The 69,411-nt window shown below is 55.7% G+C and overlaps 3 non-coding genes across 3 annotated transcripts; all 3 read right to left on the bottom strand.

The window, feature by feature from the left end:
- Positions 1–16,152: 16,152 nt before the first annotated feature.
- Positions 16,153–16,271, bottom strand: LOC134629854 (5S ribosomal RNA). Its single transcript, XR_010094087.1, has one exon. It is a non-coding gene; the product is annotated as a 5S ribosomal RNA (ribosomal RNA).
- Positions 16,272–22,642: 6,371 nt separating this feature from the next.
- LOC134629856 (5S ribosomal RNA) lies at positions 22,643–22,761 on the bottom strand. Its single transcript, XR_010094089.1, has one exon. It is a non-coding gene; the product is annotated as a 5S ribosomal RNA (ribosomal RNA).
- A 5,626-nt stretch (positions 22,762–28,387) lies between these two features.
- LOC134629857 (5S ribosomal RNA) lies at positions 28,388–28,506 on the bottom strand. Its single transcript, XR_010094090.1, has one exon. It is a non-coding gene; the product is annotated as a 5S ribosomal RNA (ribosomal RNA).
- Positions 28,507–69,411: the final 40,905 nt, after the last annotated feature.

Genomic DNA, 69,411 nt, shown 5'->3' with positions numbered 1-69,411 from the left:
CAATTCAATTTTATTTATATAGCGCCAAATCACAACAAAAGTCGCCTCAAGGCGCTTTATATTGTACAGTAGATAGCACAATATTAAATACAGAGAAAAACCCAACAATCATATCATATGACCCCCTATGAGCAAGCACTTTGGCGACAGTGGGAAGGAAAAACTCCCTTTTAACAGGAAGAAACCTCCGGCAGAACCAGGCTCAGGGAGGGGCGGCCATCTGCTGCGACCGGTTGGGGTGAAAGAAGGAAAACAGGATAAAGACATGCTGTGGAAGAGAGACAGAGATTAATAACAGATATGATTCGATGCAGAGAGGTCTATTAACACATAGTGAGTGAGAAGGTGACTGGAAAGGACAAACTCGATGCATCATGGGAATCCCCGGCAGCCTACGTCTATTGCAGCATAACTAAGGGAGGATTCAGGGTCACCTGGTCCAGCCCTAACTACAGTCAGGTCCATAAATATTGGGACATCGACACAATTCTAACATTTTTGGCTCTATACACCACCACAATGGATTCCAAATGAAACGAACAAGACATGCTTTAACTGCAGAGTGTCAGCTTTTATTTGAGGGTATTTACATCCAAATCAGGTGAACGGTGTAGGAATTACAACAGTTTGCAAATGTGCCTCCCACTTCTTGAGGGACCAAAAGTAATGGGACAGAATAAGAACCATAAATCAAACATTCATTTTTTAATACTTGGTTGCAAATCCTTTACAGTCAATCACAGCCTTAAGTCTGGAACACATAGACATCACCAGACGCCGGGTTTCATCCCTGGTGATGCTCTGCCAGGCCTCTACTGCAACAGTCTTCAGTTCCTGCTTGTTCTTGGGGCATTTTCCCTTCAGTTTTGTCTTCAGCAAGTGAAATACATGCTCAATCGGATTCAGGTCAGGTGATTGACTTGGCCATTGCAAAACAGTCCACTTCTTTCCCTTCAAAAACTCTTTGGTTGCTTTTGCAGTATGCTTTGGGTCGTGGTCCACCTGCACTGTGAGGCGCCGTCCAATGAGTTTTGAAGCATTTGTCTGAATATGAGCAGATAATATTGCACGAAACACTTCAGAATTCATTGTGCTGCTTTTGTCAGCAGTCACATCATCAATAAATACAAGAGAACAAGTTCCACTGGCAGCCATACATGCCCACGCCATGACACTTCCACCACAATGCTTCACTGATGAGGTGGTATGCTTAGGATCATGAGCAGTTCCTTTCCTTCTCCATACTCTTCTCTTCCCATCACTCTGGTACAAGTTGATGTTGGTCTCATCTGTCCATAGGATGTTGTTCCAGAACTGCGACGGCTTTTTCAGATGTCGTTTGGCAAACTCTAATCTGGCCTGCCTGTTTTTGGGGCTCACCAAAGGTTTACATCTTGTGGTGAACCCTCTGTATTCACACTGGTGGAGTCTTTTCTTGATTGTTGACTCTGACGCACATACACCTGCCTCCTAGAGAGTGTTCTTGATCTGGCCAACTGTTGTGAAGGGTGTTTTCTTCACCAGGGAAAGGATTCTTTGTCATCCACCACAGTTGTGTCCCGTGGTCTTCCTAGTTTTTTGGTGTTGCTGAGCTCACCAGTGCGTTCCTTCTTTTTGGGAATGTTCTAAACAGTTGTTTTGGCCACGCCTGATGTTTTTGCAATCTCTCTGATGGGTTTGTTTTGTTTTTTTCAGCCTAATGATGGCTTGCTTCACTGGTAGTGACAGCTCTTTGGATCTCATCCTGGCAGTTGACAGCAACAGGTTCAAAAAGCAAACAGCACACTTGAAATGAACTCTGGACCTTTTATTTGTTCATTGTAATTGGGGTAATGAGGAAATAACACACACCTGGCCATGGAACAGCTGAGAAGCCAATTGTCCCATTACTTTTGGTCCCTTAAGGGAGGCACATATACAAACTGTCATAATTCCTATACTGTTCACCTGATTTGGATGTAAATACCCTCAAATAAAAGCTGACAGTCTGCAGTTAAAGCATGTCTTGTTCGTTTCATTTGGAATCCATTGTGGTTGTGTATAGAGCCAAAAATGTTAGAATTGTGTCGATGTCCCAATATTTATGGACCTGACTGTATATGCTTTAGCAAAAAGGAAAGTTTTAAGCCTAATCTTGAAAGTAGAGATAGTGTCTGTCTCCCGAATCCAAACTGGAAGCTGGTTCCACAGAAGAGGGGCCTGAAAACTGAAGGCTCTCCCTCCCATTCCACTTTTAAATACCCTAGGGACAACAAGTAGGCCTGCAGAGCGAGAGCGAAGTGCTCTAATAGGGTGATATGGTACTACAAGGTCATTAAGATAAGATGGGGCCTGATTATTTAAGACCTTGTAAGTGAGGAGCAGGATTTTGAATTCAATTCTGGATTTAACAGGAAGCCAATGAAGGGAAGCCAAAACAGGAGAAATATGCTCTCTCTTCCTAGTCCCTGTCAGTACTCTTGCTGCAGCATTTTGGATTAGCTGAAGACTTTTCAGCGAGTTTTTAGGACATCCTGATAATAAAGAATTACAGTAGTCCAGCCTGGAAGTAATGAAGGCATGAACTAGTTTTTCAGCATCACTCTGAGACAGGATATTTCTAATTTTAGAGATGTTGCGCAAATGGAAGAAAGCAGTCTTACATATTTGTTTAATATGTGCCTTGAAGGACATGTCCTGGTCAAAAATGACTCCAAGGTTCCTCACAGCATTACTGGAGGCCAAGGTAATGCCATCCAGAGTAAGAATCTGGTTAGATACCATATTTCTAAGATTTTCAGGGCCGAGTACAATAACCTCAGTTTTATCTGAATTAAGAAGCAGAAAGTTAGCGGCCATCCAGGTCTTTATATATGCTGATGCTTCTTCTCCTGTGTAATAAACTCATAGTTTGATTGCACTTTTCTGGAGCCTCCGTCGTTTGTTGTCTGATCTGCAGTTGATCGATCTCGCTTCACCCTCCACACCCTCTAGCAGACCGTTACATAGGGAAACCTTTTGTATACAAGCGCGCTGATCCACACAGGTGTGCACACGGGTGTTCACTGTTCGTAGACATAAACTACACCTTTCTTAGCTGCTACTTCAAAGCACATTGTGCGCTGTCTGTCCTGCGTGCTGCACAACAACATTCAATATTTAATATTTACTGCTGTTTACACTTAGCTAGATTAACGTGATGGTGTTGTGTTTAATATGTTGCTTTGTTTTTTTTTTTTGCTTGTTTTCTCTTCTTTTTCTCTCAACAGGTGATCCAGGAGATTTTTTTTTCTTTGTCTTTGTAAGTGCCCTTTCTCACTGTCCCTTTTCCCTTCTGTTTTTCTCTTCCTTCCTCTCTTTCTTTCTCCCTTTCCTATCCCCCAGTCATGTCTGTCCCATCTGTAACAACTGAAAATAAAATAAATAATAACAACAAAGGTTGATCAAATGGACCAATACGGCAATGCCATGATGATCCATTTGGCAAAATAAATTCATTTGGTATCCTTGTTGGTCTTCAGACAACAATTCTGACAGCTAAAGAACCAAATGGGACAGGCAAAAAAAAAAAAAGAAAAAAAAAAAGACATTGTAGCTAGACATAGTAATGAAACAAGTAAAAGTACCTCATTATATACATATACATATTTACTGCAGTGCAATGTAATGTGGTAGAGTTTAAAAACTACTTGAGTATTTGAAACTGTTTAGCTGAAAACTATTTAGAAACTTGCCTCAGGATGATCCAGAGACCACCGCAGAGGAAACTGTTGATGCTGCAGTGCACTGGCGTGTCCAGCAGACTGGCCACCCCAGGTGCCACCCAGAAGCTAAAACAATAAAAATCAATCAAATATCAAATGTACGATTATGTTTTGACAGTGAAGGTCAGATATACGAGTGTAAGTGAGTGCAGCATCGGCTTCTGCACTATGAGCATCACGTTAGCAAAGGAAGGAGAGCCAAGCACGAAAGACGGCACCGCAGAAAACAATTTTTTGGCTAAAGAAAATGAGGAGAGAATAAATGTCCCGGTAACTAATATTAACTTTGTTGAGTTTAGTAAACTTCGGTGAAATTAGAATACCAAGGAAAAAAATAACACTTAAAGAATTATTGCAACCGTAGGATATTTCAGACAGTAGGCTACTGGGGGGAGCTAGCACAAGAGTTATGAGTTATAAGATATAGTCCAAGTCGTAACATTGCTGTATGGAGCTGCAGATTTGGTTGCAGGTTAACATAGCTGGACTGGCCATCGGGCATACCGGGCATTTGCCCGGTGGGCTGATGACTTATTATTTATTTTTATTTTTTTGCAACGGCATGAACAGTGAGAGGTGGTGGATTGGCCAGATGCTGGCCGATGTGTAAAAATAAATCAGTTGTTTGGTGGTGGCTATGGCGGAGCTTCCACAGAGGCCAGCAGGTGGATGAGGGAAGGGGAGGCAGGAGGAGGAGAGACCCGAGGCAGCCGCCAGTCCGAGTGTCAGGTGAACTGAACTTCAGGTAAGAAGTTATGACCTGCAGTCTATCTGGGTCAGATATAAACCAAGTTTAGGTGGAGTTTATTTTCGTTGTGCTGACTTTTTACAGTCAGTTACAATAACTGGTACTGCGTACTAGCTAGCATGACGGAGTTTCTATACAGCTGGGTGGGTGCTATGATGTTACTGATAGTGGACTGTATTTTATTCATAAGGTTATTAGTAGAGTTGCCAACGGCTCCTTAAAAAATGGAATAGTCCCTCATTCAGAGAAAATATTACGCGTTTCGTATTGAGGTGAGAAGAGACGCAGTTTGTCCCGGACTTCAGCTAGAATGGAAAAAAGACACAAAGCTGGAGTTATTCTGTCTTTACGCTGCAGCTGCCTCTTCTTCTCTCATTCTCTCCCCTCCCTCTCCTGTTGCTACTTCAATCATGAAACTGATCAATGATCAGCTGATCGGCTTTTCTCTCTTGTTTGTTTATCGCCCACTTTGCGCCAGAAAGAGGAAACCAGCGGATGTCGCGGTAAACAACAGCAGCACGTTTAAGCTTGATCAGCTGTTGTTAGAATTTATTTAATATTAATTTCTAGTATCAGCTGATGTTTGCTGGAGCCACAGCTGCTGGTCATGATATCGGTTTGGATATGTGGTGAGAGGGAAACATGCAGATGAAACCAGGAGATGTCCTTACTGAATCATCAGAGCTGAACAGGTGATGGAGAAACAGGTTTACCTTTTAGGTTTCATGGATGAGTTGAAGGGAAGTTATGAACTGTTTCTGAGAGACAAATAACACCAGGATCCTTTTCTAAGTAGCTGACAGCTGGTAACTGTGCAGGGGCGGGTCTAGCAAAGTTTTGCCAGGGGGCCAGGTAGGGCATTAACAGGGAAAGGGGGGCACAAAGAAATACTTTCTTATTCTCATTTAAAATATCTAGCTTTTATTAAATAATTATCTGAATCTTGCGAACAAAGTTTTTATCTGATGTAAAATGTATAGAAATCATACATATACCAACAAGACACCGTACGTCACTGTCACAACAGCGTTTGTTTTCATTCAAAGGCTTTATGGCTTTAATACCTGGTGGGCCAGTCTCTAGTCAAAATGCCCGTTTTTTTGTCCCAGTCCAGCCCTGCAGGTTAATACTGGCAGTGTCACCATGCCAGCTGACTCTATTTCATCATCAGCCGGTGTTGTTCTTTATACATCAATATTACCAAAGTTTACCATAAGGCAGCATAGAAAGTATTTACTTGCTTTCAGGTTTCATTCAAATGTTAGTCTTTTCATTTGTTTCCCCACTTTTTTCCTGTTTCAAAATCAAACACCAGTTTGTGAGAAGATTATCTTCTTTTTTTAAATTAATAGGCAGATAAAGTTTTGCATTGGCATTGGCTAATTTGCCAATTGTATGTTAAAAATGTTCGTATTTTAATATTCAAAAATGTTTTTGCCCAAAACATATGTGCACTATATGTCAGTAAAAATACTATGCAAATATTGCTGTCCTTGAATGCTGAATAAACACTGACAAAGCACTGATTGTATCTCTTGTACTTTATCAGCGCAGTATCTAAAAACTTTGCACTGTAGTGGTTAAAATCTCATTCTAATAAGAGTTAAAAGCGCATTCGGTTATTAGGTTTATAGGGTTATTGAATTATGGTTGATGGTTGGTAGAATTTGTTTTTCAACATTATCTGCCAATTACATCTGCCACCCTTCTCCAAATCTGTGCCCCTACCTGGCCCCCCCAACAAAAATTTTCTAGACACGCCACTGCTGCAGTGCTTGAAAAACATCCCAGTAGTGATATTCCAGAGAGTGAAAACAACTTAGCAGACATGTACACTTTGGAAAAGGATGTTTCAGTAAGTGGTAAAACCTATGAAAATGTGCCTGTGGCAGAGGTGTGGTCCCTGGCGTAGCTGCAGGGGAGGGGTGGAGCGGTGAGCTCAGTGGGGTGGTACCGGGAGGCAGGTGAGCCACAGGTGGTGGCGATTGTGTGATGAGTGTTTTTCCTTCTGTGTGTTTATATAGTGACGGCAGAGTCGAGCGGGAGGTGTGCTGGACTGGGACGAGCTGTCACGGCGCATTGTTATCATAAATAAAAAACGTTTTCGTGAGCAAAAATGGTGTGTGTGTGCATCGCATACATCACAGTGCCTAAGGCCATTAACAATACAGAGCTGTACGAAAATGCAGAAAATAATAGATTGAACACAGTTAGAGGTTCAGTGAGAATACACACAGCTGGGAATCTACTGAAATCCACTGTATAATCTTTGTTCCAGAGTTTGAGCTTAGCTTTCACTGATGTCTTATATGAGACTTAAGATTTTAACAGGAAGAAACCTCAGACAGAACCAGGCTCAGGGAGGGGCAGCCAAGTGCCGAGAATTCTGCTCCTCACATACAAGGTCTTAAATAACCAGGCCCCATCTTATCTTAATGACCTTGTAGTACCATATCACCCTATTAGAGCACTTCGCTCTCGCACTGCAGGCTTACTTGTTGTTCCTAGAGTATTTAAAAGTAGAATGGGAGGCAGAGCCTTCAGCTTTCAGGCCCCTCTTCTGTGGAACCAGCTTCCAGTTTGGATTCGGGAGACAGACACTGTCTCTACTTTCAAGATTAGGCTTAAAACTTTCCTTTTTGCTAAAGCATATAGTTAGGGCTGGACCAGGTGACCCTGAATCCTCCCTTAGTTATGCTGCAATAGACGTAGGCTGCCGGGGATTCCCATGATGCATTGAGTTTTTCCTTTCCAGTCACCTTTCTCACTCACTATGTGTTAATAGACCTCTCTGCATCGAATCATATCTGTTATTAACCTCTGTCTCTCTTCCACAGCATGTCTTTATCCTGTTTTCCTTCTTTCACCCCAACCGGTCGCAGCAGATGGCCGCCCCTCCCTGAGCCTGGTTCTGCCGGAGGTTTCTTCCTGTTAAAAGGGAGTTTTTCCTTCCCACTGTTGCCAAAGTGCTTGCTCATAGGGGGTCATATGATTGTTGGGTTTTTCTCTGTATTTATTATTGTGCGATCTATTGTACAATATAAAGTGCCTTGAGGCGACATTTGTTGTGATTTGGCGCTATATAAATAAAATTGAATTGAAATTGAATTGAATTGAAGGGTTTGAGGGCAGGAGGACAGGACAAAGGCATAAAGGAGCTGTATGGATCAGCTCTCTGGAACTAATTAATTTGGTTTCGTGATGTTTAAAGATGCGTTTACTGTGCATGGTGAATTTGAATTTCATAGTTGTGCAGTAAATTTAGAAATGGCAATGAAACATTTGAAGTGTGTCTGCATGCATCAAAAAAATTTATTCACAAATGCAAGTGAAACACTTTCACTTGAGTCCTTTATTTCTGATATGCAATTAATTAAATTGTAATTTCAGTTACAATTTTGACCTCCAGTAGTTGTTAAACCAGGATATTTAAGATCTGATGATAAAAAAATAAATAATTTATTATTATTATTTTTGTCATTTTTGTGTACTCCAAAACACAAATGCAGCGTTCTGTCTTGTAATCACTGACTCGTTTTGCCTTCTGGCACGTTCCTTTTCATTATGTTTGCATCTCCATAAAACGCTCACCTTTTTCCAGACTGTGGTGCATTTAGTTCAGTTCACATTTATTTATTTGTTTGCTCTTTTTGATTTTGGATGGTAATTCAAATTCAAAGAAATCTGCTTAGGTAAAAAAGACCATTTGTTTTTGTCTTCAAATTGAATGAATCCATTATTTTGTTCAGTGTGTGTGTGAAAAATTATTTTACTTAATGTGAAATAATTGATTAGTGAGAGCTGCTTAAACCAGTTTGCTTCATAGGTCAGCTTGTAGCTGTGATTGGTGGAAGCACACCAAACGGGCCAGTTACTGGCCTGTCAGCTCGCCTAAAATACCCTTTTTACTGGGGCCATCGAGCCATTGCTTATTTCAAACCCTAGAAATCTAAAAACATAAACCATCTGCTAAACTCTTGGCAGGAAGTGGTTGTGGTACAGAGGACACAACTGCTGAAGACAGACACCAGCATCAGCATTCACAGTCCTGTCTGTGGCTGGGTTTCGACACCAAAAGCACTTTGATTAAGGTTTGGATAGATCCTTGTTTTGGTGAAATCTGAAAGTCATTGGCGCTCAAGAAATCAGGATTTTTCTGTGTATTAAAGATGAATACAACTTTAAAAGCCAAATAATACTGCCACCACTACAATGAGATATTACAAGATTAGTACAACATGAAGGCTATTGTGGAGGTAAGAGTTTTAACAGAAGTATAAACCTCATCGATTCATTGTCAGCATGTTTTACAAAGTCTGTGAAGGCAACCTGTTTCTTACAGACTGAGTTTTTTAGGTAGCTGATTGAGATCAGAGGAAGTGACACCGTTTTTAATATCACTGACAAGGGACAGGATGGGCATGGTAGTTTGGTGTGCCTCTTTGTTGTCAAACCACCCAGAGTCACTCTTCTTCTTTGTGTTGGGATCAGTTGTGTTGGCAGAGAGTGTCACACTGCATGCATACACATAATACACTTACTGAGGGAAATTGGGGTAAGGCAGAAAATCAGAACTTGTTTATGTCTCTAAAACCCAGGTTTACATGCAGTTTGTCAGTAATCAGATTTCTTCCCAACCCAAAGCCCAAGCCCAAGGGCTTTGGGTTTAATTATTTTGGACACTAAACATAATAATCTTCCCTTTCATCCAGCTGCACAAAGCAGTACTTTGCGTGTCTTAAGTCTGTCATGCCACGTGCTCTTATAAAAGCTCACTAAGAAACACTTTTACACAACACATGGCTGAAAATCAGGTTTCTCATTCACCGATCCACATATTTAACCATATTTCCCTTAATCTCTTATCCCTAATTAATAAGTTTCTCATTTACTAGTGCTTGTTTCCACACATGCAGATTCACCAATCTGCTATAGTGGCACCCAAAAACACACATCCCTTTTCTCATTCTTGAAATACCCCTCACTGAATGGCCACCGAATTGTGACACTATTAAATCTGACACAGGCTCCTCCCTTCCAGCTGCCCCACATACCCCAGGGGGAGGATTTATGCAAACAAACCTGCTTCACTTCACAAATCAGAGGTTTGCATAAACAGCCACAGTGCTACTTAAAGGTGTAGGAGTTTATTTGAAGTTAGAAAATCTGGTTTGGGCATCACTTGAGCGCACACCTGACTGTTGAACTGAATACACAGCTCTGTCCTATATACCTGTAAAGACTTACAGAAGTCAGGTGTATCTGGGGCAAAGCATGAAGTGTTGTGCCACAACCTCAAATCAGAGCTGCTAAGGTGAACAAAAAGTAAAAAACTGGGCCACAGTGTCCGTGTCCTTAAATACGGCACTATGCATGTCATGAGTCACCTCAAGCACCGTTTGGCATTAGTTGGTCTGTGCTTGGCTGTTTCTTTTCTTTCTTTCATTTTTAAGATCTCATTGCCTTCTGTTGTTTCACTGTAAGTGTATACTTATACGGGTTCTTTCTTTAAGTTAATACATGCAGGCAACATATGTCTGCATATTAAATAGTTCCTGAAATCACACCATCCCACTGAAGCACTTACATTTATGTGTTAATGTGAGGACAGCTGGCATAGGAAGTGAACATGCGTTTTTCAGCCCTTTGTGTACTTTTCACCTTTCAGGGGCTAAAAGTAAAGAGTGTAGTTATCTTTTTTCCTACATCAGTACCTCTACCTTAAAAAAAATCACACTGCTGGACAGTATAGAGATCTATTTATAGTACATATCTCATTTTTTTGTCCTTTATCGTAGAGGCTCTTTGTGACTGCTCTTCCTCTTCCTATCCCTCCACTACATTCCATTTCCCACTGTGCTTTAAATAGACCTCTAATGTATCCCTCTGCTAACAGTCGAAAGGTTAGTATGGCATTTTAACCCCAGAGCGTGGTCCATTTCTTCACCACAATGTGTCACAGCCCAGTGGTTTGTGAAACCAGGTCCCACTGAAAAAGCACGGAGATGGTGGTTGGCTGTTGAGACACGGCTCTTAATAGGGACTGGTTACAAGAAGCAGGGAGCAGCTGTCTACACACTGACTCACGCATCAGCTTTTGTAAAGTGTTAACAATATAGTGGAAACTCTCTCAAAAGTGTAGGCAAGTTTAACATTTCCTGAAGTGTTATGTAAAAATACTAAGAAAAAAAGTATTTTTTTTGTAATGAAGTTGGTGTTAACATATCCAGATCAGTTACAAATAAGAGGAGAAAGTTGGCGATTTCTGTTGTGTCAACGATCCCTGGCCCTAAGGAGCCAATCAGCAGCCACACAGGCAAACGTGACCTAGTCATATTGCTCCTCTGACAATGTAACACTAGTTATAATGTCACTGCTGAGGTTCATATAGTAGAGGCTCATGACACTTTCATCTGAAAATGATGAGAAATACCCTAAAATCTGTTGTAATCAGGGTGCTGCACTAAATCCACATTGTGGTTACTTTGGTTACTTGCTAGGTCACTAGATTTCTGCAGTGGCAGTTTGCATGGAAGATGCTGATTTGCCAGAAAACATTCGCCAGCTTTGCCAATAAGTATGTGACTCGAGCAACCTACTAGCAACTAAAGCAACTGTAGTGCAGCAACCCCAATGCCTAAAGACTAGTCAGTGGCCCTCCATTAACAAGTGCAGGTGTAACATGTTACTATATTCTTCAGCAGTCATGAAGTCCCAGGTTTATATTGTTAACCGGTAAGTGACAATGGGTTTTGTTTTCCAGAGTAATGCAGAATTGATGTAGTAACTAGTGTAATGAATTACTTTCTAAACCGTGAACCACCGGTTGCTATCGAAAAGTGTGAATTCTGCGACTGGTGGTTACCATGGGGTCGCTGATGGACTTTAGGCCTGCGTGAATGCGGCTTTAGCGATCAATTTCACTACTGCTGGTCTGAGGCGTAATTGTAAATTGCATATATAATTGGCATGGCATTCGTTCAGTGCTTTGTGAGAATCAGCTAGAGATATCAATAATACGTGTCAGAACTACAACCTGCTGTGATTTTTATCCTAAATGAAGCATTTTAAACCTTTATTTGGGACTAAATCCCCTAACTATTGATTTGAATGGTTATTCTGCGCATGTTGTTTTCATGTCTCACTGATTATTGTACGGGAACTTGTGATAAATAACTGTCTTAATGCATTGCTCGAGGGGCTGTTGGGTAGCAAGTCTTACTCTTAGGATTGTGATGCAACAGAACCTTTGCTAAGAAATGTTGGTTTCCTTATTGCTCAGTCGCAATGCAAAGAATCCCAACCACAATAGCATTTTATGTGAGTCACTTAATAGAACCTGAATTATCTAGTTGGGTTTTTTTTTTTGTATTTTAAATGTCAAGGTTAAAACTGAGTGTTTTCATTATTAATCCATCTGCAAATTTTTGTAAAAATGCTTGTCCTTCATGGTTTTCAGAACTCAAAGAACTTCAGAAAATCCCAATAATGTCGTTTATAGAATAGTTTAAGCTTTAAAAGGCATCCAGCTGTAGAAGCAGTGGTTGTAGTTTTGCAGTAACTTCACTGTAAGCGGTTATACAGAGGCTTACCTGGTTTCATGATGCTGCTTTGGCATGATGACCTTTGAGGAGTCATGCAGGGCTTTTCAGTAAATCCATTTCCCTTTCACAGTAGAAACCTGACTCCATGCTGCAGGAGAACACTAACATTGACTTGAAGTGTAGACAATCTATATTTGTGGTCTGGCTCCAGATAATCATAATTATTGGATATAGATAGTAAACCTAACACAATGCCTTCCCTGTGTTTTATTAATGAGAGAAGACGAGATGAATGCACAACATGCAGATTCTGGCCCAGGAGTTGTGAATCACACAGAATTAATTATGCCAATGCAGGGACTACATGATGTGCCACCACCGTAATGTAACACACACACACACACACACACACACACACACACACACACACACACACACACACACACACACACACACACACACAAGGCTTGATTGCCATGGTAACCTCAGAAGTTTTCACACGGTCCAGATGATGTTTCTTTGTGACAGTGCCGTGCATGCGAGTTCCCATGCTGCAGTGCAGAATTATCATCTGAAGTGTTCTCATCTTGACTGTCTCGTCTTGACTGCCTTAAGATGTATGATACAGCCTCCTGCAGGGAGTCCAAATTCACATCTCCTTTTTCATTCTCTGCAGCATGGCTCTCTGTTTACAAAGATTTACTCGACATCTGTGCGGGTTCTTCATATCACATTCAAATTAAAGCTCAAGTATACTCTTGTAGATGCACGTTTGTATAAGAGAAGTAGCCTAAATGCTACAGTTGCATTATCACTGCATTGTCTTTGATAATAGAGCTGGATCTGTATTGGTACAGAACAGTGACCTAATTTGCTGGCTGCAGGTTAAATACAGTTTTCTGTCTTGTTCTGTAAGCTGTAACCATTTGTAGCGATTGTTCCCTGCGTGGTTTTTGCTCAAGTTGTCCAAGATTTTATTAATTTGCTGTAATTAAAATTTTCTTTTTTAAAAACTATAGTTTTTTTTCTCTCTGACTGTCCTTCACAGATTTGAGTAAATTTATTCTTCTTTCTTTTGATGGACTTTCTTTTGCGGTAATATTTAAATGACACTTCTGAGGCTACAGGCCAGAACCAGTACTTCCATCAAACAGTCCAACGCTGGAGACTGTCTCCACCAACAAAACTTACTACAGCGGCAGCTGATCAGTTTGCTCAGTTATTATTGTCATAAATTGTTAGGCAGATAAAATATCTGCAGAAATTTTAAATGGCTCACTTAGGGAAGTGTGTACATTTTTCTTGGCGCACCCCCCCCCCCCCCCCCCCCCACTAATACCACAAATAGCCCATAAATCTGTGGGAAACACTGATGTCACTTTCAAACTTTCAACAGTCAAAATCAATGGAGAAAAACTTGAATCACAGCATCCCTACTGGTAAACGGGATATTGATTGGACTGTTCTGCAAAAAGCAGGCTAGACAGAAACAATTTACCAGATTATTGTATTTTTCCCTGAATAAGATGCGCAGGTTTCAGAGTAATTGCCTCATTCATGTGAAGGCAATCAAAGAAAGGGGAAAAAAAAAGAGAAACAGAACGAACAGAAGTCTGGACACATTCAGGAGGTAGACGTGGTACACCAGATGTACGGACAAGTCTCTCCAGTCAGGGAGAAGAATGTAGGAGGTGAATTATGGATGTAGAAGTAAGCGGTAATGGCTGCTTAGGGAGGGAAACAGTAGTTCCTATCAGCTGATAATGAAACACTCAGTGAAACTTTGGCAGTTGACAGGCACATCCCTGACCTTTCCCTCCATTGATCTTCTTTAGCGTACCAGCTGGTCAATTCCATTTTAATTTGATGAGTAACCTTAGGAACTAGGTATGGTGTATGAGTCACATGCTCTAGGAGTTGTTTTTGAATAGAGGTTCATCACATTAGCGAGGTGTGCATACGCACAGAGCTATAAAAAAAAGCCTTAATGGCTGCATTCATTTTCTAGCAGTGTGACTCTTTTGTGTTGTCATAAAAGCTGTTCAGCAGATGAAGATCAGAAAAGCATGACAAATTAATGCACATGTGAGGAGACTCAAATTATAAGCAAACGATACTCATACCCACAGGGAGCATTGACTTAATGTGGGCATTCAGTGCATGGTTGCCCTCTGCATGTACCTCCATATCCTTGCCCAATTATCAGTTGAGACCCATGGCTAAAATTGTCACGCCTGCGAAGACAATGAGCTCCTTTGTGCTGGTGAATATTCATAAGGTGCTCTGTTTAGAGAGCCTCCAATTAGGCTGTATTAGCACTCCAGTGTACAAGGAGAAAATGATGATGATGGCTGCTCAGTGATGATAGTGATTTAGGTAAACAGATTCATCAAATGTGGCCTTCAGCAGGCTGCGGATGCACTTCCCCGTCGTGTCAGTTTGAAATTGAAGGAGGCGATCACTTGCTTTTTGTGTCAGTAGTTTTAGAGTAAACTTTTGCTGCATACAAGCAATGTTCCCTCTAATTTTTCATGTGTCTGAGCGAACACACAAACTCACTGAGCGGTCCCTTGGACCACTGTGAGCAACAGCAGACGTGTGCACTGTGGTCACACCAGCATCATATCCATCCAAGTTACATGGTTTATTAAAATAATCAAATTACAGCATTTATGTTAGGCTACTTTTAATTAACTTCTTTAGCCCACTTACAATGAAAATGTAAAAAAATCTTGTTCATGACCTGTGTAGTATGTTAACACTATTGGAAGTGAAAAATAACTTGAACTCCAATTTTGAAAACACAGCTTTCTTTCTTTCTTTCTTTCTTTCTTTCTTTCTTTCTTTCTTTCTTTCTTTCTTTCTTCTTTTTTTTAATATATAAAGCTCTGACTTGTATTATGAGTATGAGTCTGTGGTCTGGGAGAGAGTCTGTAACTCTGTGTCTGCAAAATACAGCATATAATGACCAATGTTGGGCAATTTCATTATATAGTTACTTCTTCAAAAAAGTAACCGAGTTATGCAAACAACAAAGTTTTTTTGCAGCTATTTACCTAAAAATGCAGCCAAGGCGTTTTTTTAAATAAAAATTTCAAACTATTTACAGAACAATCAGCTGTTCTGCATCAAATCTGATGCCACACAAAATATTTGTGCCACTCCAATAAATAATTTCTGTCAACTATGAGATACAGGAGAACAACAGCCTGATACCTGCAGGCCTGACAGCAGGAGATGTATCACTCCTGTAACACCTGTAACATTCAGCAGTCGCCTCATTGTTCTGACACACAACAAAACTATTGACTACACTACACACTAACTACACAAGATTTGCGCTAAAGGTCTCAAATGTCTCACATCTCAAAACATCATTATGTCCATGGCCTCAACCAGAGCCACAGGCCCTGGTGTGGTGTCCATAGCCTCATCCAGCAGCACAGGTCCTAGTGTGGTGTAGGTGGCATCAGCCAGCAGCAGAGGCCCGGGGGTGATGAACATGGCCTCAGCCAGCAGCACAGGCCCTGGTGTGGTGTAGACGGCCTCAGACAGAGCCACAGGCCCTGGTGTGGTGTAGTTTGCATCAGCCAGCAGCACAGGCCCTGGTGTGGTGTAGTTTGCATCAGCCAGCAGCACAGGCCCTGATGTGGTGTAAGTGGCCTCAGCCAGAGCCAAATGCCCTGGTGTGGTGTCCATAGCCTCAGCCAGTAGCACAGGTCTTGGTGTGTTCTCCATGGCCTCAGCCAGTAGCACAGGCCCTTGGTGTGATGAAGACGGCGTCAGCCAGAGCTATATGCCCTGGTGTGGTGTCCAAAGCCTCAGACAGCAGCACAGGTCCTGGTATGGTGTCCATGGTCTCAGCCAGAAGCACAGGCCCTGGTGTAATGTAGACGGCGTCAGCACAGGCCACAGGCCCTGGTGTAATTTAGATGACCTATGTTAGCAGAATAGGCCTCGGTGTGGTGCGGATGGCCTCACCCGGCAGCACAAGACATTGCTGAAAACAGCCAAAAGGAATGTCGTTAATGTGGCCTCATTAATGGACAGCTGCTTTTGTTCTTTCAACACCCTCCTTCTCTGAATCAAAAACCAGCTCAGTGACATGAAAAGCAAACGCTTACAGCACCTGGTATTCCCAGGAAGTCTCCCAACCAAGTACTAACCAAGCCCAACCTTGCTTAGCTTCCGAGATCAGACGAGATCAGGTGTTCCCAAGGCGGTATGGCCGTAAGCTGCTGGCTCCAGCACAAAGCGTCAAATTATGGTATCAAGTGGTGAGGTGGCCAGTACTCAAAGTTACGAACACAAGCCTCCAATTTAACTACAGTGTTAATGGTAACTGCATGCTTGCCTAATACCCTAACCCAAGAACTCATTTTAGCATTTGACCAGCAGCACAGGCCCTGTTGTGTGGTGTAGCTGACGTCAGCCACAGCCACAGGCCCTGGTGTGGTGTCCATAGCCTCATCCAGCAGCACAGGTCCTACTGTGGTGTAGGTGGCCTCAGCCAGCAGCAGAGGCCCGGGGGTGATGAACATGGCCTCATCCAGCAGCACAGCCCTTGGTGTGTTGTAGACGGCCTCTTCCAGAGCCACAGGACCATGGTGTGGTGTAGGTTGCCTCAGACAGCAGCACAGGCCCTGGGGTGATGAACATGGCCTCATCCAGAGCCAAAGGCCCTGGGCTGGTGTCCATAGCCTTAGCCAGCAGCACAGGCCCTGGTGTGGTGTCCATAGCCTCAGCCAGCAGCACAGGTCCTGTGTGGTGTAGATGGCCTCAGACAGAGCCACAGGCCCTGGTGTGTTGTAGACGGCCTCATCCAGAGCCACAGGCCCTGTGTGGTGTACATGGCCTCAGCCAGAGCCAAAGGCTCTGGGGTGGTCTCCATAGCCTCAGCCAGCAGCACAGGCCTTGGTGTGGTGTCCTTGGCCTCAGCCAGCAGCACAGTCCCTGGTGTGGTGTAGGTGGCCTAAGCTGGCTGCACAGGTCCACCGCCAGCAGCACAGGCCCTGGTGTGGTGTACATGGCCTTAGCTAGAGGCACAGGCCCTGTTGTGGTGTAGATGGTCTCATCCAGAGACACAGGCCCTCGGTGTGTTGTAGACGGCCTCATCAGGAGCCACAGGCCCTGTTGTGGTGTAGGTTGCCTCAGCCAGCAGCACAGGCCCTGTGTGGTGTACATGGCCTCAGCCAGTAGCACAGGCCCTGGTGTGATGTAAACTGCTTCAGCCAGAACCACAGGCCATGGTGTGGTGTAGGTGGCCTAAGCTGGCTGCACAGGTCCAAAGCCAGCAGTACAGTGCCTGGTGTGGTGTCCATGGCCTCAGCCAGAAGCACTGGCCCTGGTGTGGTGTAGATGGCCTCAGACAGAGCCACATGCCCTGGTGGGGTGTAGTTGGCCTCAGCCAGCAGCACAGGTCCTGGTGTGTTGAAGTTGGCCTCAGCCAGAAGCACAGACCCTGGTGTGGTGTAGCTGACATCAGCCAGAGCCACAGGCCCTGGTGTGGTGTCCATAGCCTCATCCAGCAGCACAGCCCTTGGTGTGGTGTAGATGGCCGATTCCTGCACCACAGGCCCAGTTGTGGTGTAGTTGCCTCAGCCAGCAGCGCAGTACTTGTGTGGTGTACATGGCCTCAACCAGAGCCACAGGCCCTGTGTGGTGTACATGGCCTCAGCCAGAGCCAAAGGCCCTGGTGTGGTGTAGGTGGCCTAAGCCGGCTGCACAGGTCCTGTGTGATGTAGTTGGCCTCAGCCAGCAGCACAGGCCCTGGTGTGGTGTCCATATACTCAGCCAGCAGCACAGGTCCTGTGTGGTGTAGATGGCCTCAGCCAGAGCCACAGGCCCTGGTGTGGTGTAGTTGGCCTCAGCCAGCAGCACAGGCCCTGGTTGGAAGTAGATGGCCTCAGACCGATCCACAGGCCCTGGTGTGGTGTAGTTGGCTTCAACCAGCAGCACAGGCCCTGGTGTGGTGTTGGTGGCCTAAGCCGGCTGCACTGGTCCTGTGTGGTGTAGTTTGCCTCAGCCAGTAGCAAAGGCCCTGGTGTGGTGTCCATGGCCTCAGCAAGATGCACTGGCCCTGGTGTGATGTAGACGGCCTCAGCCAGAGCCTCAGGCCCTGGTTTGGTGTAGGTGGCCTAAGCTGGCTGCACAGTTCCACATCCAGAAGCTCAGGCCCTGGTGTTTTTTAATTGGCCTCAGCCAGAAGCACAGGCCCTGGTGTGGTGTACATAGCCTAAGCCAGCAGCACAGGTCCTGTGTGGTGTAGGTGGCCTCAGCCAGAAGCACAGGACCTGGTGTGATGAACATTGCCTCATCCAGCAGCACAGTCCTTGGTGTGTTGTAGACGGCCTCAGCCAGAGCCACAGGCCCTGGTGTGGTGTACATGGCCTCAGACAAAGCCACAGGCCCTGGTGAGGTGTCCATGGCCTCAGCCAGTAGCACAGGTCCTGGTGTGATGTAGACGGCCTCAGCCAGAGCCTCAAGCCCTGGTTCGGTTTAGGTGGCCTAAACCGGCTGCACAGGTCCACAGCCAAAAGCACAGGCCCTGGTTTGGTGTAGTTGGCGTCAGCCAGAAGCACAGGCCCTGGTGTGGTGTAGCTGACGTCAGCCACAGACACAGGCCCTGCTGTGGTGTCCATAGCCTCATCCAGCAGCACAGGTCCTACTGTGGTGTAGGTGGCCTCAGCCAGCAGCAGAGGCCCGGGGGTGATGAACATGGCCTCATCCAGCAGCACAGCCCTTGGTGTGTTGTAGACGGCCTCTTCCAGAGCCACAGGACCATGGTGTGGTGTAGGTTGCCTCAGACAGCAGCACAGGCCCTGGGGTGATGAACATGGCCTCATCCAGAGCCAAAGGCCCTGGGCTGGTGTCCATAGCCTTAGCCAGCAGCACAGGCCTTGGTGTGGTGTCCATAGCCTCAGCCAGCAGCACAGGTCCTGTGTGGTGTAGATGGCCTCAGACAGAGCCACAGGCCCTGGTGTGTTGTAGACGGCCTCATCCAGAGCCACAGGCCCTGTGTGGTGTTCATGGCCTACGCCAGAGCTACAGGCCCACAGCAAGCAGCACAGGCCCTGGTGTGGTGTCCATAGCTCAGCCAGCAGCACAGGTCCTGTTGTGGTGTCCATGGCCTCAGCCAGAAGCACTGGCCCTGGTGTGGTGTAGATGGCCTCAGACAGAGCCACATGCCCTGGTGGGGTGTCGTTGGCCTCAGCCAGCAGCACAGGTCCTGGTGTGGTGTAGATGGCCTCAGCCAGCAGCACAGGCCCTGGTGTGGTGTCCATGGCCTCAGCCAGAAGCACTGGCCCTGGTGTGATGTAGATGGCCTCAGCCAGAGCCACAGGTCCTGCTGTGGTGTAGTTGGCCTCAGCCAGCATCAAAGGCTCGGCGGTGGTGTACATGGCCTCAGCCAGTAGCCACAGGCACTGGTGTGGTGTCCATAGCCTCAGCCAGCAGCACAGGCCTTGGTGTGGTGTCCATGGCCTCAGCCAGTAGCACAGGCCCTGGTGTGGTGTAGGTTGCCTAAGCTGGCTGCACAGGTCCACAGCGAGCAGCACAAGCCCTGGTGTGGTGTACATTGCCTCAGCTAGAGGCACAGTCCCTGGTGTGGTGTAGATGGTCTCAGCCAGAGACACAAGCCCTTGTGTGGTGTACTTGGCCTCAACCAGCAGCACAGGCCCTGGTGTGGTGTAGTTGGCCTCAGCCAGAAGCACAGGCCCTGGTGTGTGCTGCTGCACAGGTCCTGGTGTGGTGTAGTTTGCCTCAGCCAGTAGCACAGGCCCTGATGTGGTGTCCATGGCCTCAGCAAGAAGCACAGGCCCTGGTGTGGTGTACATGGCCTCAGCCAGAGCGTCAGGCCCTGGTATGGTGTAGGTGGCCTAAACTGGCTGCACAGGTCCACAGCCAGCAGCACAGGCCCTGGTGTGGTGTACATGGCCTCATCTAGAGTCACAGGCCATGGTGTGGTGTAGATGGTCTCAGCCAGAGCCTCAGGCCCTTGTGTGGTGTAGTTGGCCTCAGCCAGCAGCAAAGGCCCTGGTGTGGTGTCTATAGCCTCAGCCAGCAGCACAGGTCTTGTGTGGTGTAGGTGGCCTCAGCCAGAAGCACAGGACCTGGTGTGATGAACATTGCCTCATCCAGCAGCACAGTCCTTGGTGTGTTGTAGATGGCCTCAGCCACAGCCAGGCCCTGGTGTGGTGTACATGGCCTCAGACAAAGCCACAGGCCCTGGTGAGGTGTCCATGGCCTCAGCAAGAAGCACAGGCCCTGGTGTGGTGTCCATGGCCTCAGCCAGAAGCAGTGGCCCTGGTGTGGTGTAGTTGGCCTCAGCCAGAAGCGCAGGCCCTGGTTTGGTGTAGCTGACGTCAGCCAGAGCCACAGGCCCTGGGGTGGTGTCCATAGCCTCATCCAGCAGCACAGCCCTTGGTGTGTTGTGGAAGGCCTCTTCCAGTTCCACAGGCCCAGTTGTGGTGTAGGTTGCCTCAGCCAGCAGCGCAAGACCTGTGTGGTGTACATGGCCTCAACCAGAGCCACAGGCCCTGTGTGGTGTACATGGCCTCAGCCAGAGCGATAGGCCCTGGTGTGGTGTAGTTGGCCTCAGCCAGCAGCACAGGCCCTGGTGTGGTGTCCATAGCCTCAGTCAGCAGCACTGGCCCTGGTTGGGTGTCCATGGCCTCAGACAGATCCACAGGCCCTGGTGTGGTGTAGTTGGCCTCAACCAGCAGCACAGGCCCTGGTGTGGTGTAGTTGGCCTCAGCCAGCAGCAAAGGCCCTGGTGTGGTGTCTATAGCCTCAGCCAGCACCACAGGTCCTGTGTGGTGTAGGTGGCCTCAGCCAGTAGCCCAGGCCCTGATGTGATGTCCATGGCCTCAGCAAGAAACACAGGCCCTGGTGTGATGTAGCCGGCCTCAGGAAGAGCCTCAGGCCCTGGTATGGTGTAGGTGGAATAAACTGGCTGAACAGGTCCACAGCCAGCAGTACAGGGCCTGGTGTGGTTTCCATGGCCTCAGACAGAAGCACTGTCCGTGGTGTGGTGTAGCTGGCCTCAGCCAGAGCCACAGGCCCTGGTGTGGTGTTCATGGCCTCAGCCAGAGCCAAATGCCCTGGTGTGGTGTCCATAGCTTCAGCCAGCAGCACAGGTCTTGGTGTGGTGTCCATGGCCTCAGCCAGTAGCACAGGCCCTATTGTGATGTAGACAGCCTCAGCCAGAGCCACAGGCCCTGGTGTGGTGTAGGTGGCCTAAGCAGGCTGCACAGGTCCACAGCCAGAATCACAGGCCCTGGTGTGGTGTCCATAGCCTCAGCCAGCAGCACAGGTCCTGATGTGGCGGCAATTGCCTCAGCCAGAAGCACTTGCCCTTGTTGGATTTAGATGGCCTCAGACAGATCCACAGGCCCTGGTGTGGTATAGTTGGCCTCAGCCAGCAGCAAAGGCCCTGGTGTGGTGTCTATAGCCTCAGCCAGCAGCACAGGTCCTGTGTGGTGTAGGTGGCCTCAGCCAGAAGCACAGGACCTGGTGTGATGAACATTGCCTCATCCAGCAGCACAGTCCTTGGTGTGTTGTAGACGGCCTCAGCCAGAGCCAAAGGCCCTGGTGTGGTGTACATGGCCTCAGACAAAGCCACAGGCCCTGGTGTGATGCAGACGGCATCAGCCAGAGCCTCTGGCCCTGGTTTGGTGTAGATAGCCTAAACCAGCTGCAAAGGTCCACAGCCAGAAGCACAGGCCTTGGTGTGGTGTCCTTGGCCTCAGCCAGCAGCACAGGCCCTGCTGTGGTGTAGGTGGCCTAAGCTGGCTGCACAGGTCCACCGCCAGCAGCACAAGCCCTGGTGTGGTGTACATGGCCTCAGCTAGAGGCACAGGCCCTGTTGTGGTGTAGATGGTCTCATCCAGAGACACAGGCCCTCGTTGTGTTGTAGACGGCCTCATCAGGAGCCACAGGCCCTGTTGTGGTGTAGGTTGCCTCAGCCAGCAGCACAGGCCCTGTGTGGTGTACATGGCCTCAGCCAGTAGCACAGGCCCTGGTGTGATGTAAACTGCTTCAGCCAGAGCCACAGGCCATGGTGTGTTGTAGGTGGCCTAAGCTGGCTGCACAGGTCCACAGCCAGCAGTACAGTGCCTGGTGTGGTGTCCATGGCCTCAGCCAGAAGCACTGGCTGTGGTGTGGTGTAGCTGGTCTCACCCAGAGCCACAGGCCCTGGTGTGGTGTTCATGGTCTCAGCCAGAGCGAAATGCCCTGGTGTGGTGTCCATAGCTTCAGCCAGCAGCACAGGTCTTGGTGTGGTGTCCATGGCCTCAGCCAGTAGCACAGGCCCTGGTGTGATGTAGACTGCCTCAGCCAGAACCACAGGCCCTGGTGTGGTGTAGGTGGCCTAAGCTGGCTGCACAGGTCCACAGCCAGAAGCACAGGCCCTGGTGTAATGTAGATGACCTATGTTAGCAGAATAGGCCTCGGTGTGGTGCGGATGGACTCACACAGCAGCACAAGACATTGCTGAAAACAGCCAAAAGGTATGTCGTTAATGTGGCATTATTAATGGACCGCTGCTTTGGGTCTTTCAACACCCTCCTTCTCTGGATCAAAACCAGCTCAGTGACATGAATAGTAAATGCTTACAGCACCTGGTATTCCCATGCAGTCTCCCATTCAAGTACTAACCAAGCCCAACCGTGCTTAGCTTCCGAGATCAGACGAGATCGGGCATTGCCAAGGCGGTATGGCCGTAAGTTGCTGGCTCCAGCACAAAGCGTCAATTTATGGTATCAAGTAGTGAGGTGCCCAGTACTCAAAGTTATGAACACAAGCCTCCAATTTAACTACACCGTTAACGGTAACTGCATGCTTGCCTAATACCCTAACCAAAGGACTCATTTTAGCGTTTGACCAGCCCCACAACCCTTGGTGTGTTGTAGACGGCCTCAGCCAGATCCACAGGACCTGGTGTGGTGTAGTTGGCCTCAGCCAGCATCAAAGGCCCGGGGGTGGTGTACATGGCCTCAGCCAGAGCCACAGGCACTGGTGTGGTGTCCATAGCCTCAGCCAACAGCACAGGTCCTGTTGTGGTGTCCATGGCCTCAGCCAGAAGCACTGGCCCTGGTGTGGTGTAGATGGCCTCAGACAGAGCCACATGCCCTGGTGGGGTGTAGTTGGCCTCAGCCAGCAGCACAGGTCCTGGTGTGGTGTCCATGGCCTCAGCCAGCAGCACAGGCCCTGGTGTGGTGTCCACGGCCTCAGCCAGAAGCACAGGCCCTGGTGTGGTGTAGATGGCCTCAGCCAGCACCACAGGCCCTGGTGTGGTGTCCATAGCCTCAGCCAGCAGCACAGGACCTGGTGTGATGAACATTGCCTCATCCAGCAGCACAGTCCTTGGTGTGTTGTAGATGGCCTCATCCAGAGCCACAGGCCCTGGTGTGGTGTACATGGCCTCAGACAAAGCCACAGGCCCTGGTGAGCTGTCCATGGCCTCAGCCAGAGCCACAGGCCTTGGTGTTGTGTAGGTGGCCTAAGCTGGCTGCACAGGTCCACATCCGGAAGCACAGGCCCTGGTGTGTTGTAGATTGCCTCAGCCAGAGCCACAGACCCTGGTGTGGTGTTCATGGCCTACGCCAGAGCTACAGGCCCACAGCAAGCAGCACAGGCCCTGGTGTGGTGTCCATAGCTCAGCCAGCAGCACAGCTCCTGTTGTGGTGTAGTTGGCCTCAGCCAGCAGCACAGGTCCTGGTGTGGTGTCCATGGCCTCAGCCAGAAGCACTGGCCCTGGTGTGATGTAGATGGCCTCAGCCAGAGCCACAGGTCCTGCTGTGGTGTAGTTGGCCTCAGCCAGCATCAAAGGCCCGGCGGTGGTGTACATGGCCTCAGCCAGTAGCCACAGGCACTGGTGTGGTGTCCATAGCCTCAGCCAGCAGCACAGGCCTTGGTGTGGTGTCCATGGCCTCATCCAGTAGCACAGGCCCTTGTGTGGTGTAGGTTGCCGAAGCTGGCTGCACAGGTCCACAGCCAGCAGCACAAGCCTGGTGTGGTGTACATTGCCTCAGCTAGAGGCACAGGCCCTGGTGTGGTGTAGATGGTTTCAGCCAGAGACACAGGCCCTTGTGTGGTGTACTTGGCCTCAACCAGCAGCACAGGCCCTGGTGTGGTGTAGTTGGCCTCAGCCAGAAGCACAGGCCCTGGTGTGTGCTGCTGCACAGGCCCTAGTGTGGTGTAGGTGGCCTAAGCCGGCTGCACAGGTCCTGTGTGGTGTAGTGTGCCTCAGCCAGTAGCACAGCCCCTGATGTGGTGTCCATGGCCTCAGCAAGAAGCACAGGCCCTGGTGTGATGTAGACGGCCTCAGCCAGAGCCTCAGGCCCTGGTATGGTGTAGGTGGCCTAAACTGGCTGCACAGGTCCACAGCCAGCAGCACAGGCCCTGGTGTGGTGTACATGGCCTCATCTAGAGTCACAGGCCATGGTGTGGTGTAGATGGTCTCAGCCAGAGCCTCAGGCCCTTGTGTGGTGTAGTTGGCCTCAGCCAGCAGCAAAGGCCCTGGTGTGGTGTCTATAGCCTCAGCCAGCAGCACAGGTCCTGTGTGGTGTAGGTGGCCTCAGCCAGAAGCACAGTACCTGGTGTGATGAACATTGCCTCATCCAGCAGCACAGTCCTTGGTGTGTTGTAGACGGCCTCAGCCAGAGCCACAGACCCTGGTGTGGTGTACATGGCCTCAGACAAAGCCACAGGCCCTGGTGAGGTGTCCATGGCCTCAGCAAGAAGCACAGCCCTTGGTGTGTTGTAGATGGCCGCTTCCAGCGCCACAGGCCCAGTTGTGGTGTAGTTGCCTCAGCCAGCAGCGCAGTACTTGTGTGGTGTACATGGCCTCAACCAGAGCAACAGGCCCTGTGTGGTGTACATGGCCTCAGCCAGAGCCAAAGGCCCTGGTGTGGTGTAGTTGGCCTCAACCAGCAGCACAGGCCCTGGTGTGGTGTAGGTGGCCTAAGCCGGCTGCACAGGTCCTGTGTGATGTAGTTTGCCTCAGCCAGTAGCACAGGCCCAGGGGTGATGAACATGGCCTCATCCAGCAGCACAGCCCTTGGTGTGTTGTAGACGGCCTCATCCAGAGCCACAGGCTCTGTGTGGTGTACATGGCCTCAGCCAGCAGCACAGGCCTTGGTGTGGTGTCCATGGCCTCAGCCAGTAGCACAGACCCTGGTGTGATGTAGACGGGCTCAGCCAGAGCCACAGGCGAAGGTGTGGTGTAGGTGGCCTAAGCTGGCTGCACAGGTCCACAGCCAGCAGCACAGGCCCTGGTGTGGTGTACATGGCCTCAGCCAGAAGCACTGGCCCTGGTGTGGTGTTGATGGCCTCAGACAGAAGCACAGGCCCTTGTTTGGTGTAGTTGGCCTCAGCCAGCACCACAGGCCCTGGTGTGGTGTCCATAGCCTCAGCCAGCAGCACAGGACCTGGTGTGATGAACATTGCCTCATCCAGCAGCACAGTCCTTGGTGTGTTGTAGACGACCTCATCCAGAGCCACAGGCCCTGGTGTGGTGTACATGGCCTCAGACAAAGCCACAGGCCCTGGTGAGCTGTCCATGGCCTCAGCCAGAGCCACAGGCCTTGGTGTTGTGTAGGTGGCCTAAGCTGGCTGCACAGGTCCACATCCGGAAGCACAGGCCCTGCTGTGTTGTAGATTGCCTCAGCCAGAGCCACAGACCCTGGTCTGGTGTTCATGGCCTACGCCAGAGCGACAGGCCCACAGCAAGCAGCACAGGCTCTGGTGTGGTGTCCATAGCTCAGCCAGCAGCACAGCTCCTGTTGTGGTGTAGTTGGCCTCAGCCATCAGCACAGGTCCTGGTGTGGTGTAGTTGGCCTCAGCCAGAGCCACAGGCACTGGTGTGGTGTCCATAGCCTCAGCCAGCAGCACAGGCCTTGGTGTGGTGTCCATGGCCTCAGCCAGTAGCACAGGCCCTGGTGTGGTGTAGGTAGCCTAAGCTGGCTGCACAGGTCCACAGCCAGCAGCACAAGCCCTGGTGTGGTGTACATGGCCTCAGCTAGAGGCACAGGCCCTGGTGTGGTGTAGATTTGTCTCAGCCAGAGACACAGGCCCATGTGTGGTGTAGTTGGCCTCATCCAGCAGCACAGGCCCTGGTGTGGTGTCCATATACTCAGCCAGCAGCACAGGTCCTGTGTGGTGTAGATGGCCTCAGCCAGAGCCACAGGCCCTGGTGTGGTGTCCATGGCCTCAGCCAGAAGCACTAGCCCTGGTTGGAAGTAGATGGCCTCAGACAGATCCACAGGCCCTGGTGTGGTGTAGTTGGCCTCAACCAGCAGCACAGGCCCTGGTGTGGTGTAGGTGGCCTAAGCCGGCTGCACTGGTCCTGTGTGGTGTAGTTTGCCTCAGCCAGTAGCAAAGGCCCTGGTGTGGTGTCCATGGCCTCAGCAAGAAGCACTGGCCCTGGTGTGATGTAGACGGCCTCAGCCAGAGCCTCAGGCCCTGGTTTGGTGTAGGTGGCCTATGCTGGCTGCACAGTTCCACAGCCAGAAGCACAGGCCCTGGTATGGTTTAATTGGCCTCAGCCAGAAGCACAGGCCCTGGTGTGGTGTAGTTGGCCTCAGCCAGAAGCACAGGCCCTGGTGTGGTGTAGTTAGCCTCAGCCAGCAGCACAGGTCCTGTGTGGTGTAGGTGGCCTCAGCCAGAAGCACAGGACCTGGTGTGATGAACATTGCCTCATCCAGCAGCACAGTCCTTGGTGTGTTGTAGACGGCCTCAGCCACAGCCACAGGCCCTGGTGTGGTGTACATGGCCTCAGATAAAGCCACAGGCCCTGGTGAGGTGTCCATGGCCTCAGCCAGTAGCACAGGTCCTGGTGTGATGTAGACGGCCTCAGCCAGAGCCTCAAGCCCTGGTTCGGTTTAGGTGGCCTAAACCGGCTGCACAGGTCCACAGCCAAAAGCACAGGCCCTGGTTTGGTGTAGTTGGCGTCAGCCAGAAGCACAGGCCCTGGTGTGGTGTAGCTGACGTCAGCCACAGAAACAGGCCGTGGTGTGGTGTCCATAGCCTCATCCAGCAGCACAGGTCCTAGTGTGGTGTAGGTGGCCTCAGCCAGCAGCAGAGGCCCGGGGGTGATGAATATGGCCTCATCCAGCAGCACAGCCCTTGGTGTGTTGTAGACGGCCTCTTCCAGAGCCACAGGACCATGGTGTGGTGTAGGTTGCCTCAGACAGCAGCACAGGCCCTGGGGTGATGAACATGGCCTCATCCAGAGCCAAAGGCCCTGGGGTGGTGTCCATAGCCTTAGCCAGCAGCACAGGCCCTGGTGTGGTGTCCATAGCCTCAGCCAGCAGCACAGGTCCTGTGTGGTGTAGATGGCCTCAGACAGAGCCACAGGCCCTGGTGTGTTGTAGACGGCCTCATCCAGAGCCACAGGCCCTGTGTGGTGTACATGGCCTCAGCCAGAGCCAAAGGCTCTGGGGTGGTCTCCGTAGCCTCAGCCAGCAGCACAGGCCTTGGTGTGGTGTCCTTGGCCTCAGCCAGCAGCACAGACCCTGGTGTGGTGTAGGTGGCCTAAGCTGGCTGCACAGGTCCACCGCCAGCAGCACAGGCCCTGGTGTGGTGTACATGGCCTCAGCTAGAGGCACAAGCCCTGTTGTGGTGTAGATGGTCTCATCCAGAGACTCAGGCCCTCGGTGTGTTGTAGACGGCCTCATCAGGAGCCACAGGCCCTGTTGTGGTGTAGGTTGCCTCAGCCAGCAGCACTGGCCCTGTGTGGTGTACATGGCCTCAGCCAGTAGCACAGGCCCTGGTGTGATGTAAACTGCTTCAGCCAGGGCCACAGGCCATGGTGTGGTGTAGGTGGCCTAAGCTGGCTTCACAGGTCCACAGCCAGCAGTACAGTGCCTGGTGTGGTGTCCATGGCCTCAGCCAGAAGCACTGGCTGTGGTGTGGTGTAGCTGGCCTCAGCCAGAGCCACAGGCCCTGGTGTGGTGTTCATGGCCTCAGCCAGAGCCAAATGCCCTGGTGTGGTGTCCACAGCCAGCAGCACAGGTCTTGGTGTGGTGTCCATGGCCTCAGCCAGTAGCACAGGCCCTGGTGTGATGTAGACGGCCTCAGCCAGAGCCACAGGCCCTGGTGTGGTGTAGGTGGCCTAAGCTGGCTGCACAGGTCCACAGCCAGAAGCACAGGCCCTGGTGTAATGTAAATGACCTATGTTAGCAGAATAGGCCTCGGTGTGGTGCGGATGGACTCACACAGCAGCACAAGACATTGCTGAAAACAGCCAAAAGGTATGTCGTTAATGTGGCATTATTAATGGACCGCTGCTTTGGGTCTTTCAACACCCTCCTTCTCTGGATCAAAACCAGCTCAGTGACATGAAAAGTAAATGATTACAGCACCTGGTATTCCCATGCAGTCTCCCATTCAAGTACTAACCAAGCCCAACCGTGCTTAGCTTCCGAGATCAGACGAGATCGGGCGTTGCCAAGGCGGTATGGCCGTAAGTTGCTGGCTCCAGCACAAAGCGTCAATTTATGGTATCAAGTAGTGAGGTGCCCAGTACTCAAAGTTATGAACACAAGCCTCCAATTTAACTACACTGTTAACTGTAACTGCATGCTTGCCTAATACCCTAACCAAAGGACTCATTTTAGCGTTTGACCAGCCCCACAACCCTTGGTGTGTTGTAGACGGCCTCAGCCAGATCCACAGGACCTGGTGTGGTGTAGTTGGCCTCAGCCAGCATCAAAGGCCCGGGGGTGGTGTCCATGGCCTCAGCCAGAAGCACTGGCCCTGGTGTGGTGTAGATGGCCTCAGACAGAGCCACATGCCCTGGTGGGGTGTAGTTGGCCTCATCCAGCAGCACAGGTCCTGGTGTGGTGTAGATGGCCTCAGCCAGCAGCACAGGCCCTGGTGTGGTGTCCATGGCCTCAGCCAGAAGCAGTGGCCCTGGTGTGGTGTAGATGGCCTCAGCCAGAGCCACAGGCCCTTGTTTGGTGTAGTTGGCCTCAGCCAGCACCACAGGCCCTGGTGTGGTGTCCATAGCCTCAGCCAGCAGCACAGGACCTGGTGTGATGAACATTGCCTCATCCAGCAGCACAGTCCTTGGTGTGTTGTAGACGGCCTCATCCAGAGCCACAGGCCCTGGTGTGGTGTACATGGCCTCAGACAAAGCCACAGGCCCTGGTGAGCTGTCCATGGCCTCAGCCAGAGCCACAGGCCTTGGTGTTGTGTAGGTGGCCTAAGCTGGCTGCACAGGTCCACATCCGGAAGCACAGGCCTTGGTGTGTTGTAGATTGCCTCAGCCAGAGTCACAGACCCTGGTGTGGTGTTCATGGCCTACGCCAGAGCTACAGGCCCACAGCAAGCAGCACAGGCCCTGGTGTGGTGTCCATAGCTCAGCCAGCAGCACAGGTCCTGTTGTGGTGTCCATGGCCTCAGCCAGAAGCACTGGCCCTGGTGTGGTGTAGATGGCCTCAGACAGAGCCACATGCCCTGGTGGGGTGTAGTTGGCCTCAGCCAGCAGCACAGGTCCTGGTGTGGTGTAGATGGCCTCAGCCAGCAGCACAGGCCCTGGTGTGGTGTAGTTGGCCTCAGCCAGAAGCGCAGGCCCTGGTGTGGTGTAGCTGACGTCAGCCAGAGCCACAGGCCCTGGGGTGGTGTCCATAGCCTCATCCAGCAGCACAGCCCTTGGTGTGATGTAGATGGCCTCAGCCAGAGCCACAGGTCCTGCTGTGGTGTAGTTGGCCTCAGCCAGCATCAAAGGCCCGGGGGTGGTGTACATGGCCTCAGCCAGTAGCCACAGGCACTGGTGTGGTGTCCATAGCCTCAGCCAGCAGCACAGGCCTTGGTGTGGTGTCCATGGCCTCAGCCAGTAGCACAGGCCCTGGTGTGGTGTAGGTTGCCTAAGCTGGCTGCACAGGTCCACAGCGAGCAGCACAAGCCCTGGTGTGGTGTACATTGCCTCAGCTAGAGGCACAGGCCCTGGTGTGGTGTAGATGGTCTCAGCCAGAGACACAGGCCCTTGTGTGGTGTACTTGGCCTCAACCAGCAGCAAAGGCCCTGGTGTGGTGTAGTTGGCCTCAGCCAGAAGCACAGGCACTGGTGTGTGCTGCTGCACAGGCCCTGGTGTGGTGTAGGTGGCCTAAGCCGGCTGCACAGGTCCTGTGTGGTGTAGTTTGCCTCAGCCAGTAGCACAGGCCCTGATGTGGTGTCCATGGCCTCAGCAAGAAGCACAGGCCCTGGTGTGATGTAGACAGCCTCAGCCAGAGCCTCAGGTCCTGGTATGGTGTAGGTGGCCTAAACTGGCTGCACAGGTGCACAGCCAGCAGCACAGGCCCTGGTGTGGTGTACATGGCCTCATCTAGAGTCACAGGCCATGGTGTGGTGTAGATGGTCTCAGCCAGAGCCTCAGGCCCTTGTGTGGTGTAGTTGGCCTCAGCCAGCAGCAAAGGCCCTGGTGTGGTGTCTATAGCCTCAGCCAGCAGCACAGGTCCTGTGTGGTGTAGGTGGCCTCAGCCAGAAGCACAGGACCTGGTGTGATGAACATTGCCTCATCCAGCAGCACAGTCCTTGGTGTGTTGTAGACGGCCTCAGCCAGAGCCACAGGCCCTGGTGTGGTGTACATGGCCTCAGACAAAGCCAAAGGCCCTGGTGAGGTGTCCATGGCCTCAGCAAGAAGCACAGGCCCTGGTGTGGTGTCCATGGCCTCAGCCAGAAGCAGTGGCCCTGGTGTGGTGCAGTTGGCCTCAGCCAGAAGCGCAGGCCCTGGTGTGGTGTAGCTGACGTCAGCCAGAACCACAGGCCCTGGGGTGGTGTCCATAGCCTCATCCAGCAGCACAGCCCTTGGTGTGTTGTAGAAGGCCTCTTCCAGTTCCACAGGCCCAGTTGTGGTGTAGGTTGCCTCAGCCAGCAGCGCAAGACCTGTGTGGTGTACATGGCCTCAACCAGAGCCACAGGCCCTGTGTGGTGTACATGGCCTCAGCCAGAGCGAAAGGCCCTGGTGTGGTGTAGTTGGCCTCAGCCAGCAGCACAGGCCCTGGTGTGGTGTCCATAGCCTCAGTCAGCAGCACTAGCCCTGGTTGGGTGTCCATGGCCTCAGACAGATCCACAGGCCCTGGTGTGGTGTAGTTGGCCTCAACCAGCAGCACAGGCCCTGGTGTGGTGTAGAGGGCCTCAGACAGAGCCACAGGCCCTGGTGTTGTGTAGGTGGTCTAAGCCGGCTACACAGGTCCTGTGTGGTGTAGTTTGCCTCAGCCAGTAACACAGGCCCTGATGTGGTGTCCATGGCCTCAGCAAGAAGCACAGGCCCTGGTGTGATGTAGCCGGCCTCAGCCAGAGCCTCAGGCCCTGGTATGGTGTAGATGGCCTAAACTGGCTGCACAGGTCCACAGCCAGCAGTACAGGGCCTGGTGTGGTTTCCATGGCCTCAGTCAGAAGCACTGGCCGTGGTGTGGTGTAGCTGGCCTCAGCCAGAGCCACAGGCCCTGGTGTGGTGTTCATGGCCTCAGCCAGAGCCAAATGCCCTGGTGTGGTGTCCATAGCTTCAGCCAGCAGCACAGGTCTTGGTGTGGTGTCCATGGCCTCAGCCAGTAGCACAGGCCCTATTGTGATGTAGACAGCCTCAGCCAGAGCCACAGGCCCTGGTGTGGTGTAGGTGGCCTAAGCAGGCTGCACAGGTCCACAGCCAGAAGCACAGGCCCTGGTGTGGTGTCCATAGCCTCAGCCAGCAGCACAGGTCCTGATGTGGCGTCCATGGCCTCAGCCAGAAGCACTTGCCCTTGTTGGATTTAGATGGCCTTAGACAGATCCACATGCCCTGGTGTGGTGTAGTTGGCCTCAGCCAGCAGCAAAGGCCCTGGTGTGGTGTCTATAGCCTCAGCCAGCACCACAGGTCCTGTGTGGTGTAGGTGGCCTCAGCCAGAAACACAGGACCTGGTGTGATGAACATTGCCTCATCCAGCAGCACAGTCCTTGGTGTGTTGTAGACGGCCTCAGCCAGAGCCAAAGGCCCTGGTGTGGTGTACATGGCCTCAGACAAAGCCACAGGCCCTGGTGAGGTGTCCATGGCCTCAGCAAGGAGCACAGGCCCTGGTGTGATGCAGACGGCATCAGCCAGTGCCTCTGGCCCTGGTTTGGTGTAGACGGCCTAAACCAGCTGCAAAGGTCCACAGCCAGAAGCACAGGCCCTGGTGTGGTGTAGTTGGCCTCAGCCAGAAGCACAGGCCCTGGTGTGGTGTAGCTGACGTCAGCCAGAGCCACAGGCCCTGGTGAGGTGTCCATGGCCTCAGCAAGAAGCACAGGCCCTGGTGTGATGCAGACGGCATCAGCCAGAGCCTCTGGCCCTGGTTTGGTGTAGATACCCTAAACCGGCTGCAAAGGTCCACAGCCAGAAGCACAGGCCCTGGTGTGGTGTAGACGGCCTCAGCTAGAGCGACAGGCCCTGGTGTGGTGTACATGGCCTCAGACAAAGCCACAGGCCCTGGTGAGGTGTCCATGGCCTCAGCAAGAAGCACAGGCCCTGGTGTGGTGTCCATGGCCTCAGCCAGAAGCAGTGGCCCTGGTGTGGTGTAGTTGGCCTCAGCCAGAAGCGCAGGCCCTGGTGTGGTGTAGCTGACGTCAGCCAGAGCCACAGGCCCTGGGGTGGTGTCCATAGCCTCATCCAGCAGCACAGCCCTTGGTGTGTTGTAGAAGGCCTCTTCCAGTTCCACAGGCCCAGTTGTGGTGTAGGTTGCCTCAGCCAGCAGCGCAAGACCTGTGTGGTGTACATGGCCTTAACCAGAGCCACAGGCCCTGTGTGGTGTACATGGCCTCAGCCAGAGCGACAGGCCCTGGTGTGGTGTAGTTGGCCTCAGCCAGCAGCACAGGCCCTGGTGTGGTGTCCATAGCCTCAGTCAGCAGCACTGGCCCTGGTTGGGTGTCCATGGCCTCAGACAGATCCACAGGCCCTGGTGTGGTGTAGTTGGCCTCAACCAGCAGTACAGGCCCTGGTGTGGTGTAGACGGCCACAGACAGAGCCACAGGCCCTGGTGTGGTGTAGGTGGCCTAAGCCGGCTGCACAGGTCCTGTGTGGTGTAGTTTGCCTCAGCCAGTAACACAGGCCCTGATGTGGTGTCCATGGCCTCAGCAAGAAGCACAGGCCCTGGTGTGATGTAGCCGGCCTCAGCCAGAGCCTCATACCCTGGTATGGTGTTCATGGCCTCAGCCAGAGCCAAATGCCCTGGTGTGTTGTCCATAGCTTCAGCCAGCAGCACAGGTCTTGGTGTGGTGTCCATGGCCTCAGCCAGTAGCACAGGCCCTATTGTGATGTAGACAGCCTCAGCCAGAGCCACAGGCCCTGGTGTGGTGTAGGTGGCCTAAGCAGGCTGCACAGGTCCACAGCCAGAAGCACAGGCCCTGGTGTGGTGTCCATAGCCTCAGCCAGCAGCACAGGTCCTGATGTGGCGTCCATGGCCTCAGCCAGAAGCACTTGCCCTTGTTGGATTTAGATGGCCTTAGACAGATCCACAGGCCCTGGTGTGGTGTAGTTGGCCTCAGCCAGCAGCAAAGGCCCTGGTGTGGTGTCTATAGCCTCAGCCAGCACCACAGGCCCTGTGTGGTGTAGGTGGCCTCAGCCAGAAGCACAGGACCTGGTGTGATGAACATTGCCTCATCCAGCAGCACAGTCCTTGGTGTGTTGTAGACGGCCTCAGCCAGAGCCAAAGGCCCTGGTGTGGTGTACATGGCCTCAGACAAAGCCACAGGCCCTGGTGAGGTGTCCATGGCCTCAGCAAGAAGCACAGGCCCTGGTGTGATGCAGACGGCATCAGCCAGAGCCTCTGGCCCTGGTTTGGTGTAGATAGCCTAAACCAGTTGCAAAGGTCCACAGCCAGAAGCACAGGCCCTGGTGTGGTGTAGTTGGCCTCAGCCAGAAGCACAGGCCCTGGTGTTGTGTAGCTGACGTCAGCCAGTTCCACAGGCCCTGGTGAGGTGTCCATGGCCTCAGCAAGAAGCACAGGCCCTGGTGTGATGCAGACGGCATCAGCCAGAGCCTCTGGCCCTGGTTTGGTGTAGATACCCTAAACCGGCTGCAAAGGTCCACAGCCAGAAGCACAGGCCCTGGTGTGGTGTAGTTGGCCTCATCCAGAAGCACAGGCCCTGGTGTGGTGTAGCTGACGTCAGCCAGAGCCACAGGCCCTGGGGTGGTGTCCATAGCCTCATCCAGCAGCACAGCCCTTGGTGTGTTGTAGACGGCCTCTTCCAGGGCCACAGGCCCAGTTGTGGTGTAGGTTGCCTCAGCCAGCAGCGCAAGACCTGTGTGGTGTACATGGCCTCAACCAGAGCCACAGACCCTGTGTGGTGTACATGGCCTCAGCCAGAGCGGCAGGCCCTGGTGTGGTGTAGTTGGCCTCAGCCAGCAGCACAGGCCCTGGTGTGGTGTCCATAGCCTCAGTCAGCAGCACAGGTCCTGGTGTGGTGTCCATGGCCTCAGCCAGAAGCACTGGCCATGGTTGGGTGTAAATGGCCTCAGACAGATCCACAGGCCCTGGTGTGGTGTAGTTGGCCTCAACCAGCAGCACAGGCCCTGGTGTGTGCTGCTGCACAGGCCCTGGTATGGTGTAGGTGGCCTAAACTGGCTGCACAGGTCCACAGCCAGAAGCACATGCCATGTTGTGGTGTAGTTGGCCTCAGCCATAAGCACAAGCCCTGGTGTGATGTAGACGGCCTCAGCCAGAACCACAGGCCCTGGTGTGGTGTAGGTGGCCTATGCTGGCTGCACAGGTCCACAGCCAGAAGCCCTGTGTGGTGTACATGGCTTCAGCCAGAGCCAAAGGACTTGGGGTGGTGTCCATAGCCAAACCCAGCAGCACAGGCCTTGGTGTGGTGTAGGTGGCCTCTGTCAGAGCCACAATCCCTGGCTTGGTGTACATGGCCTCAGCTAGAGGCACAGGCCCTGGTGTGATGTCCATGGCCTTAGGCAGACCCACAGGCCCTGGTGTGATGTCCATGGCCTCAGCCAGAAGCACAAGCCCTGGTGTGATGTAGACGGCCTCAGCCAGAGCCTCAGGCCCTGGTGTGTGTCCATGGCCTCAGCCAGAAGCACTGGCCGTGGTGTGGTGTAGACGGTCTCAGACAGATCCACAGGCCCTTGTGTGGTGTAGTTGGCCTCAGCCAGCAGCACAGGCCCTGGTGTGGTGTCCATGGCCTCAGCCAGCAGCACAGGTCCTGTGTGGTTTAGGTGGCCTCAGCCAGAAGCACAGCACGTGGTGTGATGAAAATTGCCTCATCCAGCAGCACAGTCACTGTTGTGTTGTACACGGCCTCAGCCAGAGCCACAGGCCCTGGTGTGGTGTCCATGGCCTCAGCCAGTAGCACAGGTCCTGGTGTGGTGTAGGTGGCGTCAGCCAGAAGCACAGGCCCTGGTGTGGTGTAGCTGATTTCAGCCTGAGCCACAGGCCCTGGTGTGGTGTCCATAGCCTCATCCAGCAGCACAGGTCCTAGTGTGGTGTAGGTGGCCTCAGCCAGCAGCAGAGACCCGGGAGTGATGAACATGGCCTCATCCAGCAGCACAGCCCTTGGTGTGTTGTAGACGGCCTCTTCCAGAGCCACAGGACCATGGTGTGGTGTAGGTTGCCTCATCCAGAGCCACAGGCCCTGTGTGGTGTACATGGCCTCAGCCAGAGCCAAAGGCCCTGGGGTGGTGTAGGTGGCCTAAGCTGGCTGCACAGGTCCACAGCCAGCAGCACAGGCCCTGGTGTGGTGTACATGGCCTCAGCTAGAGGTACAGGCCCTGGTGTGGTGTAGATGGTCTCAGCCAGATACACAGGACTTTGGTGTGTTGTAGACGGCCTCATCAGGAGCCACAGGCCCTGTTGTGGTGTAGGTTGCCTCAGCCAGCAGCACAGGCCCTGGTGTGGTGTCCATGGCCTCAGCCAGAAGCACTGGCCCTGGTTGGGTGTAAATGGCCTCAGACAGATCCACAGGCCCTGGTGTGGTGTAGTTGGCCTCAACCAGCAGCACAGGCCCTGGTGTGGTGTAGACGGCCTCAGACAGAGCCACAGGCCCTGGTGTGGTGTAGGTGGCCTAAGCCGGCTGCACAGGTCCTGTGTGGTGTAGTTTGCCTCAGCCAGTAGCACAGGCCCTGATGTGGTGTCCATGGCCTCAGCAAGAAACACAGGCCCTGGTGTGATGTAGCCGGCCTCAGCCAGAGCCTCAGGCCCTGGTATGGTGTAGGTGGCCTAAACTGGCTGCACAGGTCCACAGCCAGCAGTACAGGGCCTGGTGTGGTTTCCATGGCCTCAGTCAGAAGCACTGGCCGTGGTGTGGTGTAGCTGGCCTCAGCCAGAGCCACAGGCCCTGGTGTGGTGTTCATGGCCTCAGCCAGAGCCAAATGCCCTGGTGTGGTGTCCATAGCTTCAGCCAGCAGCACAGGTCTTGGTGTGGTGTCCATGGCCTCAGCCAGTAGCACAGGCCCTATTGTGATGTAGACAGCCTCAGCCAGAGCCACAGGCCCTGGTGTGGTGTAGGTGGCCTAAGCAGGCTGCACAGGTCCACAGCCAGAAGCACAGGCCCTGGTGTGGTGTCCATAGCCTCAGCCAGCAGCACAGGTCCTGATGTGGCGGCAATTGCCTCAGCCAGAAGCACTTGCCCTTGTTGGATTTAGATGGCCTCAGACAGATCCACAGGACCTGGTGTGGTGTAGTTGGCCTCAACCAGCAGCAAAGGCCCTGGTGTGGTGTCTATAGCCTCAGCCAGCAGCACAGGTCCTGTGTGGTGTAGGTGGCCTCAGCCAGAAGCACAGGACCTGGTGTGATGAACATTGCCTCATCCAGCAGCACAGTCCTTGGTGTGTTGTAGACGGCCTCAGCCAGAGCCAAAGGCCCTGGTGTGGTGTACATGGCCTCAGACAAAGCCACAGGCCCTGGTGAGGTGTCCATGGCCTCAGCAAGAAGCACAGGCCCTGGTGTGATGCAGACGGCATCAGTCAGAGCCTCTGGCCCTGGTTTGGTGTAGATAGCCTAAACCGGCTGCAAAGGTCCACAGCCAGAAGCACAGGCCCTGGTGTGGTGTAGCTGACGTCAGCCAGAGCCACAGGCCCTGGGGTGGTGTCCATAGCCTCATCCAGCAGCACAGCCCTTGGTGTGTTGTAGACGGCCTCTTCCAGGGCCACAGGCCCAGTTGTGGTGTAGGTTGCCTCAGCCAGCAGCGCAAGACCTGTGTGGTGTACATGGCCTCAGCCAGCAGCACAGGCCCTGGTGTGGTGTAGGTGGCCTAAGCTGGCGTCACAGGTCCACCGCCAGCAGCACAGGCCCTAGTGTGGTGTAGTTGGGCTCAGCTAGCAGCACAGGCCCTGGTGTGGTGTCCATAGCCTCATCCAGGAGCACAGTCCTTGGTGTGTTGTAGACGGCCTCAGACAGTGCGACAGGCCGTGGTGAGGTGTCCATGGCCTCAGCAAGAACCACAGGCCCTGGTGTGATGTAGACGGCCTCCGCCAGAGCCTCTGGCCCTGGTTTGGTGTAGATAGCCTAAACCGGCTGCACAGGTCCACAGCCAGAAGCACAGGACCTGGTGTGGTGAAGTTGGCCTCAGCCAGAAGCACAGGCCCTGGTGTGGTGTAACTGACGTCAGCCAGAGCCACAGGCCCTGGTGTGGTGTCCATAGCCTCATCCAGCAGCACAGCCCTTGGTGTGTTGTAGATGGCCGATTCCAGCACCACAGGCCCAGTTGTGGTGTAGTTGCCTCAGCCAGCAGCGCAGTACTTGTGTGGTGTACATGGCCTCAACCAGAGCCACAGGCCCTGTGTGGTGTACATGGCCTCAGCCAGAGCCAAAGGCCCTGGTGTGGTGTAGGTGGCCTAAGCCGGCTGCACAGGTCCTGTGTGATGTAGTTTGCCTCAGCCAGTAGCACAGGCCCAGGGGTGATGAACATGGCCTCACCCAGCAGCACAGCCCTTGGTGTGTTGTAGACGGCCTCATCCAGAGCCACAGGCTCAGTGTGCTGTACATTGCCTCAGCCAGCAGCACAGGCCTTGGTGTGGTGTCCATGGCCTCAGCCAGTAGCACAGGCCCTGGTGTGATGTAGACGGGCTCAGCCAGAGCCACAGGCCATGGTGTGGTGTAGGTGGCCCCCTTGCTGCACAGGTCCACAGCCAGCAGCACAGGCCCTGGTGTGGTGTACATGTCCTCATCTAGAGTCACAGGCCATGGTGTGGTGTAGATGGTCTCAGCCAGAGCCACAGGCCCTTGGGTGGTGTAGTTGGCCTCAGCCAGAGCCACAGGCACTGGTGTGGTGTCCATAGCCTCAGCCAGCAGCACAGGACCTGGTGTGATGAACATTGCCTCATCCAGCAGCACAGTCCTTGGTGTGTTGTACACGGCCTCAGCCAGAGCCACCGGCCCTGGTGTGGTGTACATGGCCTCAGACAAAGCCACAGGCCCTGGTGAGGTGTCCATGGCCTCAGCCAGTAGCACAGGTCCTGGTGTGATGTAGACGGCCTCAGCCAGAGCCTCAAGCCCTGGTTCGGTTTAGGTGGCCTAAACCGGCTGCACAGGTCCACAGCCAAAAGCACAGGCCCTGGTTTGGTGTAGTTGGCGTCAGCCAGAAGCACAGGCCCTGGTGTGGTGTAGCTGACGTCAGCCACAGCCACAGGCCCTGGTGTGGTGTCCATAGCCTCATCCAGCAGCACAGGTCCTACTGTGGTGTAGGTGGCCTCAGCCAGCAGCAGAGGCCCGGGGGTGATGAACATGGCCTCATCCAGCAGCACAGCACTTGGTGTGTTGTAGACGGCCTCTTCCAGAGCCACAGGACCATGGTGTGGTGTAGGTTGCCTCAGACAGCAGCACAGGCCCTGGGGTGATGAACATGGCCTCATCCAGAGCCAAAGGCCCTGGGCTGGTGTCCATAGCCTTAGCCAGCAGCACAGGCCCTGGTGTGGTGTCCATAACCTCAGCCAGCAGCACAGGTCCTGTGTGGTGTAGATGGCCTCAGACAGAGCCACAGGCCCTGGTGTGTTGTAGAAGGCCTCATCCAGAGCCACAGGCCCTGTGTGGTGTACATGGCCTCAGCCAGAGCCAAAGGCTCTGGGGTGGTCTCCATAGCCTCAGCCAGCAGCACAGGCCTTGGTGTGGTGTCCTTGGCCTCAGCCAGCAGCACAGGCCCTGGTGTGGTGTAGGTCGCCTAAGCTGGCTGCACAGGTCCACCGCCAGCAGCACAGGCCCTGGTGTGGTGTACATGGCCTTAGCTAGAGGCACAGGCCCTGTTGTGGTGTAGATGGTCTCATCCAGAGACACAGGCCCTCGGTGTGTTGTAGACGGCCTCATCAGGAGCCACAGGCCCTGTTGTGGTGTAGGTTGCCTCAGCCAGCAGCACAGGCCCTGTGTGGTGTACATGGCCTCAGCCAGTAGCACAGGCCATGGTGTGATGTAAACTGCTTCAGCCAGAGCCACAGGCCATGGTGTGGTGTAGGTGGCCTAAGCTGGCTGCACAGGTCCAAAGCCAGCAGTACAGTGCCTGGTGTGGTGTCCATGGCCTCAGCCAGAAGCACTGGCCCTGGTGTGGTGTAGATGGCCTCAGACAGAGCCACATGCCCTGGTGGGGTGTAGTTGGCCTCAGCCAGCAGCACAGGTCCTGGTGTGGTGAAGTTGGCCTCAGCCAGAAGCACAGGCCCTGGTGTGGTGTCCATAGCCTCATCCAGCAGCACAGCCCTTGGTGTGTTGTAGATGGCCGATTCCAGCACCACAGGCCCAGTTGTGGTGTAGTTGCCTCAGCCAGCAGCGCAGTACTTGTGTGGTGTACATCGCCTCAACCAGAGCCACAGGCCCTGTGTGGTGTACATGGCCTCAGCCAGAGCCAAAGGCCCTGGTGTGGTGTAGGTGGCCTAAGCCGGCTGCACAGGTCCTGTGTGATGTAGTTTGCCTCAGCCAGCAGCACAGGCCTTGGTGTGGTGTCCATGGCCTCAGCCAGTAGCACAGGCCCTGGTGTGATGTAGACGGGCTCAGCCAGAGCTACAGGCCCTGGTGTGGTGTAGTTGGCCTCAGTCAGCAGCAACGGCCCTGGTGTGGTGTCTATAGCCTCAGCCAGCAGCACAGGTCCTGTGTGGTGTAGGTGGCCTCAGCCAGAAGCACAGGACCTGGTGTGATGAACATTGCCTCATCCAGCAGCACAGTCCTTGGTGTGTTGTAGACGGCCTCAGCCAGAGCCAAAGGCCCTGGTGTGGTGTACATGGCCTCAGACAAAGCCACAGGCCCTGGTGAGGTGTCCATGGCCTCAGCAAGAAGCACAGGCCCTGGTGTGATGCAGACGGCATCAGCCAGAGCCTCTGGCCCTGGTTTGGTGTAGATAGCCTAAACCAGCTGCAAAGGTCCACAGCCAGAAGCACAGGCCCTGGTGTGGTGTAGTTGGCCTCAGCCAGAAGCACAGGCCCTGGTGTTGTGTAGCTGACGTCAGCCAGAGCCACAGGCCCTGGTGAGGTGTCCATGGCCTCAGCAAGAAGCACAGGCCCTGGTGTGATGCAGACGGCATCAGCCAGAGCCTCTGGCCCTGGTTTGGTGTAGATACCCTAAACCGGCTGCAAAGGTCCACAGCCAGAAGCACAGGCCCTGGTGTGGTGTAGTTGGCCTCAGCCAGAAGCACAGGCCCTGGTGTGGTGTAGCTGACGTCAGCCAGAGCCACAGGCCCTGGGGTGGTGTCCATAGCCTCATCCAGCAGCACAGCCCTTGGTGTGTTGTAGACGGCCTCTTCCAGGGCCACAGGCCCAGTTGTGGTGTAGGTTGCCTCAGCCAGCAGCGCAAGACCTGTGTGGTGTACATGGCCTCAACCAGAGCCACAGACCCTGTGTGGTGTACATGGCCTCAGCCAGAGCGGCAGGCCCTGGTGTGGTGTAGTTGGCCTCAGCCAGCAGCACAGGCCCTGGTGTGGTGTCCATAGCCTCAGTCAGCAGCACAGGTCCTGGTGTGGTGTCCATGGCCTCAGCCAGAAGCACTGGCCCTGGTTGGGTGTAAATGGCCTCAGACAGATCCACAGGCCCTGGTGTGGTGTAGTTGGCCTCAACCAGCAGCACAGGCCCTGGTGTGTGCTGCTGCACAGGCCCTGGTATGGTGTAGGTGGCCTAAACTGGCTGCACAGGTCCACAGCCAGAAGCACATGCCATGTTGTGGTGTAGTTGGCCTCAGCCATAAGCACAAGCCCTGGTGTGATGTAGACGGCCTCAGCCAGAACCACAGGCCCTGGTGTGGTGTAGGTGGCCTATGCTGGCTGCACAGGTCCACAGCCAGAAGCCCTGAGTGGTGTACATGGCTTCAGCCAGAGCCAAAGGACTTGGGGTGGTGTCCATAGCCAAACCCAGCAGCACAGGCCTTGGTGTGGTGTAGGTGGCCTCTGTCAGAGCCACAATCCCTGGCTTGGTGTACATGGCCTCAGCTAGAGGCACAGGCCCTGGTGTGATGTCCATGGCCTTAGGCAGACCCACAGGCCCTGGTGTGATGTCCATGGCCTCAGCCAGAAGCACAAGCCCTGGTGTGATGTAGACGGCCTCAGCCAGAGCCTCAGGCCCTGGTGTGTGTCCATGGCCTCAGCCAGAAGCACTGGCCGTGGTGTGGTGTAGACGGTCTCAGACAGATCCACAGGCCCTTGTGTGGTGTAGGTGGCCTCAGCCAGCAGCACAGGCCCTGGTGTGGTGTCCATGGCCTCAGCCAGCAGCACAGGTCCTGTGTGGTTTAGGTGGCCTCAGCCAGAAGCACAGCACGTGGTGTGATGAAAATTGCCTCATCCAGCAGCACAGTCACTGTTGTGTTGTACACGGCCTCAGCCAGAGCCACAGGCCCTGGTGTGGTGTCCATGGCCTCAGCCAGTAGCACAGGTCCTGGTGTGGTGTAGGTGGCGTCAGCCAGAAGCACAGGCCCTGGTGTGGTGTAGCTGATTTCAGCCTGAGCCACAGGCCCTGGTGTGGTGTCCATAGCCTCATCCAGCAGCACAGGTCCTAGTGTGGTGTAGGTGGCCTCAGCCAGCAGCAGAGACCCGGGAGTGATGAACATGGCCTCATCCAGCAGCACAGCCCTTGGTGTGTTGTAGACGGCCTCTTCCAGAGCCACAGGACCATGGTGTGGTGTAGGTTGCCACATCCAGAGCCACAGGCCCTGTGTGGTGTACATGGCCTCAGCCAGAGCCAAAGGCCCTGGGGTGGTGTAGGTGGCCTAAGCTGGCTGCACAGGTCCACAGCCAGCAGCACAGGCCCTGGTGTGGTGTACATGGCCTCAGCTAGAGGTACAGGCCCTGGTGTGGTGTAGATGGTCTCAGCCAGATACACAGGCCTTTGGTGTGTTGTAGACGGCCTCATCAGGAGCCACAGGCCCTGTTGTGGTGTAGGTTGCCTCAGCCAGCAGCACAGGCCCTGGTGTGGTGTCCATGGCCTCAGCCAGAAGCACTGGCCCTGGTTGGGTGTAAATGGCCTCAGACAGATCCACAGGCCCTGGTGTGGTGTAGTTGGCCTCAACCAGCAGCACAGGCCCTGGTGTGGTGTAGACGGCCTCAGACAGAGCCACAGGCCCTGGTGTGGTGTAGGTGGCCTAAGCCGGCTGCACAGGTCCTGTGTGGTGTAGTTTGCCTCAGCCAGTAGCACAGGCCCTGATGTGGTGTCCATGGCCTCAGCAAGAAACACAGGCCCTGGTGTGATGTAGCCGGCCTCAGCCAGAGCCTCAGGCCCTGGTATGGTGTAGGTGGCCTAAACTGGCTGCACAGGTCCACAGCCAGCAGTACAGGGCATGGTGTGGTTTCCATGGCCTCAGTCAGAAGCACTGGCCGTGGTGTGGTGTAGCTGGCCTCAGCCAGAGCCACAGGCCCTGGTGTGGTGTTCATGGCCTCAGCCAGAGCCAAATGCCCTGGTGTGGTGTCCATAGCTTCAGCCAGCAGCACAGGTCTTGGTGTGGTGTCCATGGCCTCAGCCAGTAGCACAGGCCCTATTGTGATGTAGACAGCCTCAGCCAGAGCCACAGGCCCTGGTGTGGTGTAGGTGGCCTAAGCAGGCTGCACAGGTCCACAGCCAGAAGCACAGGCCCTGGTGTGGTGTCCATAGCCTCAGCCAGCAGCACAGGTCCTGATGTGGCGGCAATTGCCTCAGCCAGAAGCACTTGCCCTTGTTGGATTTAGATGGCCTCAGACAGATCCACAGGACCTGGTGTGGTGTAGTTGGCCTCAACCAGCAGCAAAGGCCCTGGTGTGGTGTCTATAGCCTCAGCCAGCAGCACAGGTCCTGTGTGGTGTAGGTGGCCTCAGCCAGAAGCACAGGACCTGGTGTGATGAACATTGCCTCATCCAGCAGCACAGTCCTTGGTGTGTTGTAGACGGCCTCAGCCAGAGCCAAAGGCCCTGGTGTGGTGTACATGGCCTCAGACAAAGCCACAGGCCCTGGTGAGGTGTCCATGGCCTCAGCAAGAAGCACAGGCCCTGGTGTGATGCAGACGGCATCAGTCAGAGCCTCTGGCCCTGGTTTGGTGTAGATAGCCTAAACCGGCTGCAAAGGTCCTCAGCCAGAAGCACAGGCCCTGGTGTGGTGTAGTTGGCCTCAGCCAGAAGCACAGGCCCTGGTGTGGTGTAGCTGACGTCAGCCAGAGCCACAGGCCCTGGGGTGGTGTCCATAGCCTCATCCAGCAGCACAGCCCTTGGTGTGTTGTAGACGGCCTCTTCCAGGGCCACAGGCCCAGTTGTGGTGTAGGTTGCCTCAGCCAGCAGCGCAAGACCTGTGTGGTGTGCATGGCCTCAACCAGCAGCACAGGCCCTGGTGTGGTGTAGGTGGCCTAAGCTGGCGTCACAGGTCCACCGCCAGCAGCACAGGCCCTAGTGTGGTGTAGTTGGGCTCAGCTAGCAGCACAGGCCCTGGTGTGGTGTCCATAGCCTCATCCAGGAGCACAGTTCTTGGTGTTTTGTAGACGGCCTCAGACAGTGCGACAGGCCCTGGTGAGGTGTCCATGGCCTCAGCAAGAACCACAGGCCCTGGTGTGATGTAGACGGCCTCATCCAGAGCCTCTGGCCCTGGTTAGGTGTAGATAGCCTAAACCGGCTGCACAGGTCCACAGCCAGAAGCACAGGCCCTGGTGTGGTGAAGTTGGCCTCAGCCAGAAGCACAGGCCCTGGTGTGGTGTAGCTGACGTCAGCCAGAGCCACAGGCCCTGGTGTGGTGTCCATAGCCTCATCCAGCAGCACAGCCCTTGGTGTGTTGTAGATGGCCGATTCCAGCACCACAGGCCCAGTTGTGGTGTAGTTGCCTCAGCCAGCAGCGCAGTACTTGTGTGGTGTACATGGCCTCAACCAGAGCCACAGGCCCTGTGTGGTGTACATGGCCTCAGCCAGAGCCAAAGGCCCTGGTGTGGTGTAGGTGGCCTAAGCCGGCTGCACAGGTCCTGTGTGATGTAGTTTGCCTCAGCCAGTAGCACAGGCCCAGGGGTGATAAACATGGCCTCACCCAGCAGCACAGCCCTTGGTGTGTTGTAGACGGCCTCAGCCAGAGCCACAGGCTCAGTGTGCTGTACATTGCCTCAGCCAGCAGCACAGGCCTTGGTGTGGTGTCCATGGCCTCAGCCAGTAGCACAGGCCCTGGTGTGATGTAGACGGGCTCAGCCAGAGCCACTGGCCATGGTGTGGTGTAGGTGGCCTAGCTTGCTGCACAGGTCCACAGCCAGCAGCACAGGCCCTGGTGTGGTGTACATGTCCTCATCTAGAGTCACAGGCCATGGTGTGGTGTAGATGGTCTCAGCCAGAGCCACAGGCCCTTGGGTGGTGTAGTTGGCCTCAGCCAGAGCCACAGGCACTGGTGTGGTGTCCATAGCCTCAGCCAGCGGCACAGGCCTTGGTGTGGTGTCCATGGCCTCAGCCAGTAGCAAAGGCCCTGGTGTGGTGTAGGTAGCCTAAGCTGGCTGCACAGGTCCACAGCCAGCAGCACAAGCCCTGGTGTGGTGTACATGGCCTCAGTTAGAGGCACAGGGCCTGGTGTGGTGTAGATGGTCTCAGCCAGAGACACAGGCCCATGTGTGGTGTAGTTGGCCTCAGCCAGCAGCACAGGCCCTGGTGTGGTATCCATATACTCAGCCAGCAGCACAGGTCCTGTGTGGTGTAGATGGCCTCAGCCAGAGCCACAGGCCCTGGTGTGGTGTAGTTGGCCTCAGCCAGCAGCACAGGCCCTGGTGTGGTGTCCATGGCCTCAGCCAGAAGCACTAGCCCTGGTTGGAAGTAGATGGCCTCAGACAGATCCACAGGCCCCGGTCTGGTGTAGTTGGCCTCATCCAGCAGCACAGGCTCTGGTATGGTGTTGGTGGCCTAAGCCGGCTGCACTGGTCCTGTGTGGTGCAGTTTGCCTCAGCCAGTAGCAAAGGCCCTGGTGTGGTGTCCATGGCCTCAGCAAGAAGCACTGTCCCTGGTGTGATGTAGACGGTCTCAGCCAGAGCCTCAGGCCCTGGTTTGGTGTAGGTGGCCTAAGCTGGCTGCACAGTTCCACAGCCAGAAGCACAGGCCCTGGTGTGGTTTAATTGGCCTGAGCCAGAAACACAGGCCCTGGTGTGGTGTAGTTGGCCTCAGCCAGAAGCACAGGCCCTGGTGTGGTGTACATAGCCTCAGCCAGCAGCACAGGTCCTGTGTGGTGTAGGTGGCCTCAGCCAGAAGCACAGGACCTGGTGTGATGAACATTGCCTCATCCAGCAGCACAGTCCTTGGTGTGTTGTAGACGGCCTCAGCCAGAGCCACAGGCCCTGGTGTGGTGTACATGGCCTCAGACAACGCCACAGGCTCTGGTGAGGTGTCCATGGCCTCAGCCAGTAGCACAGGTCCTGGTGTGATGTAGACGGCCTCAGCCAGAGCCTCAAGCCCTGGTTCGGTTTAGGTGGCCTAAACCGGCTGCACAGGTCCACAGCCAAAAGCACAGGCCCTGGTTTGGTGTAGTTGGCGTCAGCCAGAAGCACAGGCCCTGGTGTGGTGTAGCTGACGTCAGCCACAGCCACAGGCCCTGGTGTGGTGTCCATAGCCTCATCCAGCAGCACAGGTCCTACTGTGGTGTAGGTGGCCTCAGCCAGCAGCAGAGGCCCGGGGGTGATGAACATGGCCTCATCCAGCAGCACAGCCCTTGGTGTGCTGTAGACGGCCTCTTCCAGAGCCACAGGACCATGGTGTGGTGTAGGTTGCCTCAGACAGCAGCACAGGCCCTGGGGTGATGAACATGGCCTCATCCAGAGCCAAAGGCCCTGGGCTGGTGTCCATAGCCTTAGCCAGCAGCACAGGCCCTGGTGTGGTGTCCATAGCCTCAGCCAGCAGCACAGGTCCTGTGTGGTGTAGATGGCCTCAGACAGAGCCACAGGCCCTGGTGTGTTGTAGACGGCCTCATCCAGAGCCACAGGCCCTGTGTGGTGTACATGGCCTCAGCCAGAGCCAAAGGCTCTGGGATGGTCTCCATAGCCTCAGCCAGCAGCACAGGCCTTGGTGTGGTGTCCTTGGCCTCAGCCAGCAGCACAGTCCCTGGTGTGGTGTAGGTGGCCTAAGCTGGCTGCACAGGTCCACCGCCAGCAGCACAGGCCCTGGTGTGGTGTACATGGCCTTAGCTAGAGGCACAGGCCCTGTTGTGGTGTAGATGGTCTCATCCAGAGACACAGGCCCTCGGTGTGTTGTAGACGGCCTCATCAGGAGCCACAGGCCCTGTTGTGGTGTAGGTTGCCTCAGCCAGCAGCACAGGCCCTGTGTGGTGTACATGGCCTCAGCCAGTAGCACAGGCCCTGGTGTGATGTAAACTGCTTCAGCCAGAGCCACAGGCCATGGTGTGGTGTAGGTGGCCTAAGCTGGCTGCACAGGTCCAAAGCCAGCAGTACAGTGCCTGGTGTGGTGTCCATGGCCTCAGACAGAAGCACTGGCCCTGGTGTGGTGTAGATGGCCTCAGACAGAGCCACATGCCCTGGTGGGGTGTAGTTGGCCTCAGCCAGCAGCACAGGTCCTGGTGTGTTGAAGTTGGCCTCAGCCAGAAGCACAGACCCTGGTGTGGTGTAGCTGACGTCAGCCAGAGCCACAGGCCCTGGTGTGGTGTCCATAGCCTCATCCAGCAGCACAGCCCTTGGTGTGTTGTAGATGGCCGATTCCAGCACCACAGGCCCAGTTGTGGTGTAGTTGCCTCAGCCAGCAGCGCAGTACTTGTGTGGTGTACATGGCCTCAACCAGAGCCACAGGCCCTGTGTGGTGTACATGGCCTCAGCCAGAGCCAAAGGCCCTGGTGTGGTGTAGGTGGACTAAGCCGGCTGCACAGGTCCTGTGTGATGTAGTTGGACTCAGCCAGCAGCACAGGCCCTGGTGTGGTGTCCATATACTCAGCCAGCAGCACAGGTCCTGTGTGGTGTAGATGGCCTCAGCCAGAGCCACAGGCCCTGGTGTGGTGTAGTTGGCCTCAGCCAGCAGCACAGGCCCTGGTGTGGTGTCCATGGCCTCAGCCAGAAGCACTAGCCCTGGTTGGAAGTAGATGGCCTCAGACAGATCCACAGGCCCTGGTGTGGTGTAGTTGGCCTCAACCAGCAGCACAGGCCCTGGTGTGGTGTTGGTGGCCTAAGCCGGCTGCACTGGTCCTGTGTGGTGTAGTTTGCCTCAGCCAGTAGCAAAGGCCCTGGTGTGGTGTCCATGGCCTCAGCAAGATGCACTGGCCCTGGTGTGATGTAGACGGCCTCAGCCAGAGCCTCAGGCCCTGGTTTGGTGTAGGTGGCCTAAGCTGGCTGCACAGTTCCACAGCCAGAAGCACAGGCCCTGGTGTGGTTTAATTGGCCTCAGCCAGAAGCACAGGCCCTGGTGTGGTGTAGTTGGCCTCAGCCAGAGCCACAGGCCCTGGTGTGGTGTACATAGCCTCAGCCAGCAGCACAGGTCCTGTGTGGTGTAGGTGGCCTCAGCCAGAAGCACAGGACCTGGTGTGATGAACATTGCCTCATCCAGCAGCACAGTCCTTGGTGTGTTGTAGACGGCCTCAGCCAGAGCCACAGGCCCTGGTGTGGTGTACATGGCCTCAGACAAAGCCACAGGCCCTGGTGAGGTGTCCATGGCCTCAGCCAGTAGCACAGGTCCTGGTGTGATGTAGACGGCCTCAGCCAGAGCCTCAAGCCCTGGTTCGGTTTAGGTGGCCTAAACCGGCTGCACAGGTCCACAGCCAAAAGCACAGGCCCAGGTTTGGTGTAGTTGGCGTCAGCCAGAAGCACAGGCCCTGGTGTGGTGTAGCTGACGTCAGCCACAGCCACAGGCCCTGGTGTGGTGTCCATAGCCTCATCCAGCAGCACAGGTCCTACTGTGGTGTAGCTTGCTGCACAGGTCCACAGCCAGCAGCACAGGCCCTGGTGTGGTGAAGTTGGCCTCAGCCAGAAGCACAGGCCCTGGTGTGGTGTAGCTGACGTCAGCCAGAGCCACAGGCCCTGGTGTGGTGTCCATAGCCTCATCCAGCAGCACAGCCCTTGGTGTGTTGTAGATGGCCGATTCCAGCACCACAGGCCCAGTTGTGGTGTAGTTGCCTCAGCCAGCAGCGCAGTACTTGTGTGGTGTACATGGCCTCAACCAGAGCCACAGGCCCTGTGTGGTGTACATGGCCTCAGCCAGAGCCAAAGGCCCTGGTGTGGTGTAGGTGGCCTAAGCCGGCTGCACAGGCCCTGTTGTGGTGTAGGTTGCCTCAGCCAGCAGCACAGGCCCTGTGTGGTGTACATGGCCTCAGCCAGTAGCACAGGCCCTGGTGTGATGTAAACTGCTTCAGCCAGAGCCACAGGCCATGGTGTGGTGTAGGTGGCCTAAGCTGGCTGCACAGGTCCAAAGCCAGCAGTACAGTGCCTGGTGTGGTGTCCATGGCCTCAGCCAGAAGCACAGGCCATGGTGTGGTGTAGGTGGCCTAAGCTGGTTGCACAGGTCCAAAGCCAGCAGTACAGTGCCTGGTGTGGTGTCCATGGCCTCAGCCAGAAGCACTGGCCCTGGTGTGGTGTAGATGGCCTCAGACAGAGCCACATGCCCTGGTGGGGTGTAGTTGGCCTCAGCCAGCAGCACAGGTCCTGGTGTGTTGAAGTTGGCCTCAGCCAGAAGCACAGACCCTGGTGTGGTGTAGCTGACGTCAGCCAGAGCCACAGGCCCTGGTGTGGTGTCCATAGCCTCATCCAGCAGCACAGCCCTTGGTGTGTTGTAGATGGCCGATTCCAGCACCACAGGCCCAGTTGTGGTGTAGTTGCCTCAGCCAGCAGCGCAGTACTTGTGTGGTGTACATGGCCTCAACCAGAGCCACAGGCCCTGTGTGGTGTACATGGCCTCAGCCAGAGCCAAAGGCCCTGGTGTGGTGTAGGTGGCCTAAGCCGGCTGCACAGGTCCTGTGTGATGTAGTTGGCCTCAGCCAGCAGCACAGGCCCTGGTGTGGTGTCCATATACTCAGCCAGCAGCACAGGTCCTGTGTGGTGTAGATGGCCTCAGCCAGAGCCACATGCCCTGGTGTGGTGTAGTTGGCCTCAGCCAGCAGCACAGGCCCTGGTGTGGTGTCCATGGCCTCAGCCAGAAGCACTAGCCCTGGTTGGAAGTAGATGGCCTCAGACAGATCCACAGGCCCTGGTGTGGTGTAGTTGGCCTCAACCAGCAGCACAGGCCCTGGTGTGGTGTTGGTGGCCTAAGCCGGCTGCACTGGTCCTGTGTGGTGTAGTTTGCCTCAGCCAGTAGCAAAGGCCCTGGTGTGGTGTCCATGGCCTCAGCAAGATGCACTGGCCCTGGTGTGATGTAGACGGCCTCAGCCAGAGCCTCAGGCCCTGGTTTGGTGTAGGTGGCCTAAGCTGGCTGCACAGTTCCACAGCCAGAAGCACAGGCCCTGGTGTGGTTTAATTGGCCTCAGCCAGAAGCACAGGCCCTGGTGTGGTGTAGTTGGCCTCAGCCAGAAGCACAGGCCCTGGTGTGGTGTCCATAGCCTCATCCAGCAGCACAGGTCCTGTGTGGTGTAGGTGGCCTCAGCCAGAAGCACAGCACGTGGTGTGATGAACATTGCCTCATCCAGCAGCACAGTCCTTGGTGTGTTGTAGACGGCCTCAGCCAGAGCCACAGGCCCTGGTGTGGTGTACATGGCCTCAGACAAAGCCACAGGCCCTGGTGAGGTGTCCATGGCCTCAGCCAGTAGCACAGGTCCTGGTGTGATGTAGACGGCCTCAGCCAGAGCCTCAAGCCCTGGTTCGGTTTAGGTGGCCTAAACCGGCTGCACAGGTCCACAGCCAAAAGCACAGGCCCTGGTTTGGTGTAGTTGGCGTCAGCCAGAAGCACAGGCCCTGGTGTGGTGTAGCTGACGTCAGCCACAGCCACAGGCCCTGGTGTGGTGTCCATAGCCTCATCCAGCAGCACAGGTCCTACTGTGGTGTAGGTGGCCTCAGCCAGCAGCAGAGGCCCGGGGGTGATGAACATGGCCTCATCCAGCAGCACAGCCCTTGGTGTGTTGTAGACGGCCTCTTCCAGAGCCACAGGACCATGGTGTGGTGTAGGTTGCCTCAGACAGCAGCACAGGCCCTGGGGTGATGAACATGGCCTCATCCAGAGCCAAAGGCCCTGGGCTGGTGTCCATAGCCTTAGCCAGCAGCACAGGCCTTGGTGTGGTGTCCATAGCCTCAGCCAGCAGCACAGGTCCTGTGTGGTGTAGATGGCCTCAGACAGAGCCACAGGCCCTGGTGTGTTGTAGACGGCCTCATCCAGAGCCACAGGCCCTGTGTGGTGTACATGGCCTCAGCCAGAGCCAAAGGCTCTGGGGTGGTCTCCATAGCCTCAGCCAGCAGCACAGGCCTTGGTGTGGTGTCCTTGGCCTCAGCCAGCAGCACAGTCCCTGGTGTGGTGTAGGTGGCCTAAGCTGGCTGCACAGGTCCACCGCCAGCAGCACAGGCCCTGGTGTGGTGTACATGGCCTTAGCTAGAGGCACAGGCCCTGTTGTGGTGTAGATGGTCTCATCCAGAGACACAGGCCCTCGGTGTGTTGTAGACGGCCTCATCAGGAGCCACAGGCCCTGTTGTGGTGTAGGTTGCCTCAGCCAGCAGCACAGGCCCTGTGTGGTGTACATGGCCTCAGCCAGTAGCACAGGCCCTGGTGTGATGTAAACTGCTTCAGCCAGAGCCACAGGCCATGGTGTGGTGTAGGTGGCCTAAGCTGGCTGCACAGGTCCAAAGCCAGCAGTACAGTGCCTGGTGTGGTGTCCATGGCCTCAGCCAGAAGCACTGGCCCTGGTGTGGTGTAGATGGCCTCAGACAGAGCCACATGCCCTGGTGGGGTGTAGTTGGCTTCAGCCAGCAGCACAGGTCCTGGTGTGGTGAAGTTGGCCTCAGCCAGAAGCACAGGCCCTGGTGTGGTGTAGCTGACGTCAGCCAGAGCCACAGGCCCTGGTGTGGTGTCCATAGCCTCATCCAGCAGCACAGCCCTTGGTGTGTTGTAGATGGCCGATTCCAGCACCACAGGCCCAGTTGTGGTGTAGTTGCCTCAGCCAGCAGCGCAGTACTTGTGTGGTGTACATGGCCTCAACCAGAGCCACAGGCCCTGTGTGGTGTACATGGCCTCAGCCAGAGCCAAAGGCCCTGGTGTGGTGTAGGTGGCCTAAGCCGGCTGCACAGGTCCTGTGTGATGTAGTTTGCCTCAGCCAGTAGCACAGGCCCAGGGGTGATGAACATGGCCTCACCCAGCAGCACAGCCCTTGGTGTGTTGTAGACGGCCTCATCCAGAGCCACAGGCTCAGTGTGCTGTACATTGCCTCAGCCAGCAGCACAGGCCTTGGTGTGGTGTCCATGGCCTCAGCCAGTAGCACAGGCCCTGGTGTGATGTAGACGGGCTCAGCCAGAGCCACAGGCCCTGGTGTGGTGTAGTTGGCCTCAGTCAGCTGCAACGGCCCTGGTGTGGTGTCTATAGCCTCAGCCAGCAGCACAGGTCCTGTGTGGTGTAGGTGGCCTCAGCCAGAAGCACAGGACCTGGTGTGATGAACATTGCCTCATCCAGCAGCACAGTCCTTGCTGTGTTGTAGACGGCCTCAGCCAGAGCCAAAGGCCCTGGTGTGGTGTACATGGCCTCAGACAAAGCCACAGGCCCTGGTGAGGTGTCCATGGCCTCAGCAAGAAGCACAGGCCCTGGTGTGATGCAGACGGCATCAGTCAGAGCCTCTGGCCCTGGTTTGGTGTAGATAGCCTAAACCGGCTGCAAAGGTCCACAGCCAGAAGCACAGGCCCTGGTGTGGTGTAGTTGGCCTCTGCCAGAAGCACAGGCCCTGGTGTGGTGTAGCTGACGTCAGCCAGAGCCACAGGCCCTGGGGTGGTGTCCATAGCCTCATCCAGCAGCACAGCCCTTGGTGTGTTGTAGACGGCCTCTTCCAGGGCCACAGGCCCAGTTGTGGTGTAGATTGCCTCAGCCAGCAGCGCAAGACCTGTGTGGTGTGCATGGCCTCAACCAGCAGCACAGGCCCTGGTGTGGTGTAGGTGGCCTAAGCTGGCGTCACAGGTCCACCTCCAGCAGCACAGGCCCTAGTGTGGTGTAGTTGGGCTCAGCTAGCAGCACAGGCCCTGGTGTGGTGTCCATAGCCTCATCCAGGAGCACAGTTCTTGGTGTGTTGTAGACGGCCTCAGACAGTGCGACAGGCCCTGGTGAGGTGTCCATGGCCTCAGCAAGAACCACAGGCCCTGGTGTGACGTAGACGGCCTCATCCAGAGCCTCTGGCCCTGGTTTGGTGTAGATAGCCTAAACCGGCTGCACAGGTCCACAGCCAGAAGCACAGGCCCTGGTGTGGTGAAGTTGGCCTCAGCCAGAAGCACAGGCCCTGGTGTGGTGTAGCTGACGTCAGCCAGAGCCACAGGCCCTGGTGTGGTGTCCATAGCCTCATCCAGCAGCACAGCCCTTGGTGTGTTGTAGATGGCCGATTCCAGCACCACAGGCCCAGTTGTGGTTTAGTTGCCTCAGCCAGCAGCGCAGTACTTGTGTGGTGTACATGGCCTCAACCAGAGCCACAGGCCCTGTGTGGTGTACATGGCCTCAGCCAGAGCCAAAGGCCCTGGTGTGGTGTAGGTGGCCTAAGCCGGCTGCACAGGTCCTGTGTGATGTAGTTTGCCTCAGCCAGTAGCACAGGCCCAGGGGTGATGAACATGGCCTCACCCAGCAGCACAGCCCTTGGTGTGTTGTAGACGGCCTCATCCAGAGCCACAGGCTCAGTGTGCTGTACATTGCCTCAGCCAGCAGCACAGGCCTTGGTGTGGTGTCCATGGCCTCAGCCAGTAGCACAGGCCCTGGTGTGATGTAGACGGGCTCAGCCAGAGCCACAGGCCATGGTGTGGTGTAGGTGGCCTAGCTTGCTGCACAGGTCCACAGCCAGCAGCACAGGCCCTGGTGTGGTGTACATGTCCTCATCTAGAGTCACAGGCCATGGTGTGGTGTAGATGGTCTCAGCCAGAGCCACAGGCCCTTGGGTGGTGTAGTTGGCCTCAGCCAGAGCCACAGGCACTGGTGTGGTGTCCATAGCCTCAGCCAGCGGCACAGGCCTTGGTGTGGTGTCCATGGCCTCAGCCAGTAGCAAAGGCCCTGGTGTGGTGTAGGTAGCCTAAGCTGGCTGCACAGGTCCACAGCCAGCAGCACAAGCCCTGGTGTGGTGTACATGGCCTCAGTTAGAGGCACAGGGCCTGGTGTGGTGTAGATGGTCTCAGCCAGAGACACAGGCCCATGTGTGGTGTAGTTGGCCTCAGCCAGCAGCACAGGCCCTGGTGTGGTGTCCATATACTCAGCCAGCAGCACAGGTCCTGTGTGGTGTAGATGGCCTCAGCCAGACCAAAGGCCCTGGTGTGGTGTAGTTGGCCTCAGCCAGCAGCACAGGCCCTGGTGTGGTGTCCATGGCCTCAGCCAGAAGCACTAGCCCTGTTTGGAAGTAGATGGCCTCAGACAGATCCACAGGCCCCGGTGTGGTGTAGTTGGCCTCAACCAGCAGCACAGGCTCTGGTATGGTGTTGGTGGCCTAAGCCGGCTGCACTGGTCCTGTGTGTTGCAGTTTGCCTCAGCCAGTAGCAAAGGCCCTGGTGTGGTGTCCATGGCCTCAGCAAGAAGCACTGGCCCTGGTGTGATGTAGACGGCCTCAGCCAGAGCCTCAGGCCCTGGTTTGGTGTAGGTGGCCTAAGCTGGCTGCACAGTTCCACAGCCAGAAGCACAGGCCCTGGTGTGGTTTAATTGGCCTGAGCCAGAAGCACAGGCCCTGGTGTGGTGTAGTTGGCCTCAGTCAGAAGCACAGGCCCTGGTGTGGTGTACATAGCCTCAGCCAGCAGCACAGGTCCTGTGTGGTGTAGGTGGCCTCAGCCAGAAGCACAGGACCTGGTGTGATGAACATTGCCTCATCCAGCAGCACAGTCCTTGGTGTGTTGTAGACGGCCTCAGCCAGAGCCACAGGCCCTGGTGTGGTGTACATGGCCTCAGACAAAGCCACAGGCCCTGGTGAGGTGTCCATGGCCTCAGCCAGTAGCACAGGTCCTGGTGTGATGTAGACGGCCTCAGCCAGAGCCTCAAGCCCTGGTTCGGTTTAGGTGGCCTAAACCGGCTGCACAGGTCCACAGCCAAAAGCACAGGCCCTGGTTTGGTGTAGTTGGCGTCAGCCAGAAGCACAGGCCCTGGTGTGGTGTAGCTGACGTCAGCCACAGCCACAGGCCCTGGTGTGGTGTCCATAGCCTCATCCAGCAGCACAGGTCCTACTGTGGTGTAGGTGGCCTCAGCCAGCAGCAGAGGCCCGGGGGTGATGAACATGGCCTCATCCAGCAGCACAGCCCTTGGTGTGCTGTAGACGGCCTCTTCCAGAGCCACAGGACCATGGTGTGGTGTAGGTTGCCTCAGACAGCAGCACAGGCCCTGGGGTGATGAACATGGCCTCATCCAGAGCCAAAGGCCCTGGGCTGGTGTCCATAGCCTTAGCCAGCAGCACAGGCCCTGGTGTGGTGTCCATAGCCTCAGCCAGCAGCACAGGTCCTGTGTGGTGTAGATGGCCTCAGACAGAGCCACAGGCCCTGGTGTGTTGTAGACGGCCTCATCCAGAGCCACAGGCCCTGTGTGGTGTACATGGCCTCAGCCAGAGCCAAAGGCTCTGGGGTGGTCTCCATAGCCTCAGCCAGCAGCACAGGCCTTGGTGTGGTGTCCTTGGCCTCAGCCAGCAGCACAGTCCCTGGTGTGGTGTAGGTGGCCTAAGCTGGCTGCACAGGTCCACCGCCAGCAGCACAGGCCCTGGTGTGGTGTACATGGCCTTAGCTAGAGGCACAGGCGCTGTTGTGGTGTAGATGGTCTCATCCAGAGACACAGGCCCTCGGTGTGTTGTAGACGGCCTCATCAGGAGCCACAGGCCCTGTTGTGGTGTAGGTTGCCTCAGCCAGCAGCACAGGCCCTGTGTGGTGTACATGGCCTCAGCCAGTAGCACAGGCCCTGGTGTGATGTAAACTGCTTCAGCCAGCGCCACAGGCCATGGTGTGGTGTAGGTGGCCTAAGCTGGCTGCACAGGTCCAAAGCCAGCAGTACAGTGCCTGGTGTGGTGTCCATGGCCTCAGCCAGAAGCACTGGCCCTGGTGTGGTGTAGATGGCCTCAGACAGAGCCACATGCCCTGGTGGGGTGTAGTTGGCCTCAGCCAGCAGCACAGGTCCTGGTGTGTTGAAGTTGGCCTCAGCCAGAAGCACAGACCCTGGTGTGGTGTAGCTGACGTCAGCCAGAGCCACAGGCCCTGGTGTGGTTTCCATAGCCTCATCCAGCAGCACAGCCCTTGGTGTGTTGTAGATGGCCGATTCCAGCACCACAGGCCCAGTTGTGGTGTAGTTGCCTCAGCCAGCAGCGCAGTACTTGTGTGGTGTACATGGCCTCAACCAGAGCCACAGGCCCTGTGTGGTGTACATGGCCTCAGCCAGAGCCAAAGGCCCTGGTGTGGTGTAGGTGGCCTAAGCCGGCTGCACAGGTCCTGTGTGATGTAGTTGGCCTCAGCCAGCAGCACAGGCCCTGGTGTGGTGTCCATATACTCAGCCAGCAGCACAGGTCCTGTGTGGTGTAGATGGCCTCAGCCAGAGCCACAGGCCCTGGTGTGGTGTAGTTGGCCTCAGCCAGCAGCACAGGCCCTGGTGTGGTGTCCATGGCCTCAGCCAGAAGCACTAGCCCTGGTTGGAAGTAGATGGCCTCAGACAGATCCACAGGCCCTGGTGTGGTGTAGTTGGCCTAAACCAGCAGCACAGGCCCTGGTGTGGTGTTGGTGGCCTAAGCCGGCTGCACTGGTCCTGTGTGGTGTAGTTTGCCTCAGCCAGTAGCAAAGGCCCTGGTGTGGTGTCCATGGCCTCAGCAAGATGCACTGGCCCTGGTGTGATGTAGACGGCCTCAGCCAGAGCCTCAGGCCCTGGTTTGGTGTAGGTGGCCTAAGCTGGCTGCACAGTTCCACAGCCAGAAGCACAGGCCCTGGTGTGGTTTAATTGGCCTCAGCCAGAAGCACAGGCCCTGGTGTGTTGTAGACGGCCTCATCCAGAGCCACAGGCCCTGTGTGGTGTACATGGCCTCAGCCAGAGCCAAAGGCTCTGGGGTGGTCTCCATAGCCTCAGCCAGCAGCACAGGCCTTGGTGTGGTGTCCTTGGCCTCAGCCAGCAGCACAGGCCCTGGTGTGGTGTACATGGCCTTAGCTAGAGGCACAGGCCCTGTTGTGGTGTAGATGGTCTCATCCAGAGACACAGGCCCTCGGTGTGTTGTAGACGGCCTCATCAGGAGCCACAGGCCCTGTTGTGGTGTAGGTTGCCTCAGCCAGCAGCACAGGCCCTGTGTGGTGTACATGGCCTCAGCCAGTAGCACAGGCCCTGGTGTGATGTAAACTGCTTCAGCCAGCGCCACAGGCCATGGTGTGGTGTAGGTGGCCTAAGCTGGCTGCACAGGTCCAAAGCCAGCAGTACAGTGCCTGGTGTGGTGTCCATGGCCTCAGCCAGAAGCACTGGCCCTGGTGTGGTGTAGATGGCCTCAGACAGAGCCACATGCCCTGGTGGGGTGTAGTTGGCCTCAGCCAGCAGCACAGGTCCTGGTGTGTTGAAGTTGGCCTCAGCCAGAAGCACAGACCCTGGTGTGGTGTAGCTGACGTCAGCCAGAGCCACAGGCCCTGGTGTGGTGTCCATAGCCTCATCCAGCAGCACAGCCCTTGGTGTGTTGTAGATGGCCGATTCCAGCACCACAGGCCCAGTTGTGGTGTAGTTGCCTCAGCCAGCAGCGCAGTACTTGTGTGGTGTACATGGCCTCAACCAGAGCCACAGGCCCTGTGTGGTGTACATGGCCTCAGCCAGAGCCAAAGGCCCTGGTGTGGTGTAGGTGGCCTAATCCGGCTGCACAGGTCCTGTGTGATGTAGTTGGCCTCAGCCAGCAGCACAGGCCCTGGTGTGGTGTCCATATACTCAGCCAGCAGCACAGGTCCTGTGTGGTGTAGATGGCCTCAGCCAGAGCCACAGGCCCTGGTGTGGTGTAGTTGGCCTCAGCCAGCAGCACAGGCCCTGGTGTGGTGTCCATGGCCTCAGCCAGAAGCACTAGCCCTGGTTGGAAGTAGATGGCCTCAGACAGATCCACAGGCCCTGGTGTGGTGTAGTTGGCCTCAACCAGCAGCACAGGCCCTGGTGTGGTGTTGGTGGCCTAAGCCGGCTGCACTGGTCCTGTGTGGTGTAGTTTGCCTCAGCCAGTAGCAAAGGCCCTGGTGTGGTGTCCATGGCCTCAGCAAGATGCACTGGCCCTGGTGTGATGTAGACGGCCTCAGCCAGAGCCTCAGGCCCTGGTTTGGTGTAGGTGGCCTAAGCTGGCTGCACAGTTCCACAGCCAGAAGCACAGGCCCTGGTGTGGTTTAATTGGCCTGAGCCAGAAGCACAGGCCCTGGTGTGGTGTAGTTGGCCTCAGCCAGAAGCACAGGCCCTGGTGTGGTGTACATAGCCTCAGCCAGCAGCACAGGTCCTGTGTGGTGTAGGTGGCCTCAGCCAGAAGCACAGGACCTGGTGTGATGAACATTGCCTCATCCAGCAGCACAGTCCTTGGTGTGTTGTAGACGGCCTCAGCCAGAGCCACAGGCCCTGGTGTGGTGTACATGGCCTCAGACAAAGCCACAGGCCCTGGTGAGGTGTCCATGGCCTCAGCCAGTAGCACAGGTCCTGGTGTGATGTAGACGGCCTCAGCCAGAGCCTCAAGCCCTGGTTCGGTTTAGGTGGCCTAAACCGGCTGCACAGGTCCACAGCCAAAAGCACAGGCCCTGGTTTGGTGTAGTTGGCGTCAGCCAGAAGCACAGGCCCTGGTGTGGTGTAGCTGACGTCAGCCACAGCCACAGGCCCTGGTGTGGTGTCCATAGCCTCATCCAGCAGCACTGGTCCTACTGTGGTGTAGGTGGCCTCAGCCAGCAGCAGAGGCCCGGGGGTGATGAACATGGCCTCATCCAGCAGCACAGCCCTTGGTGTGCTGTAGACGGCCTCTTCCAGAGCCACAGGACCATGGTGTGGTGTAGGTTGCCTCAGACAGCAGCACAGGCCCTGGGGTGATGAACATGGCCTCATCCAGAGCCAAAGGCCCTGGGCTGGTGTCCATAGCCTTAGCCAGCAGCACAGGCCCTGGTGTGGTGTCCATAGCCTCAGCCAGCAGCACAGGTCCTGTGTGGTGTAGATGGCCTCAGACAGAGCCACAGGCCCTGGTGTGTTGTAGACGGCCTCATCCAGAGCCACAGGCCCTGTGTGGTGTACATGGCCTCAGCCAGAGCCAAAGGCTCTGGGGTGGTCTCCATAGCCTCAGCCAGCAGCACAGGCCTTGGTGTGGTGTCCTTGGCCTCAGCCAGCAGCACAGTCCCTGGTGTGGTGTAGGTGGCCTAAGCTGGCTGCACAGGTCCACCGCCAGCAGCACAGGCCCTGGTGTGGTGTACATGGCCTTAGCTAGAGGCACAGGCGCTGTTGTGGTGTAGATGGTCTCATCCAGAGACACAGGCCCTCGGTGTGTTGTAGACGGCCTCATCAGGAGCCACAGGCCCTGTTGTGGTGTAGGTTGCCTCAGCCAGCAGCACAGGCCCTGTGTGGTGTACATGGCCTCAGCCAGTAGCACAGGCCCTGGTGTGATGTAAACTGCTTCAGCCAGCGCCACAGGCCATGGTGTGGTGTAGGTGGCCTAAGCTGGCTGCACAGGTCCAAAGCCAGCAGTACAGTGCCTGGTGTGGTGTCCATGGCCTCAGCCAGAAGCACTGGCCCTGGTGTGGTGTAGATGGCCTCAGACAGAGCCACATGCCCTGGTGGGGTGTAGTTGGCCTCAGCCAGCAGCACAGGTCCTGGTGTGTTGAAGTTGGCCTCAGCCAGAAGCACAGACCCTGGTGTGGTGTAGCTGACGTCAGCCAGAGCCACAGGCCCTGGTGTGGTGTCCATAGCCTCATCCAGCAGCACAGCCCTTGGTGTGTTGTAGATGGCCGATTCCAGCACCACAGGCCCAGTTGTGGTGTAGTTGCCTCAGCCAGCAGCGCAGTACTTGTGTGGTGTACATGGCCTCAACCAGAGCCACAGGCCCTGTGTGGTGTACATGGCCTCAGCCAGAGCCAAAGGCCCTGGTGTGGTGTAGGTGGCCTAATCCGGCTGCACAGGTCCTGTGTGATGTAGTTGGCCTCAGCCAGCAGCACAGGCCCTGGTGTGGTGTCCATATACTCAGCCAGCAGCACAGGTCCTGTGTGGTGTAGATGGCCTCAGCCAGAGCCACAGGCCCTGGTGTGGTGTAGTTGGCCTCAGCCAGCAGCACAGGCCCTGGTGTGGTGTCCATGGCCTCAGCCAGAAGCACTAGCCCTGGTTGGAAGTAGATGGCCTCAGACAGATCCACAGGCCCTGGTGTGGTGTAGTTGGCCTCAACCAGCAGCACAGGCCCTGGTGTGGTGTTGGTGGCCTAAGCCGGCTGCACTGGTCCTGTGTGGTGTAGTTTGCCTCAGCCAGTAGCAAAGGCCCTGGTGTGGTGTCCATGGCCTCAGCAAGATGCACTGGCCCTGGTGTGATGTAGACGGCCTCAGCCAGAGCCTCAGGCCCTGGTTTGGTGTAGGTGGCCTAAGCTGGCTGCACAGTTCCACAGCCAGAAGCACAGGCCCTGGTGTGGTTTAATTGGCCTGAGCCAGAAGCACAGGCCCTGGTGTGGTGTAGTTGGCCTCAGCCAGAAGCACAGGCCCTGGTGTGGTGTACATAGCCTCAGCCAGCAGCACAGGTCCTGTGTGGTGTAGGTGGCCTCAGCCAGAAGCACAGGACCTGGTGTGATGAACATTGCCTCATCCAGCAGCACAGTCCTTGGTGTGTTGTAGACGGCCTCAGCCAGAGCCACAGGCCCTGGTGTGGTGTACATGGCCTCAGACAAAGCCACAGGCCCTGGTGAGGTGTCCATGGCCTCAGCCAGTAGCACAGGTCCTGGTGTGATGTAGACGGCCTCAGCCAGAGCCTCAAGCCCTGGTTCGGTTTAGGTGGCCTAAACCGGCTGCACAGGTCCACAGCCAAAAGCACAGGCCCTGGTTTGGTGTAGTTGGCGTCAGCCAGAAGCACAGGCCCTGGTGTGGTGTAGCTGACGTCAGCCACAGCCACAGGCCCTGGTGTGGTGTCCATAGCCTCATCCAGCAGCACAGGTCCTACTGTGGTGTAGGTGGCCTCAGCCAGCAGCAGAGGCCCGGGGGTGATGAACATGGCCTCATCCAGCAGCACAGCCCTTGGTGTGCTGTAGACGGCCTCTTCCAGAGCCACAGGACCATGGTGTGGTGTAGGTTGCCTCAGACAGCAGCACAGGCCCTGGGGTGATGAACATGGCCTCATCCAGAGCCAAAGGCCCTGGGCTGGTGTCCATAGCCTTAGCCAGCAGCACAGGCCCTGGTGTGGTGTCCATAGCCTCAGCCAGCAGCACAGGTCCTGTGTGGTGTAGATGGCCTCAGACAGAGCCACAGGCCCTGGTGTGTTGTAGACGGCCTCATCCAGAGCCACAGGCCCTGTGTGGTGTACATGGCCTCAGCCAGAGCCAAAGGCTCTGGGGTGGTCTCCATAGCCTCAGCCAGCAGCACAGGCCTTGGTGTGGTGTCCTTGGCCTCAGCCAGCAGCACAGTCCCTGGTGTGGTGTAGGTGGCCTAAGCTGGCTGCACAGGTCCACCGCCAGCAGCACAGGCCCTGGTGTGGTGTACATGGCCTTAGCTAGAGGCACAGGCGCTGTTGTGGTGTAGATGGTCTCATCCAGAGACACAGGCCCTCGGTGTGTTGTAGACGGCCTCATCAGGAGCCACAGGCCCTGTTGTGGTGTAGGTTGCCTCAGCCAGCAGCACAGGCCCTGTGTGGTGTACATGGCCTCAGCCAGTAGCACAGGCCCTGGTGTGATGTAAACTGCTTCAGCCAGCGCCACAGGCCATGGTGTGGTGTAGGTGGCCTAAGCTGGCTGCACAGGTCCAAAGCCAGCAGTACAGTGCCTGGTGTGGTGTCCATGGCCTCAGCCAGAAGCACTGGCCCTGGTGTGGTGTAGATGGCCTCAGACAGAGCCACATGCCCTGGTGGGGTGTAGTTGGCCTCAGCCAGCAGCACAGGTCCTGGTGTGTTGAAGTTGGCCTCAGCCAGAAGCACAGACCCTGGTGTGGTGTAGCTGACGTCAGCCAGAGCCACAGGCCCTGGTGTGGTGTCCATAGCCTCATCCAGCAGCACAGCCCTTGGTGTGTTGTAGATGGCCGATTCCAGCACCACAGGCCCAGTTGTGGTGTAGTTGCCTCAGCCAGCAGCGCAGTACTTGTGTGGTGTACATGGCCTCAACCAGAGCCACAGGCCCTGTGTGGTGTACATGGCCTCAGCCAGAGCCAAAGGCCCTGGTGTGGTGTAGGTGGCCTAAGCCGGCTGCACAGGTCCTGTGTGATGTAGTTGGCCTCAGCCAGCAGCACAGGCCCTGGTGTGGTGTCCATATACTCAGCCAGCAGCACAGGTCCTGTGTGGTGTAGATGGCCTCAGCCAGAGCCACAGGCCCTGGTGTGGTGTAGTTGGCCTCAGCCAGCAGCACAGGCCCTGGTGTGGTGTCCATGGCCTCAGCCAGAAGCACTAGCCCTGGTTGGAAGTAGATGGCCTCAGACAGATCCACAGGCCCTGGTGTGGTGTAGTTGGCCTAAACCAGCAGCACAGGCCCTGGTGTGGTGTTGGTGGCCTAAGCCGGCTGCACTGGTCCTGTGTGGTGTAGTTTGCCTCAGCCAGTAGCAAAGGCCCTGGTGTGGTGTCCATGGCCTCAGCAAGATGCACTGGCCCTGGTGTGATGTAGACGGCCGCAGCCAGAGCCTCAGGCCCTGGTTTGGTGTAGGTGGCCTAAGCTGGCTGCACAGTTCCACAGCCAGAAGCACAGGCCCTGGTGTGGTTTAATTGGCCTCAGCCAGAAGCACAGGCCCTGGTGTGTTGTAGACGGCCTCATCCAGAGCCACAGGCCCTGTGTGGTGTACATGGCCTCAGCCAGAGCCAAAGGCTCTGGGGTGGTCTCCATAGCCTCAGCCAGCAGCACAGGCCTTGGTGTGGTGTCCTTGGCCTCAGCCAGCAGCACAGGCCCTGGTGTGGTGTACATGGCCTTAGCTAGAGGCACAGGCCCTGTTGTGGTGTAGATGGTCTCATCCAGAGACACAGGCCCTCGGTGTGTTGTAGACGGCCTCATCAGGAGCCACAGGCCCTGTTGTGGTGTAGGTTGCCTCAGCCAGCAGCACAGGCCCTGTGTGGTGTACATGGCCTCAGCCAGTAGCACAGGCCCTGGTGTGATGTAAACTGCTTCAGCCAGCGCCACAGGCCATGGTGTGGTGTAGGTGGCCTAAGCTGGCTGCACAGGTCCAAAGCCAGCAGTACAGTGCCTGGTGTGGTGTCCATGGCCTCAGCCAGAAGCACTGGCCCTGGTGTGGTGTAGATGGCCTCAGACAGAGCCACATGCCCTGGTGGGGTGTAGTTGGCCTCAGCCAGCAGCACAGGTCCTGGTGTGTTGAAGTTGGCCTCAGCCAGAAGCACAGACCCTGGTGTGGTGTAGCTGACGTCAGCCAGAGCCACAGGCCCTGGTGTGGTGTCCATAGCCTCATCCAGCAGCACAGCCCTTGGTGTGTTGTAGATGGCCGATTCCAGCACCACAGGCCCAGTTGTGGTGTAGTTGCCTCAGCCAGCAGCGCAGTACTTGTGTGGTGTACATGGCCTCAACCAGAGCCACAGGCCCTGTGTGGTGTACATGGCCTCAGCCAGAGCCAAAGGCCCTGGTGTGGTGTAGGTGGCCTAATCCGGCTGCACAGGTCCTGTGTGATGTAGTTGGCCTCAGCCAGCAGCACAGGCCCTGGTGTGGTGTCCATATACTCAGCCAGCAGCACAGGTCCTGTGTGGTGTAGATGGCCTCAGCCAGAGCCACAGGCCCTGGTGTGGTGTAGTTGGCCTCAGCCAGCAGCACAGGCCCTGGTGTGGTGTCCATGGCCTCAGCCAGAAGCACTAGCCCTGGTTGGAAGTAGATGGCCTCAGACAGATCCACAGGCCCTGGTGTGGTGTAGTTGGCCTCAACCAGCAGCACAGGCCCTGGTGTGGTGTTGGTGGCCTAAGCCGGCTGCACTGGTCCTGTGTGGTGTAGTTTGCCTCAGCCAGTAGCAAAGGCCCTGGTGTGGTGTCCATGGCCTCAGCAAGATGCACTGGCCCTGGTGTGATGTAGACGGCCTCAGCCAGAGCCTCAGACCCTGGTTTGGTGTAGGTGGCCTAAGCTGGCTGCACAGTTCCACAGCCAGAAGCACAGGCCCTGGTGTGGTTTAATTGGCCTCAGCCAGAAGCACAGGCCCTGGTGTGGTGTAGTTGGCCTCAGCCAGAAGCACAGGCCCTGGTGTGGTGTACATAGCCTCAGCCAGCAGCACAGGTCCTGTGTGGTGTAGGTGGCCTCAGCCAGAAGCACAGGACCTGGTGTGATGAACATTGCCTCATCCAGCAGCACAGTCCTTGGTGTGGTGTACATGGCCTCAGACAAAGCCACAGGCCCTGGTGAGGTGTCCATGGCCTCAGCCAGTAGCACAGGTCCTGGTGTGATGTAGACGGCCTCAGCCAGAGCCTCAAGCCCTGGTGTGGTGTACATTGCCTCAGACAAAGCCACAGGCCCTGGTGAGGTGTCCATGGCCTCAGCCAGTAGCACAGGTCCTGGTGTGATGTAGACGGCCTCAGCCAGAGCCTCAAGCCCTGGTTCGGTTTAGGTGGCCTAAACCGGCTGCACAGGTCCACAGCCAAAAGCACAGGCCCTGGTTTGGTGTAGTTGGCGTCAGCCAGAAGCACAGGCCCTGGTGTGGTGTAGCTGACGTCAGCCACAGCCACAGGCCCTGGTGTGGTGTCCATAGCCTCATCCAGCAGCACAGGTCCTACTGTGGTGTAGGTGGCCTCAGCCAGCAGCAGAGGCCCGGGGGTGATGAACATGGCCTCATCCGGCAGCACAGCCCTTGGTGTGCTGTAGACGGCCTCTTCCAGAGCCACAGGACCATGGTGTGGTGTAGGTTGCCTCAGACAGCAGCACAGGCCCTGGGGTGATGAACATGGCCTCATCCAGAGCCAAAGGCCCTGGGCTGGTGTCCATAGCCTTAGCCAGCAGCACAGGCCCTGGTGTGGTGTCCATAGCCTCAGCCAGCAGCACAGGTCCTGTGTGGTGTAGATGGCCTCAGCCAGAGCCACAGGCCCTGGTGTGTTGTAGACGGCCTCATCCAGAGCCACAGGCCCTGTGTGGTGTACATGGCCTCAGCCAGAGCCAAAGGCTCTGGGGTGGTCTCCATAGCCTCAGCCAGCAGCACAGGCCTTGGTGTGGTGTCCTTGGCCTCAGCCAGCAGCACAGTCCCTGGTGTGGTGTAGGTGGCCTAAGCTGGCTGCACAGGTCCACCGCCAGCAGCACAGGCCCTGGTGTGGTGTACATGGCTTTAGCTAGAGGCACAGGCCCTGTTGTGGTGTAGATGGTCTCATCCAGAGACACAGGCCCTCGGTGTGTTGTAGACGGCCTCATCAGGAGCCACAGGCCCTGTTGTGGTGTAGGTTGCCTCAGCCAGCAGCACAGGCCCTGTGTGGTGTACATGGCCTCAGCCAGTAGCACAGGCCCTGGTGTGATGTAAACTGCTTCAGCCAGAGCCACAGGCCATGGTGTGGTGTAGGTGGCCTAAGCTGGCTGCACAGGTCCAAAGCCAGCACTACAGTGCCTGGTGTGGTGTCCATGGCCTCAGCCAGAAGCACTGGCCCTGGTGTGGTGTAGATGGCCTCAGACAGAGCCACATGCCCTGGTGGGGTGTAGTTGGCCTCAGCCAGCAGCACAGGTCCTGGTGTGGTGAAGTTGGCCTCAGCCAGAAGCACAGGCCCTGGTGTGGTGTAGCTGACGTCAGCCAGAGCCACAGGCCCTGGTGTGGTGTCCATAGCCTCATCCAGCAGCACAGCCCTTGGTGTGTTGTAGATGGCCGATTCCAGCACCACAGGCCCAGTTGTGGTGTAGTTGCCTCAGCCAGCAGCGCAGTACTTGTGTGGTGTACATGGCCTCAACCAGAGCCACAGGCCCTGTGTGGTGTACATGGCCTCAGCCAGAGCCAAAGGCCCTGGTGTGGTGTAGGTGGCCTAAGCCGGCTGCACAGGTCCTGTGTGATGTAGTTGGCCTCAGCCAGCAGCACAGGCCCTGGTGTGGTGTCCATATACTCAGCCAGCAGCACAGGTCCTGTGTGGTGTAGATGGCCTCAGCCAGAGCCACAGGCCCTGGTGTGGTGTAGTTGGCCTCAGCCAGCAGCACAGGCCCTGGTGTGGTGTCCATGGCCTCAGCCAGAAGCACTGGCCCTGGTTGGAAGTAGATGGCCTCAGACAGATCCACAGGCCCTGATGTGGTGTAGTTGGCCTCAACCAGCAGCACAGGCCCTGGTGTGGTGTTGGTGGTCTAAGCCGGCTGCACTGGTCCTGTGTGGTGTAGTTTGCCTCAGCCAGTAGCAACGGCCCTGGTGTGGTGTCCATGGCCTCAGCAAGATGCACTGGCCCTGGTGTGGTACAGACGGCCTCAGCCAGAAGCCTCAGGCCCTGGTTTGGTGTAGGTGCCCTAAGCTGGCTGCACAGTTCCACAGCCAGAAGCACAGGCCCTGGTGTGGTTTAATTGGCCTCAGCCAGAAGCACAGGCCCTGGTGTGGTGTAGTTGGCCTCAGCCAGAAGCACAGGCCCTGGTGTGGTGTACATAGCCTCAGCCAGCAGCACAGGCCCTGTGTGGTGTAGGTGGCTTCAGCCAGAAGCACAGGCCCTGGTGTGATGAACATTGCCTCATCCAGCAGCACAGTCCTTGGTGTGTTGTAGACGGCCTCAGCCAGAGCCACAGGCCCTGGTGTGGTGTACATGGCCTCAGACAAAGCCACAGGCCCTGGTGAGGTGTCCATGGCCTCAGCCAGTAGCACAGGTCCTGGTGTGATGTAGACGGCCTCAGCCAGAGCCTCAAGCCCTGGTTCGGTTTAGGTGGCCTAAACCGGCTGCACAGGTCCACAGCCAAAAGCACAGGCCCTGGTTTGGTGTAGTTGGCGTCAGCCAGAAGCACAGGCCCTGGTGTGGTGTAGCTGACGTCAGCCACAGCCACAGGCCCTGGTGTGGTGTCCATAGCCTCATCCAGCAGCACAGGTCCTACTGTGGTGTAGGTGGCCTCAGCCAGCAGCAGAGGCCCGGGGGTGATGAACATGGCCTCATCCAGCAGCACAGCCCTTGGTGTGTTGTAGACGGCCTCTTCCAGAGCCACAGGACCATGGTGTGGTGTAGGTTGCCTCAGACAGCAGCACAGGCCCTGGGGTGATGAACATGGCCTCATCCAGAGCCAAAGGCCCTGGGCTGGTGTCCATAGCCTTAGCCAGCAGCACAGCCCTTGGTGTGGTGTCCATAGCCTCAGCCAGCAACACAGGTCCTGTGTGGTGTAGATGGCCTCAGACAGAGCCACAGGCCCTGGTGTGTTGTAGACGGCCTCATCCAGAGCCACAGGCCCTGTGTGGTGTACATGGCCTCAGCCAGAGCCAAAGGCTCTGGGGTGGTCTCCATAGCCTCAGCCAGCAGCACAGGCCTTGGTGTGGTGTCCTTGGCCTCAGCCAGCAGCACAGTCCCTGGTGTGGTGTAGGTGGCCTAAGCTGGCTGCACAGGTCCACCGCCAGCAGCACAGGCCCTGGTGTGGTGTACATGGCCTTAGCTAGAGGCACAGGCCCTGTTGTGGTGTAGATGGTCTCATCCAGAGACACAGGCCCTCGGTGTGTTGTAGACGGCCTCATCAGGAGCCACAGGCCCTGTTGTGGTGTAGGTTGCCTCAGCCAGCAGCACAGGCCCTGTGTGGTGTACATGGCCTCAGCCAGTAGCACAGGCCCTGGTGTGATGTAAACTGCTTCAGCCAGAGCCACAGGCCATGGTGTGGTGTAGGTGGCCTAAGCTGGCTGCACAGGTCCAAAGCCAGCAGTACAGTGCCTGGTGTGGTGTCCATGGCCTCAGCCAGAAGCACTGGCCCTGGTGTGGTGTAGATGGCCTCAGACAGAGCCACATGCCCTGGTGGGGTGTAGTTGGCCTCAGCCAGCAGCACAGGTCCTGGTGTGGTGAAGTTGGCCTCAGCCAGAAGCACAGGCCCTGGTGTGGTGTAGCTGACGTCAGCCAGAGCCACAGGCCCTGGTGTGGTGTCCATAGCCTCATCCAGCAGCACAGCCCTTGGTGTGTTGTAGATGGCCGATTCCAGCACCACAGGCCCAGTTGTGGTGTAGTTGCCTCAGCCAGCAGCGCAGTACTTGTGTGGTGTACATGGCCTCAACCAGAGCCACAGGCCCTGTGTGGTGTACATGGCCTCAGCCAGAGCCAAAGGCCCTGGTGTGGTCTAGGTGGCCTAAGCCGGCTGCACAGGTCCTGTGTGATGTAGTTTGCCTTAGCCAGTAGCACAGGCCCAGGGGTGATGAACATGGCCTCACCCAGCAGCACAGCCCTTGGTGTGTTGTAGACGGCCTCATCCAGAGCCACAGGCTCAGTGTGCTGTACATTGCCTCAGCCAGCAGCACAGGCCTTGGTGTGGTGTCCATGGCCTCAGCCAGTAGCACAGGCCCTGGTGTGATGTAGACGGGCTCAGACAGAGCCACAGGCCATGGTGTGGTGTAGGTGGCCTAGCTTGCTGCACAGGTCCACAGCCAGCAGCACAGGCCCTGGTGTGGTGTACATGTCCTCATCTAGAGTCACAGGCCATGGTGTGGTGTAGATGGTCTCAGCCAGAGCCACAGGCCCTTGGGTGGTGTAGTTGGCCTCAGCCAGAGCCACAGGCACTGGTGTGGTGTCCATAGCCTCAGCCAGCAGCACAGGCCTTGGTGTGGTGTCCATGGCCTCAGCCAGTAGCAAAGGCCCTGGTGTGGTGTAGGTAGCCTAAGCTTGCTGCACAGGTCCACAGCCAGCAGCACAAGCCCTGGTGTGGTGTACATGGCCTCAGTTAGAGGCACAGGCCCTGGTGTGGTGTAGATGGTCTCAGCCAGAGACACAGGCCCATGTGTGGTGTAGCTGGCCTCAGCCAGCAGCACAGGCCCTGGTGTGGTGTCCATATACTCAGCCACCAGCACAGGTCCTGTGTGGTGTAGATGGCCTCAGCCAGAGCCACAGGCCCTGGTGTGGTGTAGTTGGCCTCAGCCAGCAGCACAGGCCCTGGTGTGGTGTCCATGGCCTCAGCCAGAAGGACTAGCCCTGGTTGGAAGTAGATGGCCTCAGAGAGATCCACAGCCCCTTTTGTGGTGTAGTATGCCTCAACCAGCAGCACAGGCCCTGGTGTGGTGTTGGTGGCCAAAGCCGGCTGCACTGGTCCTGTGTGGTGTAGTTTGCCTCAGCCAGTAGCAAAAGCCCTGGTGTGGTGTCCATGGCCTCAGCAAGAAGCACTGGCCCTGGTGTGATGTAGACGGCCTCAGCCAGAGCCTCAGGCCCTGGTTTGGTGTAGGTGGCCTAAGCTGGCTGCACAGTTCCACAGCCAGAAGCACAGGCCCTGGTGTGGTTTAATTGGCCTCAGCCAGAAGCACAGGCCCTGGTGTGGTGTAGTTGGCCTCAGCCAGAAGCACAGGCCCTGGTGTGGTGTACATAGCCTCAGCCAGCAGCACAGGTCCTGTGTGGTGTAGGTGGCTTCAGCCAGAAGCACAGGACCTGGTGTGATGAACATTGCCTCATCCAGCAGCACAGTCCTTGGTGTGTTGTAGACGGCCTCAGCCAGAGCCACAGGCCCTGGTGTGGTGTACATGGCCTCAGACAAAGCCACAGGCCCTGGTGAGGTGTCCATGGCCTCAGCCAGTAGCACAGGTCCTGGTGTGATGTAGACGGCCTCAGCCAGAGCCTCAAGCCCTGGTTCGGTTTAGGTGGGCTAAACCGGCTGCACAGGTCCACAGCCAAAAGCACAGGCCCTGGTTTGGTGTAGTTGGCGTCAGCCAGAAGCACAGGCCCTGGTGTGGTGTAGCTGACGTCAGCCACAGCCACAGGCCCTGGTGTG

This window comes from Pelmatolapia mariae, linkage group LG6, assembly GCF_036321145.2.
Source record: "Pelmatolapia mariae isolate MD_Pm_ZW linkage group LG6, Pm_UMD_F_2, whole genome shotgun sequence".
Taxonomy (NCBI): domain Eukaryota; kingdom Metazoa; phylum Chordata; class Actinopteri; order Cichliformes; family Cichlidae; genus Pelmatolapia; species Pelmatolapia mariae.
Note: the sequence above shows the minus strand (reverse complement) of the source record. Positions and strands in the feature narration are given on the sequence as shown.